Here is a 68,136-nt window from a genome sequence, read left to right on the forward strand (position 1 = left end):
CTGCTCTGAGTTGGCCCAGCTCCTTCCAGAAGGGGCACAGGCTTTCAGAGGCCAGCAGAGTCTGAGCCCTGACCCCGACTCCATGCCTCAGTTTCTCACCTATCAGGTGGAGGTCCGAGAGAGAATGAAATGTGTACTCGTATGACATCCAGCACTGAGGGCTGCCTGCCTTTCCCCAGAGCCCCCAGAGACCTGAACGGTGATGGGCCTCTGTCCGAGGAGACCCGCCCCCCAGCCCTGGGGGAGGGACCCACCAGCTCCAGGCTCAGTGGTGGACTAGCCCCACTTCTCCTTTCCCCCCATTGCTGGCTCTGCCCCCGGGCGAAGCATGGGGCAGGGGGTTCCCGACAGCAAGTCCCACCTGCCCTTCTCGACACCTGCCTCTCCCTGCAACCTCCGGCGCTCCGCCCACCTGTAAATGGGACCACAGCAGGATCCAGCTCCGGGGGGGCGGGGGGGGCGTCATTAGCAGGAAAGGAGTTAGCACAGGGGCGCAGCCTGGAAACAACATGGTGCTCCTGAAGTTCGACCTCTAACTTTTCACCATTCACTCTCTCTCCACAAACGTCCCGTGATGCAGGGTCAGCTTTGGGGCTGGAGCCAGGCAGCTCCCCCTGGGGACGCCTGCAGCCCCTTATTCCTCATCCATCATTTCTGCCCCGACTCCTCCTCTTGTAAAATTTTTTAAAAACCTGAGGTTTGAAAACACACACACACACACACACACACACACAAAACCTGAGGTTTGTTATTAAACTGGTTTATTTTTTAATGATTCCAACCAAATACAGCAAGATGGGGTGGGAGTCTGGGGGGGGCGTGTCTTGGTTCATGTTGGGACGGGGGGGGGGGGGCGGGGGGGCGGAGGTGGGCAGAGGGGCTGGGAGGTCCCACTCTGTGTGATGTTCTGTAAGTCCTAACACTGCCGAGAACACACCCCCTCTCTTCTTGATGATGCTAAAGGCACTTGGATGTCATTTTGAAAGGCTCCCAGGGTTGTCATGGCAACCAAGGTCAGGCGAGTGCTAAGGGAAAAAAACAAGTCGGCTTTGCCCAACTTGCGTGGGGTATGCAGCTGCTGGACACCCCCTCACTCACAAGTGGTGTTAGGATGGAGCCCCCACCCTGGCTGGCCATGATCAGCGACCTACCACCCCACCATGCTGGCCTGTGCACATTGTGGGGGCAGGACTGGGGCCTCTGGCATTCCCAGCCACAGCCCAGCCAATGTCCCCTTCTGAGTTCTGTCTGAATCCTTTGCTCAGTACCTCCAGGGTTGACCTGGCTTTCTCTCTGGCTCATCTCAGAAGATCTTGAGGGATCCAGGAACCAAGACCACATCGAGCCTGTCCATGGGCCCCGCCTCTGTATGTGGCGATGGGTTTTACAGGCCCTCAGTCACCAACCACGATGACGCAGCAGGCGGAACACCGCTGGCTTTCAGCCTTCCTACAAGGTCCTTGTGAACACTGTCTAATCTTCTGGTTCGAGGCCAGCTCCTTTCTGACCGAGGTCAGGCCCCACAACGTTTCCTGTGCCCCTTCCCCCAACGGTGCCTTCACTGTTGTCTGGCTGAGGTAGAGAGTGGGGGCAAGAACCAGGCTGGGGGAGGCAGGGCCGTGGACCGTCCCTGCCTGTGTCTGAATACGTCTGCAGTGCCTCAGCTCCTGCTTTCGTACCGCAATGATGGGAAACTGCTTTCTGAAGAGCAATGGGGCAGTGGCCTTGAGGAAACTTTCTCAACCTGAGCTACAGCCTATGAGTCTCTACTCTTTGGACCTCGAGTTGCAGAGACCAAGGTGCTTCTGTCACCTTCTCTCAACAAACCAGGTCCAGGCCTCCCCGTAGCCTGACCCCCTGTCCAGGCCTGCTCCCCGTGGCTGCCCTGCAATGCACGGAACAGGGACCCCGAGAGCCGCTCACATTCTCTGGTCTCATTCCCCACGTGAGCAAGGAGACACGGGATTGGCTCAGGATTGGAGGTCACGACAGCTGGCTTGCTGGAGGACACCCCGGAAGCTATGCTCCTGGCCAGGGACCAGGGAAGCTGCCCCTCTGGCATGGTGTGGGCTCACTGACCAGATGGCGGCTCTGAGGGTGGTGGGGGAACCTGGTGAAATGGCTTCTCCTAGTGGCAGCCTGCCCTGCTGGGCCCGTGGGTCCTGGTGGAGGGAGTCGGGGGCAAATGTGGGGCCGGTGTGTCTGGGACCACCTAGCGTGCTGGGCACCCGCAGGGTGAGCCTGACCAGCTTAACAAGACCTTAGCCCAGCCCCCAAGATACCCCAGAGTTGGCCAGCTGAGCAGGAGCTGGCTGTGTCCCAGGTGTGAGCTATGTGTGACTCAGGTGTGAGCTGGGTGTGTTCCAAATGTGGGCTGCTTGTCCCAGGTGCGAGCTGTGCTCTCACAAGAGTCCTGTGTGCCCGGGGTGAGCTCTGGAGCCTGGGGCATCTGTTTAGTGCCAGGTGTGGGTGTTCCACGGTAGAACTGTGTGTCTCATTGTGTCCTGGGTGTGAATATGTGTGCTGGGTGTGAGGCGTGGGGTGTCCAGGTGTGAACAGTATAGGCTTTTGTGCGCCCTCCAAGCGTCCTGAGTATAGACCCTCTCCCCAGGTGTGAGCTGTCAGGGGGTCCTGGGGGCAGCAGCTGTGTGCCTCTGGGTGGGTGGGGACTGTTAGCAGTGAGGACCCTAGGTTTCTGAGGCTCCCCCCACCTCCCCTACGCAGCTCAGTGACCACTCAGGGCCGGGAAGACAGGGGAAACCTTAGAAAATGCTCGAGAGACTCTGCAAAAGACACATCCCGATGAAAAAAGTCCTGTGGGTAGGGCCTCTATGAAAAAAGGGAAGTGCTGCCCGGAGTCAGCTTGCAGCCCCTCCTCTGGGAAATGCATAGGTGTCATCGGACAGGCCAGCGAGGGGCTGGTGGGGACAGAGACGGAATCTCCTGGCTCCACGGAGAGCCCGCAGCCCGGGGGGGAGGCCGCCCCCAGGGCCCCTCAGATCATCTTCATGTTGAACTTTCGGGAGCTTCCCTGGCCCGCGCCGGTGGCCGGACCATCCACCTTGCGGAAGGAATACTCGACGGAGAAGTTGTTCTTGTGCTGCCCACGGCCCCGGCTCCACACGAAGAGCAGCAGGAAGCAGAAGAGGACGACGCCCAGGAAGGTGATGCAGCCCATGGCCGTGGACACCAGGATGGTGGTGAGGTCCAGCGGGAAGCGCGCGGCCGCCAGGGTCTCGTTGCGGCCCTCGCCCAGGGTCCGGTTGGCGGCAGGCTCGGGCTGCACGGTCAGCGTGGCGAAGTAGGTGTCGTTGCCGCCCGCGTTGCTGGCCACGCACGTGTAGGTGCCGCTGTCCTGCGGCCGCGCGTCCAGGATCTCCAGCGTGCCCCCCGGCAGCACGCGCGCCCGGCCGGCGCTGGCGCTGGTCACCGCGCTGTGCTGCGGTGTCACCCAGGCCACGGTGGGCGCCGGCTCGCCCTCCGCGCGGCACTGGAAGCGCACGTCCTCCCCCGCCGCGGCCGTGACCTGCTGCAGCCGCCGCTCTCGGATCTTGGGCTTGCGGCACACGAAGTACTCGAAGAGCGCGGAGTCCGGGAGGTTGCGCAGCGCGTCCCCGCGCACCTCGGCCGGGGTGGCGCAGACCGGCAGCCGCCCGTCGAAGTTGAGGGTCTTGCGGCGCTGCACGATCCACAGCAGGCGGCAGTCGCAGGCCAGCGGGTTCCCGTCCACGCGCAGCGTCTCCAGCGTGTTGACCGAGTGGAAGGTGCTCTCCTCCAACGTGGACAGCAGGTTGTTGGAGAGGTTGAGCAGGCGGATCTGACGCAGCCCCAGGAAGGCCTGCGGCTCGACCACGGCCAGCAGGGCCCCGGCCAGGTGCAGCTCACGCAGGCGGATCAGGTCTCGGAAGGACCCGCGCGGCACCGTGCTGATGGGGTTGTGCGACAGGTTGAGGCAGGTGAGGTGGGCCTGGTGGCGCAGCGCGGCGGCTGGCACGGCGGTGATGTTGGTGTGGGTGACCGACAGCGAGGTCAGGTTGAGGCCCTGCAGGCTGCCGGGGGCCACCTCCTCCAGCAGCGGCCAGTTGTCGATCTCCAGGTGCAGCAGGCCCGGGAGCCGCCGGAAGTTCTGGTCCTCCAGCGCGGCGATGGCCAGGTGGCGCAGCCGCAGCGCGCTCAGGCCCCGCAGGTAGCCCAGCGACTCCCCCGACAGGGCGGTGAGGTTGCAGCGCTCCAGGGTCAGCTCCTCCAGCGCCAGCAGCCCCGCGAAGGCCCGGCGCGAGATGAACACCAGGTCATTGTCGCCCACCTCCAGCCGGCGGAGGCTGCGCAGGTCCTGGAACGTGTAGTCCAGGAGGATGACCAGCTTGTTCTCACTCAGGTCCAGCAGCGTGAGGTTGTCCAGGCGCGTGAAGACCCCCGGCGGGATGAGCTTGAGCAGGTTGCCCCGCAGGCGCAGGACGCGCAGGCGCGGCAGGTTGGCGAAGGCGCCCGGCTCCACGTGCGCGATCACGTTCTCGCTCAGGTCCAGCTCCTCCAGCAGCGGCAGGGCAGCCAGGTCGCCGGGGTTCAGGCAGCGGATGCGGTTGCGGCTGAGCTCCAGGAGGCGCGTCTCCGCCGGGATGCCGTCAGGCACAGCGGTCAGCCGGCGCCGGGCACAGGCCACCGTGCGCGTCTGCGCGGTGCACTCGCAGCGAGCTGGGCAGCCCCCCGCCGGGGGCGGGGCCGCGGGCAGGAGCAGGAGCTGCAGGCTCAGGACGCACAGCCAGCAGGTCATGGTGTGGAGCCTAGGGAGCCCCGGCTTAGGGACCCGCCACCATCTTCATGGGCACCTGGGGGCGGAGGCAGCATTAGCACCCGAGTCTTGCCTCCCTGCCCCGACCCAGTAGCGCCCACGAGCAGCATTTATCTACTGTGGGACCCGCAATCCCACTCCTGGGTTGAGCACACAAAACCTCACAAAAACCTATACACCCATGTTTACAGCAGCAGCATTCTATTAGCCAAAATGTGGCAACAACCAAGTATCCAAACATGGGTGAATGGATAAACAGCGCAGCCCACCCACACACGGGACTATCATTCAGCCATGAGAAGGAGTGAAGACGCACCGACATTCATCAGAACACGATGGACCTTGAAAACACGATGCTCGGTGAGAGAAGCCAGACACCAAAGGCTACACAGGGTGTGAGTCCATTTATGTGAAATGCCCAGAACAGGCATATTCCAGAGACAGAAAGTAGACTCATGGTTGTCAGGGGCAGGGAAGGGGATGGGAGTCTCTTTTGGGGTGATAGAATGTTCTGGAATTTGATAGCGGGGATGGTTGCACGATCTTGTAAATATACTAAAAGCACTGGTTGTGCACCTTAAAGGGGTGGATTTTATGTTTTGTGAACTTTTCTCAATTTAAAAAATTACAAAGGAAAGCATGTATTGAACTGGAGAAGAATCATGCAAATATAATGTAAAAATTTTGGTACCACCCCCCCCCACCCCCACTTATTGAGTGCTCGGTATAAAGCAGGCTCTGAATACACTGAGGAACAGAGCAGAGGTAGATCCTGCCCTCTGGGGGCTCACATTGGTGGGTGGGGATATAGATGGTCTACATGCCCCGCTCCCGGCCCCCAGAGTTTTTACCAGGCCTCCCACCTGTCTTGTCCTCCCTCTGTTACCTGTCTGCATGAGTCGAACCACCTCATGAAATTATAGGGTATCTTAAAGCCCTTTACATCGTTTCTCCTCCAACTGGGTTGTAAACTCTCAGTGGTTCTCAACCTTCCTAATGCCGCAACCCTTTAATACAGTTTCTCATGTTGTGGTGACCCCCAATTTCATTGTTACAAATTGAACATCATTAAAGCATAGTGATTAATCACAAAAACAATATGTAATTATATATGTGTTTTCTGACGGTCTTAGGCGACCCCTGTGAAATAGTCGTTCGACCCCCAAAGGGGTCGCGACCCACAGGTTGAGAACCGCTGCTCTAGGATGTCTTAATCAGAGCCAAAAGTGTACCTGAGACATGGTACCTGCTCGATGAACATCAACACTCAGTACTTTTTAAAGGAAATAGTTTGATCAAAACTCCATCACAGAATTTTGAGACCCATTCAAACAAAGTTGAATAAGAAAAAAAACACCCACAGGTAATGAGACCAGAAGATGCACTGACAGAGGCTGTGAGAGGAAGCAGCATGGATGGACGAGCGTGGTGACCAGGGTTGGTGAAAGGGTGACTTCAGACCTGCAAAGGTGACATGTGAGCTGGGACTCTGTACTGGGTAGAAATGGGTCCCCCCAAAAGGTATGTTCACGTCCTGATCCCGGGACCTATGAATGAGGCCTCATTTGGAAGTAGAGTCTTTGCAGATGCGCTTAGTTGAGATGTGGTTACAGTGGAGTAGGGTGACCTAATGGAATGACTGTTGTCCTTATAACAAGAGGGAAATTTGGACACATGTATAGATACACACAGAGGGAGTAAAGCCACGTGAAGATGGAGGCAGAGCAGGAGTGAAGGGGTGGGGAGAGAGCTCCTGTAGCTGAGAATGTGGTCCCACCACGAGGACATCGAGGGACCCCTGGGCTATAGGAGGCCATAGGTCTTAGGTGCCTGTCCCCAGCTGGGGAGCATAATAGGGAGATGGAGGGAAAGGGGCAAGAGCTGGCTGGTTATGCTCTCTCACTGCAATCGTCCTACCTGAACCTGGGCATTGCACGGAACATACGCCTTCCCCACGGGAAGCCTCCCTTCCGAGGATGTTTTTCTAGGTCATTCTCCCCCATGTTGTTGCCCTGGAAAGCACATGGTGAGGCTGTGTCCCAGGTGGGGACAAGAGCCAGAACGGATGGTTCCCTGTTCAGCCGCCCAGCTCATGCCTCTGGCAACTTCCTGCCTTAAGCTTGTCCCTGGCTCTGAGGTCACTCCCAGTCCCCTGCCATGCCTGCTCCCTGTGGTCCTGTGGCACTGCCCCCTTGAACAGGAATGGGGGACAGGACCTCAGCAGCCTGCTCTGGAGGAAGTGACACCTCCCTGGCTCTGTCTGAAGGAGTAAAGCGCTAACACTTTTCAGCCCCCCAAATACAGACTCCTTGTGGGCAGAGCTGCCTGGTATGTTCTTTCTGCAGGAGAGAATTTCACACCCCTAGAATAAAATTCAAAGTCCTCCCCAGGGCCCACAGGCCTTGCACAACCTGCCCCCCATCTTCTTGCCCTCACCTCCTCCCTCTCTACCCCTCACTGATTCTGCTCCAGCCACACCAGGCCTCTCATTGTTCCTCCAACATGCCAGGCACCAGCCTGCCTCAGGACCTTTGCATATGCTGTGCCAAACACCTTCCCTGCAAGGTTCTCTCCCTGACTTTATTTTGTTCTCACCCCAATGTCACTGGTTATTTTCTGTACTAACGTCCCCACCGTAGTCTTCCTGAAATGCTATTTCAACCCTAATTTGCCCTAGCTGGTTTGGCTCAGTGGATAGAGGGCTGGCCCTCGGACTGAAGGATCCCAGGTTCAATTCTGGTCAAGGGTACATACCTCAGTTGCAGGCTCAATCCCCAGCCCTGGTTGGGAAGCATGCAGGTGGCAACCAATTGATGTGTCTCTCAAGTCGATGTTTCTCTCTCTCTGTCTCTCCCCCTCCCTTCCACTTTCTCTAAAAATCAATGGGAAAATATCCTCAGGTGAGGATTAACAACAAAAAATAAATAAGTAAATACAATAAACCCTCGTTTAATGCATCATCATCGCCATTATGGCGAACACTTCTATAGTTTTTACTGTGTGCCAGCCTGGGGCTAAAGGCTCCACCTATATTGTACCCTTTAGTTCCCACACAAGCTCATGAGGGGGGGGCGCTGCTGTCACCCCCATTTTACAGAAGGGAACACTGAAGCTCAAAGTAACTTAAGTCACCAGCTCAGGTTCACACAGCCCATCAGAGGTGGCAGGGGGAAGTCTCAGGGCTAAGTGGGTGATAACACGCTCTAATTTATTTTTATTTTTCTACAGTCCTGGCAGCTCAGCCAGTGACAATTTAAAACACAGTTCTGTTTTTGCTGGACCAATTTTTATCACCACCCCCAGAGATACCGTAATGCTGGCACCCCTTACGTGTCAATTCAGGTACCAAGTGCCCCGAGCATTTTCCAGGTGCTGGAGACAAAGAGGTCAACTTCTGGGAGCCGACGGCTATAAAACAGCCTCTTCTGCCTTGAGTGCGCAGTGGAGAGAAATAAATCCAGGAAAAGGGCGACGGCCGGTGTCGAGGGATTGCAATGATCTAATTATCTGAGAAAGGGATGTTCGTGCAAAGACTTAGCGGAGGAAGGGAGCCAAGCAGATGGCAGCAGGGAGGACAGTCCGTGGAGGGCACAGCAGAGGACGCCGCCGTGAGTGCGGCCGTGCGGGGCGGGCACGGAGGCCGAGGGGCGGGCGCTGCAGTCAGGGAGGTGAAAATGAACTTTTCATAAATTTTCAGTGGGAAAGAATTTTTTAAAAAATAGTTGCCATAGAATGTGGCTGAGGACGAAATCAGGAAGGAAGTACTCAAGTGATGACAGGTGGGGACAGCTAGGACACAGCTACTGCGATACAGTCACAGGGAGGCTGGCAGGAGCCCTCAGTTCTAACGGGCTGTGTGACCGCGGTTGAAAAGCACACCCTCTCTGGACCTGGCCCGTCAAAAGAAACAAGAACCCTTGGGGAGTCGGAGCTCCAGCTCCATAATTACTCCCAGGATGAGAGGACAGCTGGTCCCCGGGCCAGGAGGGGGGGCCACTCAAGCTGTGACCCAGTTTGTCAACTCTAACCTCACCCTCAGGCAAGGCCCTGTCATCTCCTCTATGGGGGGTCGGGGGTTGCAGGGAGGGGACTTAAAGCTGGCCTAGAGCTTCTGATGCTCCCCCCTAAGGTTCTGGCCCCCCCACCTTGAGGGAATGCCTGGTTCTTAGAGAGAGAAAGTGGGGACTCTATTCTCCCTGCAGGACCCCTTTCCCTCACTTTCCCAGACACTGGCTGGGCCTGAACCTGGGAGGACAGGCAGGAGGGTGGTCTCAGGTGGAGCACCGTGTGAGGACTGCAGCCAAGATGCCTGAGTGCCCCCCAGGTCCTGCCACTCTCAGATTAAAGGCCTGGGCACCCCATGCCAGCAAGGGTCCCTCCCTGTCCTCTCCCTGGAGGCTGGGTCTTACCGAGGGGTAGAAAGAAGACCAGGACTCGCAGCTCCCGATCAGGATCTGATCTGGATTCAAGTCCTGTTTCTGCAGGGCTCAGTTTTTGGGGCTCTCCACACCCGCTCCTTCCCCAGAGACCTGCCACCCACCTGGGGCCTCTCCTCCTGTCCTCCCATGACTGACTAAGTACCACTGTTCACTGATGACTCTTCACCCCCCCTCCCTTTTTTTTTTGAGAGAGAGAGAAACATTGATTTGTTGTTCCACTTATTTATGCATTCATTGGTTGATTCTTGTATGTGCCCTGACCAGGGATCGAACCCGCAACCTTGGTGTATCAGGATGACACTCTAACCAACTGAGCTACCCGGCCAGGGCCTCATTGATGCCTTTTGATTTTGGGTCTTGGCCACCACGTCTCCCCTGAGCTCCAGCCTCGGGATCCAGTCACATCCCTGACCTCTCCCAGGAGGCCCATAGCATCCCAACCTCAGCCTGGGGAACAGTAGTGATCCCTGCTCCCCCTTTCTCTCACACGGGACGGCATCACTGAAAGTCCTCTCTCACACACCCAGCCAACCTGTCACCAGGTCTCCAGGTGCCCTCAGCTCCACCTTCGATACACCCCAGAGCCACCCCTATCTGCATCCAGCACAGGCCCCAGCTCATACCCCAGCACTCAACAGATGTTCTTCCTTCTCTGCCTCAGTAGTCCCATTTGCAGAATGGGACTGGGGGTGTGTGAGGGCCTTCCCCTACAGCACTGCTGACGTGGGGGCCAGTCATTCGCTGTAGGGGGCCGTGTTGGGCGCGGTGTGTAGTATTGAGCAGACACCCTGGGACCCACCCGCACTCTGGGTCTCCCCTTCTCCTTCTGTCCCGGGCCCTGAGCACAGTGGCATCCTGGCCTACACGGGGTGCACTTCAAGTGCTCAAGTCAAAAACGATTCTCTCTCATCATTGATGTTTCTCTCTCTCTCCCTCTCCCTTCCTCTCTGAAATCAATACAAATATATTAAAAAAGAAGAAGAAGTCAACCGAGAAGGTACTTGTATCTGGAAAAGTCTCCACTGGGTGGAGGGCCAGGAGCCGAGTCCTAGGCCCTGTTCTGCTCTTGGTCAAGTCTTTACCACATTCACTTGTTCATTCGTTCGTTCATTCATTCATTCATTCATTCCACAAGCACTTCATGGGCACCTAGTATGTACTAGGTGCTGTTCTAGTTCTTTCAGGAAACAGCTTTGAACAAAACAGACAAAACCCCCGTCATCCTGTCTATGGGTGAGAAACAGAAGAACCACATGTGGGCATTGCTATGGGGAAAATCAACAGGGAAGGTGAGGTCTGTGGTCAGTAGAACAATAGCCCCCCAAGAGCACCCACGTCCTAATTTCCTGGAGCCTGTGAACGTGACCTGACTGGGCGAGGGGACTAAGTTTGCTGATGAGTGGACCCCGGTTGGGGGAGATGGCCCTGGAGTACCCCAGAGGGCCCAGTGCATTGCAGGGTCCTCACCGGAGGGAGGCAGGAGGGTCAGAGTCAGGGATGGGAGAGGCTGCACTGCTGGCTGTGAAGATGGAGGCAGGGGCCACGAGCCAGGGATGTGGGGCCTCTAGAAGCTGGAAAAGGCCAAAGTGATGCTTCCCTGGAGCCTAAGGAAGGACCTGACTGCCCACACCCGGGTTAAGGACCCCTGACCCTGTGAGATGGTACATTTGTGTCGTTTTAAGCCACTGGATTTGTGCTGACTTGTCACAGCAGCCACAGGAGACACACACAGGGTCTCCGCGCTGCTGAAGAGGAAGTGGGCTGTATGCCAGCCTCAGGGGCTGGGAAGGCGGAAGGAGCCAAGTTCCCCAGGAGGGTCTGCCCTCAGCATCAGCTGAAGTGACGGGTCCTACCTAGGGAGGGGCCCCACAATCTGTGCATCACGGTAGGACCGGGAAACAGACCCCTCCTCTCCTCCAAGCCAAGCTGGCCCAGACTAATGTGCCACGAAGCTCTCAGCACAAGGGGAGGCAGACTGTGGCTGGGCACCCAGCCCTTCTCCTTGGACCCCAGCCCCGTCCCATCCACCTCCTCTATTCTGAATGGACGTCCTCCCTCCCCGGCCACAGGGGTCACAGGCTCCCCTCCCCTCCCAGGCCAGGGGACGCTGGAGACCCCTTTGGGCAAGACCAAGCCAGGCTGAGGCAGCGGCTGAACCTACAGGGAGGGCCGGCGAGGGGTGGTGAATAGATGCTGGGAGCTTGGCAGCTCTGTCCCCGGGGTACTCCTCTCTCTGTCCTCCCTTCACCACCCCCCATGGTCCCCCCACCCCCCACAACTGGGACTGGAGGGGCAAGGGGAGCATGGTTTGGCAGGCCCTGGTAGCACCCTCATTCAAACTTCAGACTTGGGAGGTGGGGGCCCTCCAAGGCCTGTTTTTGGGGATACTCTGCCAACGCCCCAGGACTGGTCATCCTGTGTCCTAGATCTGCGCTCTCATCCATGATAATTCATTAAGCCCTAATTACCCTTCCTCTGCTGTTAGTCCCTGTTAACCCTTGGAGGCCTGGGGGCCTCCAGACCCACTTTCCTTGCCAGCCTGTGGGAGGTGGAGGAGGCTGCCGACCGCCCTCTGCAGGTGAGGCCGCTCACTGTGTACTGTGGTTGTCTGCCCACCTGCCCAGCCCTGAGGGTGGGAAGAGTGGAGACCATTTGGAGACAAGGAGACGGAGGGTCAGAAGGGTCCCTAGGGAGTCGACATTTGAGCCTGGGTCTCAGGCCAGTGCCTCTCCACTAAATCCCAGAGCTCTGCTGGAGAGTGGAGGGCAGAGGGCTCTCTTCTGAGGCTTAGGATTGACACTGGTGGGCGGCTCCCTCGGGCCCACCTGGGACAAGCTGTGTTTGGAGAGTTCGCTACCTGGTGACTCAGGGGCACCCGGGAATGACAGCACTGTGGGATGAGGAATCAAGCTGCTGCCTCAGATCTGCTGTTTATTCCCACTCGGCAAAGCGCCTTCAGATCCTGGGCTTCGTCTGGGGGTGGCGAGGAGCAACCACCCCCATTCTACAGATGAGCACACTGAGGCTGAGCAGGTGCAAGGCCGAGCTGCTGTAATAGTGAGCATGGTAATATCAGTCCCCTATTCACGGAGCATCGAGTGTATAGCAGCACCAGACCGGGGCATGATATGTGGCCATTTGTCTCCGCTCGTGTGAGGGAAATCCAATGCTCATGTTCATCTCAGAGCGGGAGCTCAGAGAGGGGCTGTTCTTTGCCAGAAGTCACCAGGTAGGACAGGGAACAGAACAGCAGGAGGAGGAAGGCTGGGTTAACCCTTCTGAACCCCCTCCCGTGGCTGGGTGGCTTCTTGCTGTCACCCCACATAATCCAGATAGAGTGTGAGCGCTGCGTCTGTGGGGGAGCCCCTGGTAGGCTCCCAGGGTCTTCCAGCTCAGGTCCTGTCTCACTTGGCTGATGCTTGGAGGCAAGGAGCCCACAGCCCACCTGGGTGCAGACGCCAGACAAAGACCACCCCCCTCCCCATTGGCACACCTGGTTTCCACGGCCTCATCCACACTGAGCCCGAGTTCTCCACCTCTGGGCACTCACACACCACAGCCTTCCCACCTCCACACCTCCTCCACAGAGCCCTCCTGGGTTGCTCCAGGCCTCAGCCTTGCTAGCCCCAAAGGTCCCCATCATCAGACCCCAGAAGGCCCCCTTGCCTGCTGCCATGTGGCGCCAGATGCCCCCTTCCAACGTCCCCCTTTTGCCAGAAGCAAGAGGTTCTCAACCATCTCTGTGCACACACGAATTCACCAGGGGGCGCTTGTTAAAAATGCAGGTTCTGGGGGCCCAAGCCCCCAAAGTTCTGATTTCTCAGGACTGAGGGGCTAGGGTATGTGAGTCTTTAGTTCCCAAGGAACATGTTGAAAAAAGCAGTTTTAAGGTGCTCTCCAAAGGAAGGGCTGGGTCTGTTCTCTGCCCAGATCAAGGCACGAGGTGCTCCCCCCCCCAACTTGTTGAATGGGGCTCCGTGGCCTCCCCTGGCCAGACCCCAGAGGCCCAGCTTCAGGGGAGGGAGAAAAGTCTCCCATCATCCTTGGTGCAGTTTGGACACTAGCCCACAGCGCAAGGGGCTCAGCCTTGCACCCCAAAATCCTCCCACAGGCTGAGCTGTCTCCAGGCCCAAGGATGGAGCAGGTCCCCAAATGCCCCTTCACCTTCCTGGCAGCTTGGCACCCACCCACCCACCCACCCTCTGGACCAGACCCTGGTGAGAGATGGACAGGAAGGAGCGGACTGAAGCCTCCATCCTGATTGTCCCTGTTCCCTAACCGGCAGGTGCCCCCTTCTTCCCCCTATGGAGGGGGTGCATTCTGCCAGGCGTCCTCACTGCTCCAAAGAGACGTCCACCGGCTCCCCATTCCTCTGCGCCCGGGTGGAGGGGCGGGGGGAACCCTAGCGTGGGGAGTGGCCCCCAAAGTTTCCAGGGGGAGCGCGGGGGCCTGGCGAGGGGCGATGTGCCCGGGAGGAAAGCGCGAGGCGAGTGCCTCCCGGGCGGGAATGGGGGCTGCGGGGCGGAGGCGGAGTGGGGTCGCCGGGCCCCGCGCGGCCACTCACCTGGGCGGCTCCGCCGCGGACGAGGCGCGGGCTGCGGCACCGGGGCCGTTGGAGCCGACACGAGCCGCTGCCACCGCCACCGCCACCGCCACCGCCACCGCCTCCCGGGCCCGCCGTGCGCGCTCCCGCCGGCGCGTGCCCGCCACCAACCTCCCGGTGCGCGGCGCGGGGACGCGCGGGGCTGTGCACGCGGCCTGCTCGCTAGCGGTGGGTGCCCGGGCTGCAGGTGTCTGGGGGCCGTGGGCGCGCGGGGACATATGCGCGCAGGTGCCGGGACGTGCATCAGGAGTCATAGTGAGGCCTGGGGACCAAGACCAGGAATGAATGGGCTTCAGTGTGCTCCCTGCCTGTGTTGGGGTGCGTCGGAGGACCCCTGTGGCCACGGTGAGGCTGTGGTGCAGGAAACGCAGGCACCCTAATCTGTGCCCTTCTGGGTCCTAACCCCCTCTTGGATGCTCCCAGTCCAGGCCCTCACCACCTGGCACTTGGACACTTGCCCCAGCCTCTTGGAGACTCAGGACAGAGCTCCAGGCTCATTCCCCATGTGCTGCCCAGAGGACCCGTAACCACAGCCTCTAGAACCAACTCTGGGTCCCTATTGCCCTCAGGATCTCATCTAAACTCTATCCTGCCTCCCTCCCTCCCTCCCTCCCCTCATTCAGGTCCCAGTGCAGATCCTCTTTGCTCTTTCTCAAACATGCCATACCATCTCCAGGCTTAGAGCCTTCTCACGTGCTGTTCTCTCCTCCTGGCTGCAATCCCCCCCCCGCCCCCCCCCCCCCCCCCCCGAGAGCTTTCTTGGCCATTTGGTAATAACTTGTGTTTGTCTGACTAATGGGGCTTTTCCACCATTGAGTCCTCACCAGGCCTGTGCAGTATGAGGGCGCTCAAGGATGTTTGCAAGAGAATGAGAGTCTTGCTTTTACACACAGTGAACAGTGTGGAGGCCCCCATGCTGGGGACCCTCATGTCAGGAGGGGCCTGCCTTGCCCGGTGAAAGGCATCCTGTGGGAGCGGACATCCTAGAATCATGGCACACGGGGGTGACGCGTCCCTATTCCTGACTCTCAGGCTGGGGTTCTTGGCTCCCGTGTAGGAAGGAGCTAGGGCAGAAATCGGACCAGGAGTGGGTGCCCTGACCCTTCTAGGATGAGACCTGCCCAGCGCTGGCCAGGAGTGAGTGCTGCCCTGGTCAGGGGCTCACACTGTGGAGTCTGCGGGGGAGGCAGGATGTTACTGAGGCAGGTGGCGGGCATCCCCCATCATGCTAATAACCCCAGTTATTAGCGATGGCCAACCACTTCCTGTGTGCTGGTCTCCATTCTAAATAGAGGCCCTCCGCGCCTCACTGCCACAGATAAGTAAACTGAGGCTCAGAGATGCCATGTGACCCAAGGGAGAGGTTCAAGGTGGGCCTGGCTGCCCTGAGGGCTGAGGGCATGTGACCTTGCACTGTTCTCCCCCACCCCCAGCCCTCCCTGACCACTGCGTCCTTCCAGCTGCTTCGATGGTGGCCTGGCATCAGCTCAGCCACCTGTGACTCAAGCAGGCTCTGTGCCCAGACTGTCTCACTGGCCCGAGGCCCAGGAACTGCGTCCCGGGAGGCCACAAGCCAGGCCCCCCTCAGGCGGAGGTGGGTGGTTCCCTTCCTGGCCCCCTGGCCCCCGGAAGTGCAGAAAGAGGACCTGAGTACCCCTTCCTCATGCATCCCCACCCCCAAGACCAGCCCAGGTCCCTGCACAGAGAAGTCATCGCTGGGACAAGCTATGTGACCTGGGATGAGCTATGTGACCTGGGACAGTCACTTCTCTTCTCTGAGCTTCCCTCTCTTCCTCCTGATGCCTGCCTCTCAAGGAAAGCTTATTGAGCACCTACTATGTGCTAGGAGGGAGAGATGCTGGGAGGGAACGGGGGACTTGCCACGGGAGGGGAGTGGAGTAGACAAACAAAATAATCATAAAGTGGGGAGGGAAACTCAGAGAGCTACCCGGTGCCCAACTTAGGCTGGGGGTCAGGGGTGCTTCCCTAAGAGGGGCTGCTGGAGACGAGTCCGACAGGGTGAGGGGGCGGGTAACCAACACAATGGCCTGGGTTCAAATCTTGGTTCTGCCACTTCCTGGCTGTGGGATTATGGGAGATTCTCCTCTAGCCTCAATTTCCACATCTGTAATATGGGGACCAGAACAATACCCATGTTCCAGGGCTGCAAAAACTCCACTTTTGATGACAGAGGGGGACACCAGGAGGGTGCTGGTGGCTCTGCCCAGCTTGTGGTCATTGCTCTGGATGCCTGGCTGAAGAGCAGGGTGAGGCCAAGGGCACACGCCGCCTCGGGACTTGGCATGGCCTTCCCACTGCCTGCACCACCCTCCTCCAGACATCTGCCCAGATCCCCGCAGATTCCCTTCTGACTCACATCTCCTCCCTTTGCCTCCTTCGGTCCCATTCTCACCACCTCGCCACTTTCCCCGGTTAAGACACTCTGTAATTTACTGATTTACCCTGTATATCATGTGCCTTTAAAAAATGTTTGTGGCTCCAATAGGCACACAACAGGCGTGCAACGAACATTGGTTGAATGGACCAGTGACCCAGTGACATGGAGGGTGGTAGGTTTTGCTCCCAGAGGTGGGGATTTGGGGAGCCTGAGGAGGGGGCGTGGTACTTGTTTTCCTCGAAGGGTCTTCTGTTTCCTGAAACCACTGCTTATCTTCTCCTTTCTGTCCTTGGCCAGCATCTTCCTACAAAATGTCGCCAGTATGTGCCTTCCGAGGGCAGGGACCACTCCTAACTTGCTCACTGCCGTGTCCCTGGAGCACATAGTAGGTGCTCAGCAAATGGCTAGACTGTGCACTTTGGCATTCAGAAGAAGAGGAGGTGGGTTCAACTGCTGGGTGGCCTCTCTGGGCTCAGCACCCCCAGAGGGATGCTGTCATGGGGAGCAAGGGGTAGCGTGGGAAGAGGGTGCAGCTAGGAGTCAGAGCCTCCCAGGCAGTGGGGCGGCAAGATTACCTGGTTGCCAAGGTTACAACCACCTGAGATAGGGATGTTACCATGGAGATGGACCACCTGGGAGGAGAGAATGGCTCCAGATGGGGAAGCCATGGGAGGGGGTGGAGAGGGAGAGATGCAGCCACTTGCCCAGGGGTCTTCCCAAGTCCCTGTGGGGAGGGGGTACAGCAGGGGCCTTGGGCTCTCCCCATCCTGCATCTTTGTGCCTGGGAAAGCCAGCAGGAGCCCTTCTGTGGTCAGACTTATTTCTAAAAGTAAGAGCACTCCTCCTCTGGTCCTCTTTCTCCAGCAGGACGTGTAGGATTGGCTGTTTCAGCCGGTGGAGGCAGGCTATGGGGGCAGGTGGCCCGAGAGCCTCAAATGTGGCCCCGGACAAGTGGTGTCCCCTCTGTAATTGGGTGTGGAGCCATCCGGTGCTCAGTGGCAAAAGTGCATACAGAGCAGTTGAGGCTTTGGGCTCCAGATCCAGACCCTGGGGTTGTGCTGGGTCCCTGCTGTGTGACCCAAAGCGAGGGACAGAACCTCTCTGGCATCTCATCTGTAACATGGAAATAATACCAATCCCTCTGGCTTGTATAGCACAGCAGGACGGTTGTTTTCTGCCTCCGGCTCTTCATTCCTGGGTGATTTCTGACCCCTGCTGGCCCTGGTCAGCATGGCATGGCCCTGATGGATGGGTGGGAGCTGGCAGGGTGGATCAAGGAACCCCAGATTGCTGACCTGGGTCCTGAATGGCGGTAGAAAACTTGACAAGACAGGAGGGCCCTCATTCCGTAGCCAGAATTTATTGGGCATCAGAGACCTCCTACCCTCAAGCACAGGGGTCCTCCATCTTTTTAAACAGGGGGCCAGTTCACTGTCCCTCAGACCGTTGGAGGGCCGGACTATTGTTTAAAAAAAAACTATGAACAAATTCCTATGCACACTGCACATATCTTATTTTGAAGTAAAAAAACAAAACGGGAACAAATACAATATTTGTATTTGCATGTGGCCCGCGGGCCGTAGTTTGAGGACCCCTGCTCTAGCGCCTAGTCTTCTCCTTTCTTTAAAAAACATATTTTTATTGATTTCAGAGAGGAAGGGAGAGGGAGAGAGATAGAAACATCAATGATCAGAGGGAATCATTGATCGGCTGCCTCCTGCAGGCCCCACACTGGGGATCAGGCCCACAACCCAGGCATGTGCCCTGACTGGGAATTGAACCGGGACCTCCTGGCCACGCCAGCCGGGCGCTCCTAGTTTAACGGTTCTGCAGACAGTGGGGGCTCTGCGTGGGCTTGAAGTTGGGGAGGGATATGTTGAGAGCAGCGGGGAGCAGGAGGGCCATCTGGGGTGTCGTCGCTGTCTCAGCCTGGGCTGACCCTGAGCTCAAACCAACATCCCTGGGGATCCAAGATCCACACATGTTTGCAAAGTTTCCCATTCACAGAACCCTCTTCCTTTTACATCCATGTCCTTGTCTGAGTCCACGCAGAACTGGATTGCTCTTGTTTCACTCACCAGGAACCGGGGATGCAGAAACAGACAGCGGCATGCCCAGATGCTGCGGGGGTGGGAGGGGGGGCCTTCTGGGCTCTGTGGCACAGGGTCGCAGGATCAGGCCTTGTCCAGTCCTTTCACTGGAGCGGGGGAGTTGCAGTGAGGTCTCCTCTTGGCTTTTGGTGGCAGGAATGGACCTGCAGTGTGAGAGCGAGGGCACCTGCTCCCTCCCAGCCCCTGACTGGAGCCAGGGTGGTGGGCAGGGATGCCTTCCCTTCTCTGTTTGCCCCCTGCCACATGAGCTCTCCCACCCATTCAGCTTGGGCTTAGTTTCTGCACCCATGAGACAGTCAGCTCTGGTGGCTTTAGAGTATAGGAGGTGGGGGGCAGAAGGTGCAGGAGGCTGTGTGACCCTTAAAAAGTTGCTGAGCCTCTCTGGGCCTCAGTGTCATCATCTGTGAACAGGGATAATGAGAGGGTTTGCAGGAGGGCTAAGTGAGCCAGAAGGGGTGTTACCCCTCCTTTACAAAAGCTGTTTTGGAGACAAGGCGGTTGTGAGGCAGGGCTGACCATCACCAATGTCAAACTCCTGTCCACCTTCCAGAGACCCCAGAATCTGTAATAGGGGTGGGGTCATGGGGCTCTCTGGCTAGTCTGAGCTCAAGCTGGGGTCTGCCCCGTTCTGGCCAGGTGCTGGCGGCTCTAGTGATGTCTCCCAGAGTGGGGCCTTGATAGACAGCACGTGAGGCCTCTCAGCCAGCACCCAGAAGCTGTGGGCCATGGTGACCCTCTGCATGTGCAGTAGGGCTGGCCTCTGGTCTGGTGGCTGAAGCCCCTGCCCAGCGTTCTGAGGCCTGCAAGGACTGTGGGCGGGAACTAGAAGGACGGGATCCAGGCAGGAGCCAGATGGCATTATGGGCTGGCTGCTGGCTGTGCGGGCTGGGGATTTACACTGCGTCCAGGAGGGCAGGGAGTGGGGATCCAGTTTCCATGGCCAGGTGGCCGTGTCTTCATTTCTCTCCCCCCATGCCACCCTCATCTCTGTAAACCTGCCTGTGTCTCCCCGTGTGCTTCTGGCCTTCTCTTCCTCTGACTCCTTATAAAATATTAAACTTTTCATATAATATTAAATGTAAAATATGAACAATTCTACCTCTCCTTGTGAAATATTAAAATGAGAATAGGCTAACAGGCTCCTTTGATCACTATCTTCAATCCCAGGTCCTTCCAGATCTTTCTCTATATATTTAAAAGCATAGAAACATAAGATATTTTTATAATTTATTATTTTAATTGAATGGTATTGTACCGTATGTATCGTGATAAACGTGTGTTTCCCTGTGCAGTCTGTCACAGGCCTCCGTGAGCACGTCTTAGTGACCTGTCACTGCCTAACAAACTCGGTGGCATAAAACAATTTATTATTTCTCACGATTTTGTAGTTTGGCTGCAAAGTCCCTCCTGGGTTAACTCGGGAGGGCCCAGACGCCTGCAGGGTTCCCCAGAAATTCTGAAGCCCTCATAGTGCACAGGCATGTGGTGCTGGCTGTCGGTTGGGGGGCCTCAGTGCTCCTCCATAGGGCTGCCCAGGCTCCAGGAAGCTGGTCCAGCTTCCTTGTGTCAGGGCAGCATTCCCAGAGGACACAGGCGGAAGCCACAAGGCCCCTTTGCAAACTAGTCTCTGAGTTCCCACACTGTCATTTCTGCCTTATTCTTACCAGCAAATCAAGCCCCGAAATCCAAAGGTTGGAGAGACAGACCCCCTCCCTTGCTGGGAAGAGCTGTGGACGATTTGTGCTTGTATTTAAACACCCTGCACAGAGAGCTCAATGTCGTTGTAAAACGTTGCTTTGTAGTTGTTGCAGGAACCCGAGTTTGTACAGCAGGTCCCCCAGGGATGGGCAGCTAGGTTATTTCCAATCTTTTACAAACTAGGTCAAAGCGACTCTCTAGGGCGGATATGGTTCAATGGCAGGATCTCATCTTATCTCCCTTTCTGGGGAGTTCTGCCTGAGCCCCCCAAAAGTCAGGTCTTCCTCCCCTCCCCCATCCCCCCCCACAGCAGTTTGCTTTCATTTTCAGACTTCAACACAAAGCTTTGTGCTCTTAACCCCCGACACAACTGCAGCCTGGTGCCTACCCACAGAGTGGATATGCAATGCCTTTGCTTGAACTTAAGAGAGAAAGAACTAGACCTCAGAAAGGTTGGGACACTTCCTCTAAGCCACACAGCAAATCGTGGGAGGAGATCTGAGCCCGGACTCGGTGGCTACTGAGGGCAGCTTTTGCCCTCATCAGTTAGCTGGGAGGTGAGGGGGTCAGTGGAGAGTGGTCTGGAGCCTGGGGCTGCTTTGAGGGGCACAACTGTGGGGCAGTGGGTGCCAGACACAAGCCTTGCTTCCTCTGTGGCAGAAGCTCGGGGCTGGAAAACCAGGTGTCCCTCTGTCCTGGCCCCTGCTGCCCAGAGGCTCTAATGAGGTCTAATTAGCCTGCAAACATGCCGCTCGCCACCCCATCCCACCCCGGGGTTGAGCTTCTGAGCCCTCTGTCCCTAAGCTCTCAGGTCTGTCTCAGCCTGGGTCTTGGCCTCGGACAGGGCAGGCTGGGTGTGCAGAATGAACAGACCAGAGGCCTGGGCTCCGTCTCTCCATGGTGTGGCCTCCCTGTCCCCCAGTTGTCAAATGAACAGAGGGAATCTTCCTGACATCGAGGCAGAGGTTTGGATGTTGGCATGCTGGACGTGCCCAGGTTCTAGGTCACAGCTTTCCCTGGGGGTGCAACCCACCCACAGCTAGGCTAGCACCGCCAGTGCCCAGTGATTGGAGGCTTTGGCTCTGGAATGAGGCCTCTAATAGGGACTGGAGGAGGTGGGCAGGGCCAGATGGCAGGAAGGATGAGCATTTGTGCGAGCTGGCCCCTGGGCCCCTAATTCCCAGCAGCTGGGTCTGGCCACAGCAGAGCCCAGATCCCGAGATTAGGAGGGAGCCAGCGGTTGGTTTATCTGGTGGCTATGACAAACAGGTAGCCATCCAGCTGCCGCTTCCTGTGTGACCCCAGCTATTAGTGAATGGGTTGCCAGCCTGCAATTCCCAGGCTCAGCCCTGCTGTCACTCAGGCATAGTACCGTGGGGGACAGTCTTTTTTTTTTTTTTTTTTTAAATATATTTTATTGATTTTTTTACAGAGAGGAAGGGAGAGAGAGAGTCAGAAACATCGATGAGAGAGAAACATCGATCAGCTGCCTCCTGCACATCTCCCACTGGAGATGTGCCCACAACCAAGGCACATGCCCTTGACCGGAATCGAACCCGGGACCCCTCAGTCCGCAGGCCGATGCTCCATCCACTGAGCCAAACCAGCCTCGGCCGTGGGGGACAGTCTTAACAAGGACAGAGTTTATGAAACAGGAGCCAGGAAAAGCCCTGCTTTTAGGAATGGGACACTGAGGGGACATTCATGAGCATGACCACTGAGGGGACCAGCCGAGGAGAGGGTTGGGGTGGAGTCCTGGGCTGAGAGGAGCAGGGGGAAGGCCCTGGGTGGGCTGGGGCTGGACTGAGGGGAGGTGAGAAGAGGGTCAGGAGAACTTGGAGGCTGCAGGACTGGGCTGAGGTCCACCCTTCATCTGTGTTGCTCTTTGTGAGAATGAAGCTGTAAGCAGGGACATGAATGGAAGACCCTGGTTTGGGGGACACTCAGGATCGCATATGGAGGCACTGAAGGGACAAAGCCAAGGAGCAGACAGCTGCTGGGATCTGCCTGCTGTGAAGGCTGGTGGCTGGTACACCCTCCTGGAACCACGGGCTGGCCTGGGATGTCTGCACCTGGCTCCAGCCTCACAAGCCCCTGTCCCCGGCCTGGACGGTGCGTGCTCAGTCATCTTGGAAAGCCCCAGTCCCCATCACTGACCACGGCCGGCGCTTGGCAACTCAGCTGAACTGATCCCTGTGACCAAGCTTTGCCAGAACATCAAGGCTGAAAGCAAGATTCTGGGGCTCCTGGAAATGAGAGATTTGCAATTTTATTAAGAAAACAAAAAATAACCTATACAAAAAGGGAAGTTCCATTTCTGCGGGCAGCATTTAAGGCAGGAGGGACAGCTCCAAGTCTGATGGCATCCGTGTCTGTGCCCTCCCCGCCTACTAGGCCTCCTGCTGCTGGATGAAGGGGTTGGGAATGGCCTCCATGCCATCCTGCGGGCAGATGAGCACCACTGAGGTGCCCCTGCATACCACCAGGCCCAGCTGGCGGGTGTCCTCTGTAAGCTTGTATTGGTCATCAGGGTCTGCGGAGGAAGAGAGGCAGGAGTAAAAACTTGAGGCCATGCCTGGGGCAGGACGGGGTCTGAAGATCTGAATCAAAGGGTCCTCTGATGGCTTCCCCATCCCTCCATCCAGGACTTTGGAGGGGACATGCTGGCCAGGGCAGCAGGCCAAACGCCTCCCAAAGCCAGACATGCAGCCCTTCTCCCTGCAGTGGCCCATGGACGAGAAGAGTTCTGGAAACCACCATCTGAAGCCTGCCCTCATTCTGCAAATGAGTACACGGAGGCCCAGGGGACCGCAGGGATGCTGGGTAGCGAAGCTAATTGGGGGCACCGGCACCTGAGCCAGCGGAGACCCTGGGGCTATGTAATCAGATAGGCAGCTGGAACACAGATTTGTGAAAGCCGTGCGGGGCCGCTGTTCACCCCGTGTTCACCTGTGTCCAAGGTGTGTAACAGCAGAGCGAGAGGGACCCCATGGAAGTGACAGTAAGTTCCAGGGGAGCTCTTCTGAAGTCACAGCGACTGAAAGTCCCCATTGCTATTATTGAAGGATGTGGGGGAGGGGAACCAGGTGGCCCAGTGAAATCAGAGACCCCATCTGAGAGGCAGCCATCCACCCTCAGATCCTGCAGGGACAACAGCTGTGTGAGCCTGACCCCATACGCTATGCATTCAGGCCTCCCTGAGGGGCTGTCCTGGACTGAGAGGAGGGCACACATACTTGCTCAGCAAGTGAGGCAGCACGCTGTTAGGAGAGGCCCTGCAGAAGGCGCAGCAGCCACACCTCCCGGGGCCAACCGCTTGAGCTGGCCTGGTTTCCCCACTGGCCCCAGGTGGTGGGCCTGTCTTATAGACAAGGAATTCATCCATCCAAAGTGGCAGGGCTGGGACTCTGGGTGGACCCAGGCAGGCAGAGAAAAAATGAGGGCACAGCAAGAGGCCTCCTGGAGTTTACCAACTGAGCTGACCATGTTTCTGCTCGGTGGCCCAGTGACACTCTTGTCTGGCTGTGATAACTTTTCACCAGAGCAACTCGTGTCTCAGGCATTAATGGTCCCGTGAGGAGCAAGACCTTCCCTCCTTACCTCCCTCCTGGGTGTTGGCATCCCCTTAATGCCTGGATCAGGCTGAGCTGAAGAACTTGTTGGCTGTCCTGGCAGGTGTGCTCAGTGGTCAGAGCATTGGTCCATGCACTGAAAGGTTGTGGGTTCAGTTCCCAGTCAAGGGCATGTACCTGGGTTGCAGGTTTGAATCCAGGCCCCAGTTGGGGAGCATGCCAGAGGCAACCAATTGATGTGTCTCTCACATCCACGTTTCTCTCTCTTCTCTTGTCCGCCCATCTACTCTCTAAAAATCAATGGAAGCATGTCCTTGGGGGAAAATTAACAAAAAAACAAAAAGAACTCGTTGGCTAATGGGTCAGGGATGGCCTGACTGCTGTGTGCTGCTGCAGGTGGAGGGTCTTGAGATTTAGGGGTACAGGGACTGGGGGCATGGTATAAGGGGAATGGGACCCTTTGTCAGCTGCAGGAGTAACACATGGGAATGGCAGGAGACAGTGGGCTGACCAAGCCCTAGAGTAGGTTGGCATTTCTTTTTTCTAATTTGTTGATTTGAAAGAAACACATCAATTTGTTGTTCCACTTAGTTATGCATTCATTAGTTGATTCTTGTATGTGCCCTGCGTGGGGATCGAACCTGCAACCTTGGTGTATCGGGACGATGTTCTAACCAACTGAGCTACCCAGCCAGGGCCAGTTGGCATCTTTCTAACCAAGCCAGGCAGCAAGTGTCTCAGGATCAGTAATGGTGGGTTAGCAAAACACCCCCAACATCCCTGAAGTCTCTGAGAGGATGCTGTATTGCGCTTGTCTGGAATGCTGGGACAGTGAAAGAGTAAAAATATATGGCAGCTGTCCGGTCTACAAGGACCACATTTACCATTCGGACGGCAGGTCTGGAGCAGTAAGGAAGGCCCTGCAAGTCCTGGAGGCCTCCAAGTCCTGCTGGCTGCACTCACCTCTCATGTATTCGATGGTGCCATCAAGCACAAGGTTGAGGAGTGGGTCAAACCCTTTCAGGATTCCACTGGCTTGTAGGAATCACCAAGAAGAGAAGATAAATGGAAAGGTGTAAGATCAACAGTGGTTCAGAAGGCAGCTACCAAATGTCACTAAATTGCATACCTTAAAATGGTTAATTATGTGAATTTTACCTCTCAGTGGTCGAGTGTCGACTTATGAACCAGGAGGTAAAGGCTCAATTCCCTGATGGGGCACATACCCGGGTTGCAGGCTTGATCCCCAGTGTGGGGTGTGCGGGAGGCAGCCAATCAATGATTCTCTCTAATCACTGATGTTTCTCTCTCTCTTTCCCTCTCCCTTCCCCTCTGAAATCATTAAAAATACTAGAGACCCCACAGGCTGGGCTGAGGGACCCCACTGGTGCACGAATCTGTGCACCAGGCCTCTAGTATGCATATAAGATCTTTGGTTAATCTCTTCTTGTCCTTTCCCCTTCCCTCTCCCCCCTGAGATTCATCAGTCTGTTCCATGTTTCCATGCCTGTGCATTGAGCATCTGCCCCCTGGTGGTCAGTGTGCATCATAGCTACCAGTAGGCTGGTCCAGGTCGGTGGAATGGTTGACTGGTAGTATAGGCTTTTATATACATACTAGTAGCTCTCCTCCTCCTGCACCGCCCTCCTGTAGCTCCCCGCCCCCCCATAGCTTGCTGCCCTGCTCCCTCCTGTAGCTCTCTACCCGCTGCTTGTAGCTGCTTGTAGCTCGCTGCCCTACCCTCCTGCTAATCCATGATCGGTCCTTACCCAGTTAGTCATTATGCTTCACAGCTTAATGACCATTCCCATATTACATCTTTATTATATAGGATTATATAGGATATAGATAGATAGTTATTTAAAGTAAACAAAAAGCCTAAGGGATGCTGCTAGTATCCAGTGGGTGGAGGCCAGGAATAGAGCTCAACAACCCACGTGTCCAGGACGGCCTCCACAACCGAGAACATTTGGGCCCGAAGTTAACAGTGCGGCTCTTTAGGAACACGGTGAAGGGGCACCAGTGAGGAGCGGCGGCGGCAGACCCACACAGGAGGCCAGTCTGGCATCCCAGCCCCAGGTGGACCACTGGGGTCGCCTTTCCCGGCCTCAGCCTCCCCGCTGCAAAGGGGCACAGCAGCACCGGCCCCGGCGCCTCTAGGAAGCTTGCACGAGTTATCCGCGCAAAGTGAGTAAGCGGTGCCGGGTATCAGCTGTCACTCTTGCCCCCCATTACTTCTCGGAAATCATTAGGGGGTGCAGAGCGGGTGCCTCACCTTCGCGGCCTCCCTGAAACTTCACCCGGATCGTCTTGTCGATGTACTTGGACAGGTCCAAGATGCTCTCCTTCTTCTTCTTCTCTTTGTCCTGCAGGGGAAGCAGAGCGCGTGAGGCGGGCAGCGCGGCCAGCCCCTTGGCCCCCGCCGGCCCGCGCCGGCCCGCGCCGCGCTCACCGCCATCGCGCCGCGCCGCTCAGCCGAGGCCCCGCCTCCGCGCCCTTTGACCCCGCTCCGCACGCCAGCGCGCCCCATGCAGTGCGCTTGCGCGGCGCGGCGCGCCGGGGGCGTTGCTGGGAAACATCTGGCGACGCCTGTGGCTGGGACCCGCCAACATGGCGGCGGCGGCGGCGGCGGCGGCGCTGGCGTGGCTCGGGGCGGCCTGCCTCCTCCTCTCGGCGCAGGTGAGGGCTGCGCCCGTCCCACTGGTCCCGCCGGATACGGCGACCCAGCCTCTCGGTACCCTGCCGCGCGCAGGTCCTGCCCGTCCCGGCCTGGGGGCAGCCTCGGGGACAAGCGTCCCCGCGCGGGCTGCTCGTGGGCCCGGAGCCCCGCCGTGACCTTGCGGGCCTGTCCCGGGCCCGGCTCCCTTCTCCTCCTCGAAAGCCCTTTGCATCGTCGCTCAGCTCCACGTGGGTCTGAAGTTTGGGGGACCCTCTTCCGCCCTCCGGCCCTGCTGGTCCATCTCGGGGTCCCCGATCGCCGCCAGGGACGCTCCTGTCTGCCTCCGTGGCCTCGGCCAGGTGGCTGCCCCTCTCCGACCCTCAGTTTCCCCTTTTACGTGCGGTGCCAGCGCCCACCCCCGTGGTTGCGGTAAGCTGTCCAGCGCGACACCTAGGCCGTGTCGGGGGAGCGGCCAGGAACCCGGAGGGGGTCGAATTTCCGTCTCACTTTTACAACGTGACCTTGGGCCAGGGAGTTCCTCGCCGTGGGCTTCGGTTGCTCCTCTACCAAAGGAGCAAAGCGTGAGCGCGGACTCGGCGAGATGGTGCGTGGGGTGATGAGCCGCCGTATGTTACTTTGTCACTTGCCGTGGAGGGTCTCAGGTGCTAGTAAGGAACTGACCACGAAGTGGCTGGTGTACATCGTCAGGGGCGCGTCTTTTATTTCCAAATCCTCCCTCTCCTCTGGGTTCAGCAGCTCGGGGACCGGTTTCCCTAACAGCCCCACAAACGCGGCCATTAACCTTGACTTGCTCACTCAACCCCACCGCCCCCTCTCTCGTAGCTCAGGGCGGGTGGCTGACGGCCTCCCATGGCCACTCGTGTCCGGCACAGTCCCGGTCCGTTCTTAGCACAGCAGTAACGATCTCTTTCAGAGCGTGTCAGGTCTTATCACGTCCCAATCAGGGACTTCCCGGCCCCCCCCCCCCCCCCCCCCCCCCCGCATTTGGGAGGCCTCTGTGATCTGGCTGCCCAGGAAGCGTCTCTCCCTTCCAGCTGTAGTTAATTGAAGCCACTCTGCTCTTTGTTCTTTTTGTTTGTTTTTGTGTTTATTTTTTTTGTTTCCTTGGACCACCCTGGTCATCCTTCCAGTCTTAGCTTAACTGTACCTTCCCCAGACTCTAGGATACCCTCTCCCATCTGTTGGCCAGCTGCTTGTACTTCTCCCTGTTTAATTGCCAGTTTTAGGTCTGAGCAGTTTGAGGGCAGGGTTTGGGCTCTCCACATATTCTGAATGAGGGCAAAGCGAGAGGGCTGTGAGGAGTCATGGGGACACCGTGAAGGGAGCGTGACTTCGTTGGCCTGGGAAGGCTTTCCAGAAGCAGTGGCCTGTGCGGTGTTCGCCAGGTCTTGGCTGAGGGAGGATGGTACAGGTGGTGGGAGTAGCAGGAACCAGGTGGAGGTGTGAGAGCTGATGACTTATTTGGGGACAGTGAGGGCTCTGCGGTGGTTGATGCTGGCATCCTGAGAAAGATGTCAGCCTCGGGTGCACTTGAAGACGGGCTGGGGTTTCCCCCTAAGCTGGAGGGCAGGGCCAGGGCCAGCAGTGGGAGCAGCTCTAGGCGGAGGGTAAAGGGCAGGCCTTGGGTGTGACCTCCCTAGGCTGGGGTCCAGGGGGACAGGCTGGGCGTGTCAGAGCAGTGGTAGAAGGTCGTGGTGTTGGGGCCTTTGGACCTATCCGGGCAGGCTGAGGAGTTTGAACTTTATCCTGCGTGTGGAGAGTCAGGAGGGTGTTGGAGAGAGTGAGGAGCACAGTTGGGACTGCTCTTCCCAGAACAGAACCCCGTGGGAAATACGCTCTGAGATGACGCAGCTCCCTCCTTGGCTGGGTGTGGTTCCTTGTGGTTCCTCCAGTCCCTAGCTCTCCTCTCCACTGGGCGGGAGCGGGTGGGGGCTTGCTGACAGCCCCACACTCACTTGCTACCATTTTGTGACCCAGTGAGGGATTTGACTTTCCCTAATAGACCCACCCTTCTCAGTTGCTGTGAGATCTGTACATAAAGGCCAGATGGAGGCTCTTACTCATCAGGTCTTAACTAATGTTAGTGCCCTCCTGCCTGGCCTGCACCTGTCCTCCCTACCTCTCCTCCACCTGCCTCCTTGCCCCTCCTGCACCTGTGCCCCCTCCGCCTGTCCCCATCCCCTCCTCACACTGTTCTATACCCAAACCTCTCTTTCCAAGCGTCTGGGTCCTCATTTCTCTGCCCTCAGAACTCACCACATCTTCTGAGAAAGGAAGACTGCCCCAGCCTGGACCCATTAGTCTCTCAAGCCCCTGATGTGGTGCTTTCACAGTAATCCGTAAGCAGAGTGTCTCTGGGAGTTCCTGGACCTGCTCTGAATGCGGTGTGTCAGAAGATGGCTTGTCCTTGGTAGCCTTGACTGTTTCTGGTTCTCTAAGCTGGGATAGGCTGTGTTGGAACATGGGCACTTGTATCACTGGGCCCTTTTGAAGAACTTTCCCCAGTTCCTATAACTCAAGAGGATGAGGGAACTGTAATCAAAGTGAAACCGTGATCTTTGTGGCATTTGATACAAGCACAGGCTTAGTTGTAGAGGTTGTGGGGAGGAAAGTCCATGAAGTGCTTGTGGGGGGAGGGAATACACACACACACACACACATATATGTGTGTATATATATATATCTCGATTTCAGAGAGGAAAGGAGAGGGAGAGAGAGAGATAGAAACATCTATGATGAGAGAGAATCGTTGATTGGCTACTTCCTGCACACCCCCCACTGGGGATCAAGCCCACAATCTAGGCAGGTACCCTGACCAGGAATTGAACCATGACCTCCTGGTTCATAGGTTAGCGCTCAATCACTGAGCCACACCAGCCGGGCTTAAATGACTTTTAAAAAACGATCCAGTTTCTGTTCACTTTCCATTTTACATAAATGACAATTTTCATCATCAGCCTGGCTCCCATGGATCAAGGTTCAGCAGACTTTCCAGAAAGGGCCAGATAGTGCATCTTGTCAGCTTTGCAAGCAATTGCCCAACTCAGCAGTGGCAGCCAAGAACTGCCAGAGGCCTTGCATACTGGCATAGGGTGGCCGTGTTCCAATAAAACTTTGTTTGCAAATACAGAAGGTGGACTGTTTGTCTCTGTGGCAGACTCTGGGGAAACCAGGGGTGCATTCTCTGGCTCTGTCTGGAGGTTGAGGGACTCTGCTGCTCCCCACGTGTCCCAGGGTGAGGAGGTGCCAGGGGCTCTGAGCATTGGAGGGGGCATATACCAGGTACAGTATTTAGGGCCAGCATGAAGGGCACCTTTGGGGGGCAGTCTGGTGGGGAGAACCTGGAAGAGGGGCCTCCTAAGTCTGCCTTTGGTGAAGGGAACGAGGTGACATGTGAGGTGTGTGGGGTTTCTCCGGGAACAGAGGCAGGGATGGCAGGATGCTGCCTTAGTGAAGTGCTCTGAGACCTTGGGTGGGCCTCAGGCAGTCCCCTCCCAGAAAGCTGGGTGGCCCCGAACACACAGCTTCTTTGGAGCTTGTCACCATGTAAGCATTGCTTTGGCAGTCAGCGCCTCACTCAGGTGACACGTGGAAGGGCCAGAGCTGATGGGCTGACTGGAACAGTGGCAGTTGGGGACTGTGGAAAGTGGAACTTGCACCCAGCGCCTGGTGTCCGCCTTCAGACTTCAAGGTTGGGGCACCCTGGGCTGTCCTCCATGCTGCCACCACTGCCAGGTGACCAGGGCCAGGGTAGGAAGCTCTCGGAGTGGCCTGGCTGTGCTTTCGCAGAGGGCCCAGCTGCCTGCGACCTGGTGCTCCGCCTGGTGTTGGAGCACACAGTCTATCAGGATCCTTGGCCAAATCAGAGCCCCCTCCCCCTCCCTCACCTTGGCAAAGCCGCATCCTCGGTGTGGGTTCACTGTGCCAGGTGATGACCGTCCTCATCCTGTGTCCTTTATTGGGAGCAGCTGCCACCTGCTTGTCTCTGTGGCAGACTCCGGGGAGCCCAGGGGTGCAATCCCCGGCTCTGTCTGGAGGTGCCAATAGCCCAAGGGGAGCGAGAGCTACAGAAGGGCAGGCCTAGGAGCCCAAAGCTTGCAGAGCTTGGCCCTTTCAGCTCCACAGAGCCCAGGGGCCAGGAGGGGCCGGGGCCTGTGGGTGTGGTGCGTGCCCCTGGCTGGGTGCTGACAGGCCTGAGGTCACACCCAGGTCTCCCCAGGGAGACTTGTCCCTCCCTCGTTTTCTCCATCATGAGATACTTGTGTGTGTGTCCTCTCTGTCCTGTCTGAGGGAGGAAACCATCCCAGCCTTCACAGGTGTCCTCCTTTAACTTGGACCCCATGTCATGGATGGTCGGCTCCTGCCCTGAGCTCTTTGCCCCCTGCCCCGTTGCTCCAGGTGGCCTGTGAGTATGGCATGGTACACGTGGTCTCCGAGACGGGGGGCCCGAAAGGCAAGGATTACTGCATCCTCTACAACCCACAGTGGGCCCACCTGCCACACGACCTCAGCAAGGCGGTGAGTATTGGACTGGTGGCCCTCCTGGCACGGTGGCTCTGAGCACCCCTTTCAGCTTGGGATCTTGTCTGTCTTGCTGTCATCCCTCCCCCCTCTGCCCAGTGTCCAGAGGGGCCATTGAAGAGACTCTCCCTTGCAGAGAGCCAGCTGGGGGAAAGAGCTCCAAAGGACCTCAGCTGGGAGCTGGGGTGGAGTCTGGTCACACTAAAGGGGCCCGGTAACCTCTCCGGGCCTCAGTTTCCTTGGTCATGGATGAAAGACATCTGTTCAGAGTGCTCTGTAGAGATGGCCTCTGGTGGAGACACCAGCCAGGCTTTCGTGTGTGGGATGGGGGCTGGCTGCCAGAGGGCTCGTGAGAGGAGTGACAGCAGAGGGCGGGGCAAGGGCTCTGCTCTTCTTGTAGGAGACCCCTCTCCCTGGTCTGGCCTCCTTCCTCCACTCAGAGGACCTGGAGGATGCTCTTGTGGGTGAGTTCTCACCACAGAGGCTGGCGCTCCTGCCCCTTGTATTCCATTCATAATGGATGCTAGAGGTGGATCTGGAGATGCAGGGAGGATTTCTGAGGGGTTTGCTCTGAGCGCACACCACCTATCCCTCCTGTCTGCCTTGCGTTTGGTATGTGTGTCTGCAGGCCCTGCCCACCCTCCACCTCTCCTCATCCTTTCTTGGTGCAAGGGCCTAAAGTTCAGTGGGACCCAAGGGGAGGGGGCATCAGGATGGCGCTCACTGTGGTGATCTGGATACTGAAGGCTCAGCACAGCTGGGCGGGTTCCTCGGATGCCTTGGTTCCCATGAGGACTGGGGCCCGCACTGACTCTTCTAGAACAGCTCCCATGAGCGCTGCCTTCCCTCAGTCTCTCTTGCAGCTGAGGGACTGGACGACTTCCATGCTCTGCTCTGCATCCGACCTCCCTGCCAAAGGCTTCAGCAACCAGATTCCACTGGTGACTCGGGGGAACTGCACCTTCTACGACAAAGTGAGGCTGGCCCAGGGCAGCGGGGCGCACGGGCTGCTCGTCGTCAGCAAGGAGACGCTGGTACAGCTGCTTGGGCGCCCTTCTGGACAGTAGGACCTACCGAGGGCAAGGGTTGGAGGTGCCCTAAGGGAAGCCGGGAGGAGCCCCTGGGCCCCAACCAAAGTGGGCATGGGTGCTGGCCAGGAACGGGCGGCCACAGCCAGGAGAGAGAAGTCTGGTTTGCCGACCGGCTGTGGACTCAGGCCTTTGGACCCTCATCTTGGAGGGGGCTTATCGCAGAGCAGTCCTGTGGGTTGGGGGATACAGGGCCTCAAGGCAGAGCTCTGGGGGTGCCTTCTGAGGAGTGGGTGGCATGGGTCCACCTGCTGACCTCTCCTCCAGGCCCCCAGCCAGATGGATTGGCTCCTGAGCCCAAGGTTTGAGTGAAGGGCTAGGTTTTCCTCCCCTCGTGGGTGGTGCCGAGCCTGTAGGCCTCCCTCCTGGTGTGTCCCCCTCCTGTGCTGGCACCTGATGACCCAGCACACACAAGGGAATCTTCCCCTTCCTTAGAGAGAGGGCTAGCTAGCTTTGTGGGCCATGCCATCAGGAGGGGTTGGCTGTCTGTGCCATCCTGGGTGGGTCTTGGTCAGCCAGCAGATCTGCCTCCCTCTGGACTCCCAGGTCCCCCCAGGAGGCAACAAGACGCAGTATGAGGAGATCGGCATTCCCGTGGCCCTGCTCAGCTACAAAGACATGCTGGACATTTTTAAGGTAGGGGGTCCCTCCCCCTGAAGTGTGTTGGGCCCAGGGCCTGAGTAGGTGGTGGGCAGGGCCTGTGGCAAGGCCATCCTGTCTGGGGCTGGCCAGGGGTGGGTCTTGCCCACTACGAGTCAGCCACATGGTGAGGGTAGGCCTCCAGTGCCACCTAATGCCAGGAATGGAGACCATGGCCCTGAAGTGCCCTGTGCAGCTGGTTAGAGTAATCCAGGCTCCAGGCCTGGCCAGCTTGGCGCTCCCCATACATGGAGAACGAGCATCGCCCCCTCTCTGCTGCTTGCACACTCCTGGCCCAGGCCTGTCCGACCTGAGGCCCATGTTCATCTTTGATTTGGGGAGCTGGATCTGGAGCAGGGCGAGCATCATTATATAAGTAAACAAGAATCTCCCGTCTTTGTGAAACTTCCAGAAGTTCACAGTAAGCACAGGCCTCACGCCTCTCCCCGTGGGTCCGCCATGGGCCACCCGCTGTTACACAGGTGATGTGCACCCTCATGCAAGCACACGCACATCTCGGCGCAGGGCTGTGTTCTCGCACGCAGGGCTGCTTGCCTGTCTTCATGCACAGCCTGTTACGTCAGAGCTGATTGCTTTGGGGTCCGGAATGGTGGATGAAGGCATAGGGCAGGGGCCTTGGCCTTGAATCCTGATGTGTTCTCCGAGGCAGAATTTTGGCCGATCGGTGAGGGCAGCATTGTATGCCCCGCACGAGCCCATGCTGGACTACAACATGGTCATCATCTTCATCATGGCCGTCGGCACTGTTGCCCTTGGGGGCTACTGGGCTGGGAGCCGGGACGTGAAGAAGTAAGTATCCTTCCTTTACGTGTATGTGCATTGTGTGTACATGTGTGCACACGTGTAACTGATGGGTGCCCCTAATGCTGGGAAGTGAAAGTAACAGGACTGCTCAGAAGAGAGGTGTCCACACACTCCCAGAGAACCTTCTGGAATACAGTTGCTGTGAGTACCTGGGAGACACAGCCAAAGGCCCTCTGGGTCCCGCTCCCTGAGATTGTGCTCTGGTACTGGGATGTGAGCCCAGGCCCTCCCCGTCCCTCCCCAGGGAGCACTCAGGAGACAGGGCCTGTGGGTAGTCCCAGCGGTGTTCAAGGGCGTCTCATAGTGGGTGACCGGGAGCCTTGTCTGCGAGGACCCTGAGCTCCTGGACAAGGGTGTGAGGTCCAAGGGGCAGGTCTGGCTCTCCTGTTGGAGGGCACTGGGGACACATAGTGGGTCTGCAGAGGCGGACAGGCCAACAGATGAGCTGTCCCTGCCAGTCCTTCCCAGTCTCTGGCCCTTAGTCCTAGCGCTGTGCAAGCTGGCCAGGCGTCCTCATGACCCGTGTTTCTCAAGAAGGTATATGAAGCACAAGCGGGATGATGAGCCTGAGAAGCAGGAGGACGAGGCTGTGGATGTGACGCCCGTCATGACCTGCGTCTTTGTGGTCATGTGCTGCTCCATGCTGGTGCTCCTGTACTACTTCTACGACCATCTTGGTGGGTCTCCGTGGCCGTGGCTCCTCTGGAGAAGTCCAGTGGACGGCAGGGTGACAGGAGGGCTTCCGGGTGGGTTTGTCCCCTCCCTTTACTGGGTAGAGGCCACCCTGCTCAAGTGCAAGAGTGCACGGGGCCCTTGGGGGTGGCTGGGGCCCGCAGCTGCCTGTTCCCTCACTGCACACCGCTCTGCAGTCTACGTGATCATTGGGATTTTCTGCCTGGCCTCCTCCACGGGCCTCTACAGCTGCCTGTCGCCATTGGTCCAGAGGCTGCCATTTGGCAAATGCAGGTGAGCTCCCTCAGGCGGCCTTTGCCCAGCCCCACCCAGCCCCTTGCCCCCAGCTTTGTTCCTACACCACAGCCTCTCCTTGTCTCAACTACTGTTTCCCGTCCTCTGGCCCCTGAGGCTCCAAGCTCTGCTTCTATGATTCAAGGACCCCCCACTCTGCCGTGGTCCTTGGCCAGTCTGGCACAGCGCAGGCTAATGGCAGGTGCTCACTCAGTGCTTGCTGGGTGTTCATGGACCTTGGGAGGAGGACAGAATGGGGAGGAGAACGGGCTTTCTCAGTCCTCCCGCCTCCTCTTGAGTGGCTTCCCTCTCCCCACCTTCCATTCCAGGGCAGATAGGCCCAGTGGGGACGCAGGGCGGAGTGGGATGATGTGGGTGCATGTGGGTACTGGGTAGGGATGCCCGGCAGGGCAGGGTGAGGCTGGGCCACCTGGCTGGATGCACTGGTGGTTCAAGCCTGGAGGCTCCCTGCTACCAGAGGCCCAGTCTGGTTCTTATAGGGAAGATGGGCAGCTACTCAAGGGTGTAGACAAGGGGGACGAGACCTTTTAAGGTTGCCATATAAGGGTGAGAGGTGGGGACAGGCCAGGAAGCACGGTACTGAGCTGAGGGCTCCCATGGGCTCTCCTGACTCCTGTGGGCTCTTGTGGGCTCTTGTGGGCAGGCTGGCTTGGAAACTGGCCCAGGTTTGCTCACCCTAAGTGCCTGTCCCCACCTGACTCTTCCTCTGCTCTTGGGAACCTCAGGGGGACTGTGGGCGGGTTTAACAGAGAACGGGAAGTGGAGGAGGGCAGGCCGGGTGGGCGGGGTGGTGAGTGGCCCCTTTGAGAGCAGAGCCTGGAGGACAGCAGGAGGCCTGGGCTGCGGGCTTGTTGGAGTTGGACTTGAGGGGGCCGAGGGCTGTGGGTAGGAGTTGAGATGACCCGTCTGGGTGCTGGGTGGGAACAAGGGTGGAAGAGTCAGAGGTCATTCGGGGGTGAGGGGCGTGCTGCCCATGACAACTGCCCCCTTCTCCCCTACCCGTCAGGGTCTGCAACAGCAGCCTGCCCTACTTCCACAAGTGCCCTCAGGTCCGCATGCTGCTCCTGGCATTGTTCTGCGTGGGTGTCAGTGTGGTGTGGGCAATCTTCCGGAATGAGGACCAGTGAGTACAGCCCCCTAGGTCCTAGGGCCTAGGAGGCCCCCAGCCATTGGGTGGCCCCTCCCTCCTGAGGGCTGTCCTCAGATGCTCTGAGTGCTGGACTGCAGTCTTCCTGTACCTCCCCGGGGCCGTTTGGGGGCACCTGGAGCCAGTTCACCTCCGTGGTTATCAAAAGCCCTCCTTTCAGTCCCCTGGAAGCAGTGGCCGAATGGCGTCCAGGTGTTGACTGGGCTCCGCTGACGGCTGCCCAACCGTGGCTGCCCTGCTTGCGTCCTGCGTCTGGTTTCATTTGATTTGTCTGGGTGCCACATGCACAGTGATTGGATCTGGATATGAGATGCTGCAAACCCTCTTGGCCTGGGCACTCCAAGCTGTGTTGTGCAGGACGGCCTCAATGGGGCCCTGGGCGGCGGGAGGGGACGCTGTCCCTGGCGCCACTTGTCCCCACTGCTCCTGAGGTGGTGCCCAAGGGGTGTGCTCAGCCAGCACCCTCACGGATGGTTCAGGAAGGCTGGCTGGCTTCTCCGAGCACTTGCTACCCTAAGCTCGGCCTCCCCTGCAGGGCAGCGCGCCTGTCCTGTGGCCTGGAGCCCGGGCTGCGCTAGGAGGACAGAGCAGGCCTGTTCCCGCCCAACCCCCTCCTGCTATCGCTGACACCATCTGGCGCTCTCAACGAGCCTTTCCCAAGGCAGTTAAATGTTCTTGGCGGCACCTCCTTTTGGAGCCATAACAGATTTAAGTGGCAGAAGGAAAATGGGAAAATATTTTGAGTCCTTTGTACACAAAGAGAACCCGGATTCTCACAGTTAAATCTAAGCCAAGGCACTTCTCTGTTGCATAAAATTAGAACGGGCCATGGTTCCTGCACCTCTGGGTGCAGGCAGCCAACATGTGCCCACCCACCACCTTCGAACTTTCCCTGTTCTTCAACCTGCCCTGGCGGGGAGACGTTCGATCCCTTGTCTGAAGCATCTGATGAGTGAGGTGGGCAGGCAGAGCCCTGGCCAAGGTGCAGGGCGAGGCAGGAAGGGGAGGACAGCCCAGGCAGGGCTGGCGAGGTTGGGGCTGTACCACCCCCAGGCCTTGGCTGGTGGGGCTGCACAGGGTGAATGCCCCCTGTCCCCGCTGGCCCCTCTGTCACGCTAATTCTGTCTTAGAGCATCCATGTGAGGCCCTCACAGCACAGGTTTGATATGCAGGTCGGGAGTGTGGCTGTGGATGTTAGCGCCCGATGGTGTTGGATTAATGCAGATATTTGAGATGGTCTTGCCTCTGCTGCTTGTTCCCATGGGACCGTTCCGGGGGGTTCCAGATACTCCTCCTCAGAGCCTGCCCGTGGGTCTGAGCCCCAATTTCCCACGGGGCTGAAAGAGGATGTCACCTGGCCCGGCACAGGTTTCTCACTCCTCCTGTGATCTGGGTATGAGAGCCACCACTGTAGAGACAGAGGGCCCGACAGTGTCTGTCTTTCTCTGTCCTCTTGGTGTCAGAGTGGAGGGTTCATTTACCCCCTGCCCTGTCATCCATCACTGCCCCGCCTGTTCCAACGAAGTGGGGTCCATCCCCCAGGTTTTGGAACCCACACTGCTCCCTCTTACAGGGCCTGAGCCTTGGAAACATGGCAAGGTCAGGCCCAGTGCGGGGTGTTTTAGACGCTTGGTTGGGTAAGGTGTCTGAGGAGGGAGGGGCCGGACAGCTGGTGGCTGTTGATGGAACCTGTCCCAGCAAATGATGCTGCTCTGCCCTGCAGGTGGGCCTGGGTCCTCCAGGATGCGCTGGGTATCGCCTTCTGTCTCTACATGCTCAAAACCATCCGCCTCCCCACTTTCAAGGTGATGGCCCGGGGTTGGGGCCCCTGGGGAGCCTGAGTCCTGAGGGCCTTTCCTGTGTCAGCCCCATGCCTTGAGCAGCCAGACCTGCCTGCCACCCAGCTCTGTCCTGGCCTTCTCCTCTGAGCCAGGGGCCCGAGATTATTGTCTGTAAGACCTGGTGGAAAAAACTTAGAAATGCATGGGGATGGAAGGTGAAGGGCATCACCTCCCTAGACCCATAGCTGACCCATCACGGAACGTATGTCTCCCACCGGCTCACCTCGGCCACCTCCCACGACTGGGAGACCGAGAGTGCCTTACGCTCTGCCCAGCCCTCCACTCACGTCGCTCTGGACACTCCCTCATCTCCTGTGGCCCAAGGCCTGGGGCAGGTGTTGTTCAGACGCTCAAAAAGGCTTCATCCCAGTGGGAATAGTCTGAGCCTTGTGAGGGCAATCAAGGCTGTGGGGATGTCTCTGTGGGTCTGTGCCAGGGGGTCTGTGTGCCCGGGGGTCCTGGGCCGGCCCTCAGGACGCCTCTCCCCAGGCCTGCACGCTGCTGCTGATGGTGCTGTTCATCTATGACATCTTCTTCGTGTTCATCACGCCCTTCCTGACCAAGGTGGGAGCCCCTGACCCTGCCCTGCCCCTCCCACACTCTCCGAACCCCCTGCCCCACGCCCCCACGCTGATGTGGCTCTCCTGTGTTAGAGCGGGAACAGTATCATGGTGGAAGTAGCGACCGGGCCTGCGGACTCGGCTACCCGTGAGAAGGTACGTTCAGACCCTGGTGGCTGGAGGGGAGCTGTCGGCTTGGGCTGGTCTGCAGGTGCTGCCTCCTCTCCCCACAGCTGCCCATGGTCCTGAAGGTGCCCAGGCTGAACGCCTCGCCACTGGCCCTGTGCGACCGGCCCTTCTCCCTCCTGGGTTTTGGGGACATCCTGGTCCCAGGTACAGGGGCTGGGCACATGGGTGGGTCACCACTCAGCCCTGAGGGCACCCTGGTGTCCTGGTCGTGTTGGGTTGGGGGCCGGCAGGTGGTGCATGGTCGAGGCAGCCCCACGTTGGCCCCAGGGGACAGCTCTGTTCTGTGGGTCATGGCTACACAGACGTGCCTGCCTGGGGCTGGCTTCCCAGGACAGAGTGTGGCCCTGACAGCCCGCTGGGCCCAGGTCCGCCCAGGCAGGACCTCCCTGCCCCTCTGTGCTGTGGGATGTGCACTGGCCCGGGTTTGGGTTACAGCTCCATTCTGAGCTGGCAGTGTGGCCATCTGTGAAACAGCAATAATGGCTGTTAGATGAGACCATGCAGTGCCCGGCCCTTCCCACGGGGCACCGGCTCCCCGGCTCCATGGCTCCGGTGAGGACTGGCCATGCTCTCTTCCTTCCCCCAGGGCTGCTTGTGGCGTACTGCCACAGGTTTGACATCCAGGTGCAGTCGTCCAGGGTCTACTTCGTGGCCTGCACCATCGGTAAGCACCGCTCAGGAGGGCCAGGCTGCGGCCCTCGGACCCCATCCTTCCTCAGCGGCTCACGGAGCTGGTGGGAAGGGGGCGGCGCAGCCTCTGCTCATGGCACAGTCCTTTTCCTCACTTTTCTGTGATGGTTGCAGTTGTTTTTCTTTTCTCTTGTCTCCTTTTCGTCTTCCTCTTTTTCTTCCTTGTTTTCCGGTGGTCTGTCCCTCCCTCCCTCCCTCCCTTCTCTTTCTTTCTTCCCCTTTCTCTCTCTCTCTCTCTCTCTCTCTCTCTCTCTCTCTCTCCTTCCTTCCTCCCTTCCTCCCTTTCTTTCTTCCTTTCTTTTTCTTTCTTTCGTTTCTTTTATTACCAAAGCCAATGACACAAAGGTGATATTTTCTCATTTTCTGTTGAGCCCTGATTGCTTTTAAAAAATTTCCCAGCTAGCCCTGGCCGGTGTGCTCAGCAGTTAGAGTATCAGCCTGTGGACTGGAGGGTCTCGGGTTCGATCCCAGTTGGTACATACCTGGTTTGCAGGTTCGGTCCCCAACCCTGACTAGGGCTGGGGTGTGTGCAGGAAGCAACCAATCAATGTGTCTCTCACATCGATCCCTCTCCTCTCTTTCTCTCTCTCCCCCTCTCCCCTCCTTTCCACTCTCAAAATCAATGGGAAAATATTCTCGTAGGGATTTTAAAAAATCCCTTTTTTCATCCCCACCCTGTCAGCTCTCAAGGAAGAGAAGTGCGTCATGCACGTGCTCTGTCCACGCCTGCCTGCTTCTGCTGGAGAGCCCGCTGGTGGGATGTGTTCCCCTGTCCCCTGCCCCTGCCCCTTGTCATGGGCACAGAGCAGAGTGCATAGGCCTGGCAGCTTCTACACCAGTGGAGAGACCTTGTAGGTGTCACTATGGCATCAAGAGGGCACAGGCTGGCCTTCAGGCCTATTTTGGGGTCGTTACAGTGTGATCCTGCCCGCCCTGGTGCCTGCGGTTGCTCATTGGATCTGAACATTTCTCCACATTATAGTCCTCAAAACAGTTCTGTAAAGACACAGTGGCAGGGGCTTCCCTGTCTGAACCCGTGTGCCAGAAGGTCCCCGTAGTTCCCATCATTGGAGCCCTTAGATCTTACATAGCTGCCAGACATCTGCATCCTCCCATCGTCCGCCTTGTGAAGTCACTGTTAGGACACATGGGCATCGCCATGGTTGCATAGGAACCCTCCCTCGGTGAGCACACCACTGGGAAATGCGGGCTGAGGGGCGGGACAGGCCCAGGTGGGTGCTGGGCACGGGCTCAGCTCTGGAGGAAGCTTCCAGTTAAAGGCTGATTTTCTTGTAACTTGGTCCTTTGAAATAACTCCAAGATCACTGTTGTACGATTAGTCCAGGAGACGCCACATCCCGCTCGCCCAGTGCCTAGCGGTTGATTCATTACAGTTGCCTCTCTTCATTCTCTGCATGTGTGTGCACACGTGGCCAGATAGCTACACTCACGCACGTGTAATGCAGGTTTATTCTGAGCTGTGAGAGCGAATTGCACGTCATGCCCCTTCACCCTCCTGCTTCACCAAGAGGCTCCCGGGAACAAATCGTTCTTTTCCGGGGTCACGGTTATGTTATCAAAGATTTGATCTCCTAATTCTGCGCGTACGTTATTGTAATTCAGAATTATATTTCTAACTAAAAGCTTATAAAAATGAGGTATTTGGGCACACTCACAACTTCAGCTACTTCTGTGGTTCCAGACCCTTCCCACAGCTGCCAGCTGCTGGTCAGAAAGCCCGTGACTTCTTCACCTCCAGCCGCCTCTGTGCCCAGTGTCCCCTCCTCTCCCCAGTGTCCTGTCCTCTCTCCAGCCTCTCTGCTCCTCCTGTCTTCTCATTGAAACCTGACTCATCTCTTGCCTGTCCCCTGAGGACTAGGGGGGCCATATGTCCTGGAAGATGCCAGAAGGTTCCATTAACTTCTGGAAGTACCCGAATCTCATTGGCTTGTCCCTGTGTCATGTCTGGTACCCCGTGCTCCCAGCATTTCTTCGAGGGAGGGTGTGGCCCTGGGGACCGCTGGCCCAGGTAACACACTGCTTGTCTCTGTCCCTCCAGCCTATGGCATCGGCCTCCTGGTGACGTTCATGGCCCTGGCCCTCATGCAGCGTGGCCAGCCGGCCCTCCTCTACCTGGTGCCCTGCACGCTGATCGCCAGCGGCGCCCTGGCCCTGTGGCGCGGGGAGCTGGGCATGTTCTGGACGGGCAGTGGCTTTGCGGTGAATACCAGTTTGCTATGACTCTGCGAGAGATAATAACCCATAGCCCTAACTAGAGTTAAAGTTGAGTAAAGCCTCTAGTTTTACAACTAAACCCTGCAGCCCCCATCCTGTGTTGGTGTCTCCCCGTTTCCAGAGATTTTGGTTTGAGTGTTGTCTCCATGTTGCTCTGGTGGCTCAGCCATCCCCGTGGAGGGGCCATGTGGCTACCATGCGAGGTGTGACTTGAGGAAGGTGCTGGTCCCACAGCACAGTAGCCCCCACTTGCCTGGGTATGGCTTTCACCATGGAGAATGCCGTGTTAGGCTGGGGGTGCACTGGAGCCCCTCTGCCAGGGCAAGAGCTGTCACAGCTCAGGCTCTGGGCTCTGCAGGGACCTGACACCTCAGGCCCAGCCATGAGGGAGTGACAGCAGGGAGAGTGTGGGCCAGCCCAGCACACAGAGGAGGGGGTATCTGTGGGGCTTCCCCACGGGTGTGACACGCCACACTCAGCAGTACCGTTGGGTGTGGTATTACCTTGGAAAGGAGCAGGGCTCCAGGTCTGACATTCATTAACGCCCCCTGTAGCCAGACCCTTTCCCAGGCCCTTGGGGAAGCCTCCTGGGTCAGTGCCCACGGTCCTCAACGGGTCTCAGTCCCGATGGGCATTGGCTTTGCCACAGAACTGGTGGGCTGGCGCTAGCAGGTCAGGCGTGGGGGCATGAGCCAGTGATGTCAGGGCCAGGTTTCTGCGCCAGGTCCCCTCCCGGTGGCCTGCATGCTGGTGGGTGGGATTGGGCCCAGAGTAGGGAGTGGGGAACGTCTGGTCCACGGGCCGTATCAGGGCTGTGACAGCATTGGTCTGGCCCTGCCACGGCATTAAGGGTGTTAATTAAATATTTGACCAAATACAGCAGGCTAATTTTTAAGTGGATAATTTTGTATGGCCCGTGAATTACATTATAAATATCCAAATGGCCCTTGGCAGAACAAAGGTTCCCCACCCCCCGCCTAGAGCCTGACCCTCTGGGCACAGTGACTCCTGCCTCTCCTCTCCTGAGGCTCCACTGGCCTTGCCCACACCTTACCGCGGGCTCTCTCCTCTTCCAGAAGGATCTACCTCAGCCTCCTTGGGTGTCAGCCTCAGCCGAAGGCCCACAGCCTCTGAAAGACTCTGAGGTTGTGTTTTCCCAGCAGCCTCCAGGAGAAGCACAGGTCAAGCCCACACTGCCCGAAGATCAGCCTCCAGAACTGGCTGATCCCAAGGATGTGGCCGGTGTGTCCACCCAGGAACCCGTGAGTCCTGCCAGCCACACCCCTGAGCCTCCAGGCCTGCCAGGCACCTCAGCCTAGGAGGACAGTGCAGCCTGAGTCCCTTGCCGTCCCTCCAAGACTGGACCTGCCATTCCCCAACTTGGTGCTCTGGTCTGGCCAATGCTCACATTTCAAGCCCAGCCACACCTGGACCCCCGGCCCTGCTCCCAGCTCATGTGGCTGCTGCAACCCCTGGGACCGCCGAGATCCCCGTCCCGCGATCCCAGCCCCACATCTTCCTAGTTGGAGTCTCGGTGGAACCTCAGAAGGGCAGGAAGCGTCACCTCTGCCCACTGATGGCTGCACACCTGCCACATTTGGTGCTTACACCATGCTGCTGCTTCCTTCAGGCTCCCCTGGAGATGCTCCGTCCTGGGCCAGAGGGAGGGGTCTGCCCCAAAGGCCACGGCTTTCCTTCTGCAGCGCAGCTGGTCCAGATGCCGAAAGCCAGGCCTGGAGGTGTGGGCTCAGGCCCTCATCCCAGCTGGCATGGGGTCTGGATCCGCCTCTGGACAGGCTGGGGAGGCGGGTAAGAGCTGCCAGCAAAGCTGGTGGTACATGGACAGGGGCTCTTGGTCTGAGCCTGATCCTGGTTCCTTCGTCAGCCTGGGAGTGTCTGCAGCCTGTGCTCCGTCCAACCCCTCCATGTCTTAATAAACAGCCACGACTTTCCGAAATGCCAGTGGTGTCACCTCTTGGACTGCCCTTCCTGGAGGCAGGACGGGCACCAGGCCGGGTGGCCAGGTCCTTGGAGTCCACAGGCCCGGCACCCCGGAGCCCTCAACGGCCGGCTCTGTCCTTTGTGTCGGCTCCGCTGCCTCAGCACAGAGGGACTGGGGCTTCCCTTTCCACATCACGGGCATCTGCACGTTCTTGACTGCATCCCAGCACACGACTCCCTGGCCTCCAGCTGCAGCACGAGCAAGGCGAGCATCTGCGAGGAGCTTCTGGAACGTGGGGGAATGTTTTGGAACTGGCGTTTTGTTTTCTACCTCTGAACCTCACGGCATGCCGTGGTGGAGCTGGCCCAGCGGCCCCGTTCCCGGCACCCTCCGTCCACCATCATGTTGCATGTGTCACCACCACTCGGAACGACAGGTGCCTTGGGGCTGCCGACCACCAGGACTGTCTGCGGCCCTGGGGCCTTGCTCCTCCCTGTCCGTCCACACAACCTCCAGACTCATGTTCAGAAGATTTTCCATCGGAGTGACGTGAGGGCACAGACCTTCCAGCCACGGGGTCCCGGTCCTGCCCTTGTAGACCATGGGAACGGACCAAACCACGATCCACTCCAAAAATACCAGCGCCAGACAGACTCGCACACCGTCTTTGTTAGCCACACTTCTCAAGGGAGAAATTTTATTCCTCAGAAAACAAGATGTCTTCCACCTGTTTCCCTGTTTCTCCGGGGAGGGAGAGCAGCTGGACCTCAGGCCCCACGGGAACTCCTTGGGGCCGGGACCTGGATGTAGCCATGAGGCAGCCTGGGGAAAGGACCCATGTGGGCCCGTCTGACCTTGGCCTGCGCCTTAATCTAAGCCATTTTGTACATGGGTGTCAACGATGGGAATCTTTTTTGTTTTGGAAATTAGACAAATGTCATGGGATTTGAAGGTGATATTAGTTCCTACAGTTTTCGTTTGCAGTTTTGGCCTTGCTTCTATTCATATCTTATAATTAAACAGCTTTTGATATGTAGGACTCGACCTTGGCCTTTTCTGGGGTGCAGTGAGCTGGCGGAGCTGGCACCCCACCGGGCGCAGGGTGAGCTGGGGGGTCGGGCTGCTCTGCTTGGACATCTGCTTGTAGGCATCGGGCAGGTCGACAGGCTGTGCTGGCTGGTGCTGGCTGGGCTTTGGCTGCAGTGCTGATAATTGTGGGTGTGGTGTCATCCTGGCATTCAGAGTTGAAGGAAGTCTGTTCCCCGTGTCTTGGACACTGTTAGCTTATTCATGGTTAGCTCAGAAATCTGAAGGAAATCGCCTATTGTGGGGGCTGCAGACCTGCCATAAAGGTCAGGTGGCAAATGTTTGGGACTTTTCAGCTTCTGTCACAGCTAGCTCTGCTGCTGTGGCTGGAAGCATCACAGACAACATGTGAGCAAACGGGGTGACTGTGGCCAAAACTATTGGCGGACACTGAAAAGCGAGTTCCATGTCATTTTCACAGATCAGGAAACGCTCTTTTTGGTATTTTCCAACTATTTAGAAACATACAGCTCTTCCTTAGCAAGCAGCTGTGCAGAGGCAGTGGCCAGATTTGTTAATGTGCTCAGAGTGTGGACCCCACAGTAATGCTGATTATACAGACGTGGGCTCTGTGCAGAGCTGGCCGGAGTGTTGAGACAAATGTTCTGTTGTCACCAGCCCCTTCTTCACATATACAGGAGGCATGTCTCCAAGGCCAGCCAGCCCGCACCAGGTCAGGCGAGATTCGCGAGCAGAGATGTGTGGACTCGTCCGGGTGCCAGTGTCCCCATCCCCCCTTCCTGGGCGAAAAGACCCCAAACCCTCCGAAACCAACAGAAAACAAGGAGCGAGCCGCCAGCGAAGTTTAGGGTGGACACTGCAAAGCCTCATTTAAACCAGCTGGGAAGGGATGACTTAATCACTGCCAAGTAATTCTAGAATATTTAAAGTCAGAGTTGTTTGTCAATTTTAACGGGTAGTGATCCTGATTAGCTTTTCTAAAAGGAGTGCCTCAGAGTGGTCTTGGGCAGGTTCATCCCGTCTCTGAGTCCTCTGTGACGTGGTGGTGACATACCCACTGCCCGTCCTGGGGGCTGAGCCCGAGGGCAGGTGCCTGGGGTGGCACTGAGTCACTGTTGACTTGGTGGTCTGTCCATTCTGCACAACTGGTGGTGGCCAGGCCTTGGTGAGGTGGCAGAGCCAGCAGGTGCCCAGGTAGGGAGAGCCCCACACACTTCTCTGGAGAGACCATGTTGTATTTCTGCTCCTTTGGAGGGCACAGCTGAGCGTCTTGAACACCTGCTGTAAGGGCAGTGGTTTCCTTTTGCTGACAGTCGCTCTGTTTGTACATGTTTTCCATTCATCCGCTCATTCATTCGCCAGCCTTCATCGGGTGCCTGCAGTGTGCCAGGGCCCCTGCACGGCCCACGGATGAAGGTGAGTTTTGGACTCTGCTCTGACCCAGGTGACTCAGCGTGGTGAGGAAGGACAGGCCACGGGTCAGTGCAGGAGAGGCCCCCAGCTCCAACTTGGGAAGCAGGTATCAAGGAAGGCTGCCTGGGGGAGGCAACTGTTAGCTGAGCCCAAAGGACTCAGGAGGGGTGGTTCTAGGTTGGGTAGGGAAGTGAGCCTGGCTGGTGCCAGCATTCAAAGATGGAGGGTGAGGGCCTTGGTTAGGGGAGGGGATCGCCAGCCATGTGGGGAAGTCATTGACATGTCAGGGGGCTGGAGCTCCAGAAAGAGCCCACTGGATGCCCTCGGAGGGCAGAGGGTGGCCCCCAGGGGTGGCAGGGTCCTCCCCACACAGCTCTCCTGGCTCAAAGAAGGAGGTAGCAGGGGGAAGAACCCAGATCTTGAGCTGGGTGACTTTGGACACATCACTGCCCTCTGGGGCTACAGCTGCCTCTTCCGCCAGAAAGGGTGACAGCTGCTTCTGCAGGATCACCCTGAGCACCAGAGAGAACCCGCACGTGTTCAGTAACGGGGAGCCTGCTGCAGGTAGCTGGGACTCCGAGGGACAGCTCCCCCTCCAACAGCAGGCGTGGCCCCTGTGGCCTGCAGCCCCCCCCCCCCCAACAGTAAATACCACTTAGGGCACAAAGATGTTGCATCTGATCGTGGTGAAACGACTAGTTCAAAATATTCTGGCAGTGTCCTGGACAAAGGTGGTGGTTTTTGAAAGGTGAACATGGTGGGTGGTGCCTGTGGGCCGGCCAAATAGCCATCTCAGATGGTGGTTTAAGAAAATCGAATTTATTTACGGGAAGGGACTGGGGGATGGGCTATCCACAGGGGAGGGCTGCACAGCACTGAGCCCAGGGGACATTGGGTTGAAGATGGCAGCACCCTCCTATGCAGTCCCCGGCGGGAATCGTCGTCGGCGGGTTGAGGGCTGAGCTGGGGGGCTTGGAATGCGGTGGGACTCAGGTGTGCGATCAGATGTCTTCGGGACCGTTTCAGCTCCTTACATGGTCTGACTCCTGGTGTCCAGCAAGCTTGCTTTCCTGGCCTGTGTCTCCCGTGGCGAGAAGCTTACAAAGGGCCGTTAAGGAGGGTTATATTGCCCTACAGTCCTAACAGTTTTAAGGGCGGGTGGGCATGGTGTCCTAGTGGGAATGAGCAATCCAAGATGGAAGTGAGAGGGGAGGCTGGCTGCCCCGGGGCCCTGCCAGGTGCGCCAAAAGAGATCCAGCCATTGCCCCAGCCAGACGGTGAGAAACACACCTGAAGAACCCCAACAGAGGAGCGTCTACCAAACTCCTGAGCCGCCTCCTCACTGCTGCCCACGGCGTCCGGAAAGAGGGAAGGCTGAGAAACGCCTGTCCCGCGGGTACTGGGTAGATATTGGGGAAACCGAGGAATCTGAATAAAGCCTCGCTAGTTAACAAGGTGTGGACATTAGTTTGTTAATATCCCACAGTGATGTAAGATGCCAATAATGGGGGAAACTGAGAGCCAGGTACTTGGAAACTCTAGTACTATCTTCATGACATTTCTGTAAATCCAAAACTGTTCTAAAAGCAAGTTTATTTTTTTTAATGCAATTCTTTTTTAAAAATATATATTTTATTGATTTTTTTACAGAGAGGAAGGGAGAGGGATAGAGAGTTAAAAACATCGATCAGCTGCCTCCTGCACACCCCCTACTGGGGATGTGCCCGCAACCAAGGTACATGCCCTTGACCGGAATCGAATCTGGGACCCTTGAGACCGCAGGCTGACGCTCTATCCACTGAGCCAAACCGGTTAGGGCGCAAGTTTTTTTTTTTTTTTTTTTTTTTTAATGTTGTAGTTATTCACACAGGGCACCCCTTCCCGAGCTCTCTGAGCATCAGCTTCCGCAGCTCCCTGCACCCCTCCCCTGCCCTCATCCCGGACCACCTGCCCAGGAGCTCACCTGCCCAGGCCCTGCCCTCCACCTGACGCAGCCCGAGGGTCCAGGGACAGACCACCCAACCCCTGGCTCCCAGGCACCTGTGCACCCACTCCCTACCCTCCGCTGGTGCGCCGTTCCCCAAGCGGGTGGTGGACTGCTGGAACTCCACCTGGGCCGCAGCGTCCCCTGGGGGCGCTGAGAGTGGCGGGGAGGGGTTCACGTGCGCCCGGGAAGCGGAGCACTTGGGGCGGGGAGGGGAGGTAGGTGATGCCCCGGTGGGGGAGGGAGTGAGCGCCTCTAGCCGGTGGCGCCCCAAGCCCAGGTCCCGCCCCCCAGCCCAGTCCCGGCTGCCAACCCAGGTGCTATCCAAGCCTGAGCCATCCCCTGCACAGGTCCCGCCTCCAGCCCAGGTCCCGCCCCAACCTGTGTTGCCCCCAGCCCCGGTGCCGCCCAGCCCAGGTGCCGCCCCAGCCCGGTCCGCGATGCCCCAGCCCCGCCCGGCTCGCTAAGGTCCGGCTCGGTTTGCGCAGCGGGCGCTGGACCGGGCGCTGGACGCGGTGCAGCCTCGGGCAGAGCGCGGTGAGTCCGGGTCGGTGAGCCGGTGGGTTGGGGCGGGGGGGGGGGCGGGGGGACGGGTGGGCTCCTGAAATGGGGCAGAGGGGCCCCTCCCTGAGCCTCAGTCCTCCCGGGCGTCGCGTTGTGTGGACGTGGCTTCGCAGATGCGTGGACGGGCAGGGGGACTGTGGCTGTGTGGACATGTGGACTGGCCGTGTGCACGCAGAGGGCTGTGTAGACCCCTCTGGGGTATGTGAACCCGTGTAGATGCGGCGCACCCGCGCGTGCACACTGCAGGCAGGAGGTCCCCAGGACTCCCCATCCCCGACGGCAGTTTTCTGGCCTTTCTGTGAATTAAGGTGACTAAAACCAAGGGTGGTGCCTCAGCCCGGAGCCTTGGGGTGAGGGCGTGGGGAGGGGGCCGGGGCGTGGGCAGAACTCAGATGGGCAAAGATGGGTAAAGACTGGCTTGTGTTTGTTAGGGAGTCCCTGTGCTCCTCTCCCTGTCTCAGTTTCTTAGTTGCTGGCGAGTGACTAAAATGACAAGGATTTGGGGGGTAACAGTTTGGGGAGGGTGTTATAAGCCTGAAACTGGGGTGGAGTTGTCTTTGCCGGGGGATTTAGTTACACGGCACAGAAAGCCATTCTCCACACGTTTTGTGATGTTCTCCGAGTTCCCATGGTCTCATTAGAAATGTGTGTATTTCCCACGACTTGGCTGAGGAGGGCCAAGTCCTCACTCCCCTTACCCATCTTTCAGGGGTCAAAGCCGGGCTCCCGGGACCCCACACGGGAAGGCATGGGCGTTGGGATGGCCAGAGGTTTGGGGAACATGTCTTCACATCCCCCAGGCCCCTCGGCCCAGTTCGTGTTCACTTACTGGGACTGTGAGAAGCCCCTGTGAACCCAGGGCACAGGTGACACCTTTTGTGCATCGTGATTGTGGGACATAACATCTGACAAGCAGGGGTGGTGGCCTCCACGGCACCTCTGCCTGTGCCCACGGGGTGCTGAGCCTGCAGACCCCGAGCCCAGGTGGTGCGTGTGTGTGTGTTTGTGAGACTGTGTGGTTGCGCCATGTGTGTGACCACATGTGTGACTGCATGTGGTCATGATTGTGTGTGGTTGTGTCAATACATGTTTGTGTCTAGGTCTGTGTCTGGTTGTGTGTGCCTGTGTGGTCACCTGTGTGTGAGATTGTATGTGATTGTGTGTGGTCATGATGATGAGTGGTTGTATCATGGTGTGTTGTGTGCCTGTGTAACTGTGTATGGTTGTGCATGTAGTGATAGTGTGTGGTTGTATATGATTGTGTAATTACGTGTGATCACAGGTGGCTGTGTCCTTGTGTGTGGTTGTATGTGATGATGTGTTTCTGTGTGTCTGTATAACTACGTTTGTGGTGTGCAATTGGCTTTGGCTTAGTCGCAACAGTGTGTGGTTGCGTGAGGTTAAGTGTATGACTGTGTGTGGGGGGGCCCCCCTTACAAGCTTCCTCATCTGGAAAACGGGGCAAGAGTCACTGTGCTGACACGAATGTAACGGCCACGCATCCCGAGTCCATGTTGCAGTGGGCAGCCCTCTTGTCCCAGCAAACAAAAGCCCAGACGTGTGTCCATGCTCTCATACAGTGTGGATGCGAGTGGGTGGGCCCGGAGCCCCTCCTGTGTGTGTGTGTGTGTGTGTGGTGGTCAAAGTTGTCTTTGCAGATTTGTGAGGGCATAGGGTGCAAAACACGTGGCTTGCAGTGTAGACAGAAGCATGCTGGATGGCCTTTCACCAAGGCTGGGACTCTGATGTGGAACCGCCCGTGACAGAAAGGCCTCTCCCGTTACCGCAGCCGTCCGTCCACTCGGGCGCGGCGGCAGGTGGGACTGCAGAGTGAACGCGTAGAGGCAGGTGTTCCCCTGACGTGGCCAGGTGAGTCCTGTCGGCTGTGGAGGAGGCTGGGGTGGAAGCAGAGCGGGCCTGGGTCTGGGCTGCTGTTCTCATCCTTTGGGAAAGAAGGAGAGAGGGACCGGCGGGGAGAGGGTGTGTGTGATGGAGCCGTGTGGATGCCACTGTCTCTGGTCCCCGTCTTCATGGCTCACCTGCCTCACCTGGACAGCAGGGTCCTGGGGTTCGTGGTAGAGAAGTCACTAGCAAAATGGGAGGAATTCCTGGAATTCTAGGAATTGTGTGCGTTTAAGAGAGGAGGGGAGAAGGGCTGAGAGAGACAGAGAGAGGCAGAGACAGAGGCAGAGAAACAGAGATAGAGAGAGAGGGGCAGAGAGACAGACAGACAAGAGATCAAAAGGCAGAGAGAGAGAGAGAGACAGAGAGATGGAGGCAGACACAGACAGACAGGGAGAGGCGAGAGACAGATATAGAGAGACAGAGAGGCAGAGACAAGACAAAGAGAGACAAAGAAGCGGAGAGAGACAGACAGAGATAGAGAAGCGGACAGAAACATATACATAGAGACAGAGATGCAGAGACAGAGAGATCGTCTCCTCAGGCTCAGTTTGTCATCTATAAAGTGAGGACAGCTGTGCGGCCCCCTGAGCGCTCACTTAACTCACTGAGTCTGTGAGCGCACAGGTGCTAGGCGTGGACGTGGTGCTCATGGTTGCTTCTCTGGGCATAAGCACATCAGCTCCACGCAAGAGAGGACAGGGAAATGGCTGTTTCCAGCTAATTACGTGAATCTGCGTGGCTTTAAAATTAACCCTGAGGATAACCTGTTCAGAGTTGTTGGCTGATATCTGCGTAAGGCTTTGTTTTTTTTACTTACTTTACCTCTGTTAGTTAAAGAAAATGATTCCTAAGAAAGAAAAAAAAGAAAGAAAATGATTCTGGAATAATTTCAGTTGCAAAGATAGCAGGGAAGGCCCCATTCACCCTTCGCCCAGCTTCCGCTGGTATTAAAATCTATGTAATGCCCGGCCAGCGTGGCTCGGTGGTTGAGCATCAACCTATGAACCAGGAGGTCATGGTTTGATTCCAGATTGGGGCACATGCCTGGAATGTGGACTCAATCCCCCAGTGCAGGGCATGCAGGAGGCAGCAAATCAATGATTCTCTCTAATCATTGATGTTTCTATCTCTCTCTCCTGCTCCCTTCCTCTCTGAAGTCAATAAAAATATATTTTAAAAAATTTTATGTAGCCACAGCACAATAATCAGAACTAAAAAATTAATATTGTCAGCACTCTCAGAGACTTTAATTTCCTGTGTTCCCACTCACGTCTTTTCTGTCCTGGGATCCAAGCCAGGGACCCCCATTGCATTCAGGACCTGTATTCATTTTAAATGACAGAAGTCCTACGTGATTGGGGGTTTCTTTTTTCAAACCTGGGCGTCTTCATCTATTTTCCTGCGTATCACCGGGGTGTTTGTCGACTTCTCCCCTGCACCCCACCCCCAAGATCTCCAACTCCATTTCCCCTGTGCATGTTATAAAGCTGCAAGAACACCAGATATCATCACCACAAATAGTTTTCTCACAAATACCTCTTCCCATGAAAACCTAACAAAAAGTCCACAGACAAAGAGAAAAAAGCAGACCAAACTTATCAAATTTCCTTTAGGCTTGCGGAGTGATTTATTTCATGCAGTTGGGGCAAAGGGGAGGGAGTTTTTCCTGGCTTGGTTTGAACCTGAGGAAGAGGGTGGGGAGTCGCAGCAGAGGCGATGTAGACAAATGATGCCTGTTCCATAAACACGCCTTGGCTGCAGGGGGACCGAAAATGGGGAGACACGTGGGGTGAGAGATTCTAAAATCTAGGATCACCTTGGATTAACAGAAAGAAAAGGGTCCTGCAGACAGGTGGGCAAGAGGCGATGGAGCTGAGAGTGAGTTGGGGGAGACGTGTAGGTGCCAGGGGCAAAGCTGATAGGAAGTTAGGGGTTAGCGGTTTTGTTGAAGTTTTTTTTTTTTTTTAATTGATTTCAGAGAAAGGAAGGGAGAAGAAAGAAATAGAAACAATGATGACAGAGAATCATTGATTGGCTGCCTCCTGCACACCCCTTACTGGGAATTGAGGCCGCAACCTGGGCATGTGCCCTTGAAAGGAATCGAACCTGGGACCCTTCAGTCTGCAGGCTGATGCTCTGTCCATTGAGCCAAACCAGCTAGGGCTTTTTTTTTTTTTTTTTTTTTTAAATTATTTTTTTACAGAGAAGAAGGGAGAGGGATAGAGAATTAGAAACATCGATGAGAGAGAAACATCGATCAGCTGCCTCCTGCACATCTCCTACTGGGGATGTGCCCGCAACCAAGGTGCATGCCCTTGACCGGAATCGAACCTGGGACCCTTCAGTCCGCAGGCCGACGCTCTATCCACTGAACCAAACTGGTTAGGGCTGAAGTTGATAGCTTATCCTGCTTGGAAGAAAGTGAACCCAAGCATTCTGTTCCCCCTTGGAGAGGATGAACCACTGTTTTAACCAACTAAGTAAAACTGTCCATTAAAGGCAAAGAGGAGATTCATGGTGGGCAGGAAGGACGGGGGGCTAAGGGCTGTGAAGAGACAGGTTCAGGATGGGCCACTGAGAAGACTGTGTGCTTCCTGGGAGGGAACTCGGACAACCAGACAGAAGGCTCATGGGCTCTGGAATCCTGTGTACTAGTTATCGGTTGCTGCATAACAAATTACCTCCAAATATAGCAGATTGAAGAGCAGATACTCATTATGCCAGTTTCAGTGGGTAAGAATTTGGGAGTGATGATCTGAGTGGTTCTGGCTGAGGGTCTGCCGCATCTGAAAGCTCGACTGGGGCTAGAGGAGCAACTTCAAGAATGGCTCCCTGTGTGGCTGTTGGCGGGAGGTTCCTACTTCTCGCCACGTGTGACCCTGTGTAGTGCTGCTTGAGCTTCCTCACAACATGGTGGCTGGGATGGCCTATTGAGTGATCCCAGAGAGAGTAAGGAGGAAGTCACGCATCTTTTATTATAACTTAGCCTCAGAAGTCACGATCCATCGCTTCTGGCATTAGGATTGAGTCATCAAGTAGTCTGCACTCAAAAGGAGGCAAATTGGGCTCGGCCACAAAGAGGGGAGCAAAGACTTGGTGGGCATTTTCAAACCACCACATCCTGTGACCGTGGACAAGCCGCCCAGCTCCTGTGTGCGTCCGTTTCCTCTTCTAGCGGAATATGGCTGGCCTCCCAGCAGAGTGGCGATAATGTGTGTAAATATTTAATGAGATGCATTTCTCTCCGCACATTTTCATTCTCTTGAGGAACAGTGTACCAGCTGTAGTTATCACACTGGAATCCTCCAACTGCAAGGCCAGAGCGCAGCGAGAGGTAACTCACTCTCCTGGTCAGTATCGGGGTAGAGTGGAGAGAACACTGTGGCTGTTCCCTCCCTGGCTCCCTTCTCAAAGGATCAGCCCTGTCTCCCAAAGGGACTCCAGGGCACCCAGGCTCTGCATCCTGGAAGAAACCATCCTGCCATCTACTCCCATGAGCACAGCTTACAAAACTCAGGAGAAAACAAAACAGGGGGTGTAGGGGGAACAGCCATGAGGCCATAGATAAGCACATCAGTTGCGAGGGGCATAGCATGTGCAAAGGCCCTGAGCCCGGACTGTGCCTGGAATGATTGAGGAACAGCGACGAAGCCCATGTAGCCGGATCCGACGGAGAGAGGAGGGAGGAAGACAGAAACCAAAGATCAGGTAGGACCTCGGCGAGTGAGAGCCATGGGGAGGTTTGAGCAGAGGCAAGACGTGGCCTGACTCAGGTTTCTGGTGACGAGGATGGAAGCAGCCAGCCCTCGATCAGGCCAAGGCGATGCTCTCCTTGTCCCAGGGTGGAAATGGTGGAGCTGGCCCGATTCTGGATATATTTGAAGGTGAAGGCTGACAGCATTGTCAGGCAGACTGGATGGGGGCTCTGAGAAAGTGACACCAATGACCTTTTGCCCTGAGTGATCACAGGGACAGAGCTTCTGTCTGAGGGGGAAACTGTGGGAGGAACAGGTGTTGTGGGGGCATGAGAAGAGCTCTCAGGAACTCAGTTTGGTGTGTGTCAGATTGGAGATGCTTGTCAGTCATTGGATTGTGGTGACAAGTTACCGCAAATGTGGTTGCTTGAAACAGTTTCTGTTTATGATCTCACAGTTTCTGTGGGTCAGAAGTCTGGACATGACCCAGCTGGGTTCTCTGCTCAGGGTCTCACGGGACTGCAATAGGAGGGCTGGCTGGGCTGTGTTCTCATATGAAGGCCTGACTGAGGAAGGACCCACTTCCAGACTCATTCAGGTTGTTGACAGATGATGAGGGGCCCGGCTTTAGCTGGCTGTCAGCGGATAGCCACTCTCAGCTACTAGAGGCCGCTTCTCCAGCACGGTCACTTACTTCATCAAGCCAGCTCCAGTCTGCTAAGACAGAGTCTTATATGATGTCATGTAGTCATGACAGCGACGTCCCATCACCTCTGCCGTAGCCTGTTGTTTAGAAGCAAGTCATAGTTCCTGATCACACTCAAGGGGAGGAAATTACTCAGGGGTGTGAGCACCAGGAAGTAGGGGTGACAGGGTCACCTGAGGTCATCCAGAAGAAGGTTCCAGTGGCCATTTGGACCTGAGTCTGGGCTGGAACTTGTAGCCGTCAGGGATATTATAAAACCACAAACCGGAGGGGGTCATGGGGGCACAGCTCTATGTAGTCCATGAACATAGTTATTTAATCTTCTTTAAATGGCCTTCCTTTTAAACCTAACATTTTTTTTAAAGAAACTTAGTTGTTGACATGTACAAATAGAAAACAAGTAAGAGAATGCAACTTTTCATTTCTTTTTTCTTGTTTGTTGTTTGTTAATCCTCACCTGAGGATATTTTTTTCCATTGATTTTTAGAGAGAGAGGAAGGGAGAGAGAGAAACATCCATGTGAGAGAAACATCAATCAGTTGCCTCCTCTATGCACCCCGACCAGAGATCGAACCCAAAAAGTAGGTATGTGCCCTGACAGGGGAATCGAATCCCAACCTTTTGGTCTATGGGATGACGTATCAACCAACTGAGCCACCAACCAGGGCTTAATTTTTATTTTAAAAAATTGTTGCATAGCCCAGCTGGTGTGGCTCAGTGGTTGAGCATCAACCTATGAGCCAGGAGGTCACAGTTCTATTCCCAGTCAGGGCACATGCCTGGAGTGCAGGCTCCATCCTCAGTGGGGGATGTGCAGGTGGCAGCCGATCAGTGTTCCTCTCTCATCGATGTTTCTCTCTCTCTCTCTCTCTCCCTTCCTCTCTGAAATCAATAAAGATATCTTTTAAAAAATTGTTGCATATATTATTTACCTTGTGGACCACGGTCTTTGGAGCCCCCCTTAAATTTTGCCCCCTGAAGCCAGGGCCTCGATCACCTCCCCCTCGGCCTCGGCCTTGCCCTTGGCCTGGGTCTCCTCCCAGCAAGCTCTGCATCTGAGGTTCACTCTTTTTGGAAACAAACGCTGGCAAGCATGAGAGTGCATTAAGGACACGCTGGCCTTAAAACGAGACTCTCCGTGTCACCGCCAGGAGGTTGCAAACGGGCGTTCCGGCCTCACCCGCTACTACGGCTCAGTTCACAACGTCCTCTTGCTTAGCACCTCCTCAGAAAACCCCCAAGTTGTTCCAGACCCTTCCTGGCAGGTGGAGACGGAAGGGGAGTCGGGTGGCCCGATGTCCTGATTTCCAGGTTCAAGCTGGAGCCGTTCGAGTGGCCTAGGATGATCTGTCGCCGCAGGGGGGAGTGACGGGCTGGATGCGAGTCAGGCCTCTGCCTCCCTCCGGGGACAGAGGACAGTGCGTGTCTGACGCTGGGGGCTGGTCGAACCACAGGCTCGAGTGGGGGACGTCAGCGCTAACAACTCACAGTTTCGTTCTGCTCCGTATCTGGATTCCTTCCCTGTATCTTGGTGAACCCTTCAGATCTGAGATCTGGCGCCGATCCGTCTCAAAACGATGGGGATCGTTCCTCGGCCTGGGGCCAGCGAGCCCCTCGCCCACTCATATCTCTCATTTTGCAGCTGCACATCTACTCTTCAGCTTTGTCTGGGGTGTTCTCATGTATCTCTCAAGCTCAGGCGGTAACTTATCCTCCTATGCGGCTTTCAAAAACATTAATTATGCCTCATCCTGTCAAGGCTTTCTCCTCGCTCCAGGCTGCGGAGCCCGCGGGGGCCCGTGTGCTCTCTCTTATTTCTCTTAATCAGCTATCTTCCCTCTTTCTACTCAGCTTTTGTGTCCCATTCTCTCCTACCCCCGATCTTTGCAAAAAATAAAAATAAAGCAAATGCTAGAAGAGATTGTGTCGTCTGAGATTAGGGGTGTCGAGGATCTTCCAGATCCTCCCATCCCTTTGCCTCTCTCGTAAGCAAAACACCCACTTGTCTGAGACAGGCTGTCTCCATTCCATCTGAGTGAAAAGAAAAAGGTACATCTAAACGGGCATGTTTGTGTTTCATCTACCCAACACCAAATCATTTATTTGGCTGACTTTTTTTTTTTTTTTTTTAAGCGCTAAATGAACTTTACATCTTGATCAGAAGTTTACTTCTACTTAGAAAGATGGGTGTTTGGGGACATTTGGGTATTACATGGCTGTTACCTTATGACTTGCTCATTGGACCATGACGACTCCAGCTTCTGCTTGTCAACCTGAGATGGAAGATAAAGCAACCCAGGCGGGTGGCTGCCGGAGGTGTGTGGTTTGCTTGTTGCAAAGCTCATAAGCACACGGCCCGTTTCTTCTTTGGCAACATTGTCAGCTCTTCACTCAAGCAGTAGAGGCCTTGTCCAGGCCAACTGTTTGCAGAAACTTTGCGGGAAGATGAGAGAAGGTGCAGAAGGCGAATTCCCGCCCTTGAAGAACTCACGGGCACCGCAGAGTCTCTGTAAAATGGGTGCATCCGTGGAGAACTCTATAATCGATTCCCAAGCCAGCCCCTGCCACCCACCATCCTACCCTCAGCCTCTGGATGTGACTCTAGGGACCGCCTCTGTGTGGGATTGCACAGAGCGTGTCCTTCTGTGACCGGCTGATGTCCCTGAGCATAACGTCCTCAAGGGCCGTCCATGTGGTAGCAGGGTCAGGATGTCTTTGAGCAGAACCAACGTGGAATGGCTGGGTGTGGTGGGTGCTGAGGGATGAGCTGGGAGGGTGTTGGGGCTGAGAGTTTGAACTTGGCGCTGAGGGTGGTGAAGAGCGGTGGAGGAGCAGGAAGTTATGCCGTCGTGTGTAGATGGGTCAGCTTTCTCCCTCTGGGCACCACTGACGTTCGGGGCATCCTGGGCACTGTGGGGTGCTGATCAACACCTCTGACCCCCACCCACTCCATGCCAGGAGCACCCCCAATTGTGATAACCAAAGATGTTCCCAGATGTCGCCAGGGTCCCCTGGGAGCAGAATCAGACCCAGATGAGAATCCTGGTTTAGGCAGAGAGCTCTAGTTGTATGAAAAACACTGGTAGGTAGGGGCAAGCCTGGAGTTAGCAAGAAAGCCACTAGCCCAGGGAAGGGGTGAGGGTTGTGAAAGCTGGCATAGGTGGGTGGTGTCCCTGGAGAGGAGGAAGGGAGGAGACTGGCTGGAGGAGGTGACCGGCCAGGAGGGGAAGGAGGAAGGAGGAGTGACAGAACACTCTGGGGCTTGTCTAGAGTATCAGCGGATGGGGGAAGTGGTACCCGATTGGATGAAGGAGTAGGTACTGTGATTGGCAGGCCTGGGGGACAGGTGGGTGGGGCACCACATGGGGACACCATGATTCCCAAAGAGGGGAATTCTGGGAAGACAAAAATGACATTGTCACCCACATGGCACAGAAAATTACTAAAGGGACAAACCTGATGAACCAGAGGTAACGAGGCCTGAGAGTGACCTGCCTCTGGGGTCATAGATTAGTCAGGTTGCAGCTGGAATGTGGACATTCGTCTTCTGATGGCCAGCAGTTCTCCCCCGTGACCCAGAGAACAGTGGGGGAAGGCATTCTCCCTACAAAGATGCCTGATGCCTGGATCAGCCCCAATCCTCTCTCCAAGGCCAGCACTGGGCAGCACTGCCCACCAGCCTGTATGAGTGTCCTGTTGCTGCTGTGACAAAGTGAACCCACAGGGTTATACCCAGGTGTGGGAGGGCTGGTCCTTCTGGAGGCTCCGGGCGAATCGTTTTCGGCCTTTTCCAGCTTCTAGCGGTGCCATGTCCCAGGCTCTCAGCTCTTCCTCCATCTTCCCAGCCAGCAGCAGAGCCTCTTCCATCTGACCCTCCCTCCTCCGTCTTATGGGGACCCTGTGATGGCACTGGACCCCCTGTAGTCCAGGGTCGTCCCCATCTCAGGGTTATTTACTTAACTCCACCTGCGAAGCCCCTTTACCATGTGAGTCAGGTGTTCACAGGCCCGGGACCAGGATGGGGATATCTCTGGAGGCCCTATTAGTGCCCAAGCAACATGCCGTTTCTGCGGAAGCACCAGAGACACTGCCAGGATTTTTGGATTGAGCAGTTGCTGCCTTCTCTGAGCCTTGCTTGGTTCAAAGGCAGATTCTGCAGCCTGATTTTTATCTGCTCTACACCGAGCCTGCCAACTGCGGGATGAGGTTTCCCTGCCCTTCGAGGAGGGCCACGGTGGGGTCGAGCCGGGGCACGGAGCACTGGTGTTCAGGGAGCTCTGCCTGCGTTTCCTGCTTGGGTCACAGATGCTCGCTGTTGGCTCCCCTCATCCTGGGCATTTCTGTGGAGACACAGTTCCAGGCGTCCCATTGTCCCCGTGGTTCTGAGACTGTGTCCCCACACCAGCTCTTTCTTCTCGCATTCCAGTTTCCAGCAGTTCCTCTCTTTCTCTTTCTTAAAAATTTTCCTTCCTTTTTACTTTTTATAACATAAAATCCACCAACTTCACCATTAAACCCTAACTCCATCTCCCCAGCCCCAGCCTCCGACGCCCACCATCCGCTTTCTGTCTGTGGCCCTGACTCCTTGGCCTCCTCTGAGTGGATCACACAGCGTTTGTCCTGCAGTGTCTGGCTTCTCTCACTGAGCCTAAGTCCTCAAGCTTCATCCACATGGTGGCAAGGAACAGGGCTTCCCTTTTTTAAAAAATCCTCACTTGAGGATTTTTTTCCATTGATTTTTAGGGAGAGTAGAAGAGAGGGAAAGACAGAGAGAAACATCGATGTGAGAGAAACACATCGCCTGGTTGCCTCCTGCACGCGCCCCAACCAGGGCCCGGGCCAGGGAGGAGCCTGCAACCAAGGTACCTGCCCTTGATGGGAATCGAACCCAGGACCCTTCGGTCTGCAGGCCGAGGCTCTATCCACTGAGCCACACCGGCTATGGCAGTGCTTCTTTCCTCTTCATGGCTGACTGACACCCCAGTGTGTGGATGGGCCCCATCGTGTTATTCACCACTCATCGATGGGCATGGGGGTCTGCCGCCTCTTGGTTGTTGTGAATCATGCTGCTGTGAGCCGGGTGTGCCAGTACTTGTTTGAGTCCCACTTCCCATTCCTTTGGGCATCTACCCGGAAGTGGAACTGCTGAGTCATATACTAGTAGTGACTCTATTTAATTATTTGAGGAACCACCAAGCTGTTTTCCAGGCAGCTGCCCCATTTCTCATTCCCACAAACAGGGCATCAGGGTTAGGTAGGTTTCCCCACATCCTCACCAACATTTGTTATCATCTGGTGTGTGTGTCTGTGTGTGAGTGTGAGTGTGAGTGTCTGTGTGAGTGTGTCTGTGTATGTCTGTGTCTGTGTCTGTGTGTGTGAGTGTGTGTGTGTGAGTGTGTGTGAGTGTGTCTGTGTGTGTGTGTGTGTCTGTGTGAGTGTGTCTGTGTGTGTTGTGTCATGTGTGTGTGTGTGTGTGTGTCTGTGTGAGTGTGTCTGTGTGTGTTGTGTGTCTGTGTGTGTGTGTGTCTGTGTGAGTGTGTCTGTGTGAGTGTGTCTGTGTGTGTGTTGTGTGTCGTGTGTCTGTGTGTCTGTGTGTGTGTGAGTGTGTCTGTGTGTGTTGTGTGTCGTGTGTCTGTGTGTGTGTGAGTGTGTGTGTGTGAGTGTGTCTGTGTGTGTCTGTGTGTCTGTGTCTCTGTGTGTGTGTCTGTGTGAGTGTGTCTGTGTGTGTGTTGTGTGTCGTGTGTCTGTGTCTGTGTGTCTGTGAGTGTGTGTGTGAGTGTGTCTGTGTGAGTGTGTCTGTGTGTGTTGTGTCGTGTGTCTGTGTGCGTCTGTGTGTCTGTGTGTGTGTGTGTGAGTGTGTCTGTGTGAGTGTGTCTGTGTGTCTGTGTGTGTGTGTCTCTGTGTCTGAGTGTGTCTGTGTGAGTGTGTCTCTGTGTGTGTGAGTGTGTGTCTCTGTGTGAGTGTGTGTCTGTGTGTGTGAGTGTGTGTGTGTCTGTGTGTGTGTGTGTGTCTCTGCGTGAGTGTGTGTCTATGTGTGTGTCTGTGTGTGTGTCTCTGTGTGTGTGAGTGTGTGTCTCTGCGTGAGCGTGTGTCTGTGTGTGTCTGTGTGTGTGTGTATCTGTGTGTGTGTCTCTGTGTGTGTCTCTGTGTGTCTGTGTGTGTCTGTGTGTGTGTGTCTGTGTGTGTGTTATAGTAGCTGTCCTAATGGCTATGAAATCTCTCCTCTGTAACTCTTCCTTTGTGAGGAGTTCAGGGCTGACCCTAAGGTCACAGGTCTAGTCTCCATGCTGGTTTCATGCTTCTAAGGCAGCTCCTCAGGTTTCTGCTTCCTGGGGTACACGGCCTATAGAACCCCTTCCCCGTGAGTGTGAGGAACCACGGCATATGACGCCACGGTCCCTCCCGTGATTGGGTCACGTTAGATGAGCAGAGTGGCAGTGTGGCTCCCAGGGTCACGTTCTCTAGGACTCCGCCCCAGCTGACAGGGCGCAGTTCCCCGTGGGCTAGATGAGTCGCTGCTATGCTGTTGGGGGGCCTGTGAGCAGGAGGCCCCAGGAGCTGAAAGCAGCCCCGGCTCAACAGCCAGAAAGAAAACAGGGACCTCAGTGCCACCATCGCAAGAAAACGCGTTTTGCCAACAATAGGAGCTCGGAAGTGGTCCCTTCCCCATTGACCCCCTGGACGAGGGTGCAGCTGAGGTGACACCGGGACTGCAGCCTCGTGAGACCCTGAGCAGGGGACTCTGCTTAAACGCCAGGATCCCGGCCCCCCGAAACCTTGAGAAAAGCCATGTGCATTGTTTCGAGTTGCTGCATTTCCGGTAATTTGTCACAAAGCAGCAGCTGACGACACACTTCCTCTGCGTTGCCCTCCCGCCCTCTCTCCCGCCATGGGCTTTCCGCATGCTTCGTTCTGACTGTCCGAACATCTGTTCCTTCCACCGGGCACTTGCTGAATCCTTATTTATCCTTCGGAATTCAGCTACCTCCTCCCTCCCTCAGGAAGCCTCCTCGGACCCCCGTCTAGATCGGAGCGCAGAGTCCCATGGATAGATCTGTTTTTGAGCCTTTATTGTTGCTGTACTTTTAAATTATTTCGGCCTCTGCCAGTAAGGTTCAAGCTCTGTGAGCTCAGAGAACCACATCTGCCTCATTCAGGGTTGGGTACCCAGCACCGGGCAACCAGGTCATATGTATCAGACAGATGGAGAGGCGAATGAATGGTGCTTCTATATTCGCTGCTAAATGGCAGGAGGGCCCCCCCTGTGCCCTAATGATGATGATGACAAGACAACTTGGAGAACACAGGAATCCTTAGAAAACCCGCGGCGCGGGGGCAGCCGGGGCAGCCGGGGTTGAATGAACTTAGTGTGTGTGCTTGGGGTGGGGGGGCGTCAATGAGCTCACACACTCAATTTGAGTTTCCAGCCTTAATCACAGAAGTGAATCTTGGTGTCTTTGTCCCCAAAACATTTCATCAAGCGATTCTTAGAGATTCTTGGCTCCTCGGAAAGCAATTCAGCTCAAGTGTGAGAATAAAGGGGCGAGTGTTATGCGGCCTCGCTCCCCGCCCGCCCCGTGCCCCGCCGCCCCCGCGCATCTCCCCTCTCTCATCAGCTCGGGCGGTGGCCGTGCAGAAGCCCTCATTACAGAAGCTCCTCTGCGTCACTCAACATCTACCAACTCAAATGTGAATCTCGTTGAAATGTTTCCATCACAGCGACATCTAGAGTCATGTCTGACCAAACTACAGGCCTCGCAAAGTGGACACTCAGAATCAACCATCCCAGGGACACACTCAGGCTGTAGAGTGTGTTGTTCCCCTGAAACGCACGTTGAATGGGGTGTCCCGTGTCTTATCTGACACCCAGGCCCGCTCTTCATCCCCAGGGGCCTCCAAAGTGACTCCATGGCCTTCAGGGAGGCCCCCAGCTGAGTGGCATCTTCACGGAAGCCTGTCTAGGAACATAGCATGGGATTGTCACCCAGATGTCTTCTCTGTGGTTTTCTGACGGGGGAGGTGGGGGGGTGGGGGTGGGGCGGGTGTCAGAGTCCAGGGATGGATCCTCTCCACCCACACGGTGCAGCAGCCTCCGGGAGCCAAGCCGAAGGGAGGTCATGAGAGCCACCTCTGCAGGAGGCGTGCTGGCGATTCAGCCCGTCTGGCAAGAAGGGCTCCTCTGGGGGCTGGGAATGCAGTGGGTTTGGAGAGAGGTCTGCTCAGGTCTGGGGAACCTCAGAGAATCACCCGGTGTGTGTGTGTGTGTGGGGGGGAGGGCGCTATGTCTTAAGGCTCTGTCTTAGGGCCCTTCTAGTCTTGAGTGGCAGAAACCACCTGCCTTAAGTGAAAAAGAGACTTGATTGGCTCTGGACAAAAAGTTTCAGAGGCAAAGGTGCCAGGGCTCAGCCTGCCACCCTCTCTCAGCTCTGCTTTCTGGGAACGGAGCCCCTGGAGCCCCCAGGAGGACCACAGCCCTCTATTTGGAGACTTCTGACCGCCAGTGCTGCGAGATAATAGATCCATGTTCCTTTAAGCCTCTGGGTTTAAGCTCATGTGTATTCCTTCCAGCAATGGACTCCAACGACCTCCAGAGAGCCTGCATGCACAGCCCGCATTTCTCTCCTTTAAATATCCTATATAATAAAAGGGTAATATGTAAATTGACCCTAACAGCAGAACGACTGGGAATGACTGGTCACTATGACACACACTGACCACCAGGGGGCAGATGCTTAATGCAGGAGCTGCCCCCTGGTGGTCAGTGCACTCCCACAGGGGGGAGCTCTGCTCAGCCACAAGCCAGGCTGCTGGCTGCCAGCACAGCGGTGGTGGCGGGAGCCTCTCCTGCCTCCTCAGCAGCGCTAAGGATGTCTGACTGCAGCTTAGGTCTGCTCCCCGCTGGCAAGTGGACATCCCCCGAGGGCTGCCGGGCTGCCAGAGAGTGTCTGACTGCCAGCTTAGGCCCGATCCCCCAGGGAGCGGGCCTAAGCCAGCAGGTGGACATCCACTTAGGGGTCCCAGACTGTGAGAGGTCACAGGCCGGGCTGAGGGACCCCCCGAGTGCACAAATTTTTGTGCACCGGGCCTCTAATATATATATTTATATTTATATTTATATTTATATTTATATTTATATTTATATATTTATATGTGCACACCCTGAGGTGGACGGGCATATATGTATATATATGCATATTTATTGATTTTGGAGAGGAGGGGAGAGGGAGAGAGAGCTAGAAACATCAGTGATGAGAGAGAATTATTGATTGACTGCCTCCTGCATGCCCCCTACTGGGGATTGAGCCTGCAACCCGGGCATGTGCCTTGACTGGGAATCGAACCGTGACCTCCTGGTTCATAAGTTAATGCTTAACCACTGAGCCACCCCAGCTAGGCTTTCTCTCCTTTTTAAAAAAATTTATCTATATTGTTGAAAGTATTACATATGTCTCCCCTCCCCCTTTGCCACATCTAATTTTTGAATTAGATTAACATTTAAATAGCTTGAGTAATGCAGAAACCTGTAATGTGGCCTTCTGCACGGCCAGCACGTTGAGTCCATGTTTTAGGACTTTTTAAACTAGAGTCTGCTGGTGCCTAGGGCACTGTTGGTGGCTGCCACATCTGCGCAAGATGGCTCAGGGGAAGAGAAACACCCTCCGGCGCTGATATTTTTCTGCCCCTTTTCCGCTGGCATCCAGGTGGCTGGCTGAGGGTCTGGAAGCCATGGAGCCCACCGCTGGTGAATTGCAGCTCGTGCCCAGGGCAACAAAAGAAATCCCTGCGCCCGACGCTGCGTGCTGCCGAGTGGCGCTCTCTGCTGCGGTGGCCACCAGCATCGTCATCCTCACCCTGGCAGTCCTCGTGGGTAAGTGGCCGAGGGCTTGCGTGGGTTCGTACACTGGGTGACTTGCACAGCGACGCTCAGAGGCGGCTCGGTGGTGTCCACGTGATGACCCCAGCGACAGAGGGCTGAGTGTGCAGGCGTGGAATTGCAGGCTGGCCCTTCCTGCCACGCAAGGGCTACGATGAGCAGACCAGGTTCCCCGGCACCCCCCGAGGTGGGCGGGCACACGGGCAGGCGGGTTAATACCTGCTAATTTCATTTCCCACAGCTGGGCTCTCCAGGGGAGCTCTCACAGCCGGGGGTGAAATGAACAAGTAGGGACCGGGAAATGAACTTATTAAAAGTCTCGAGAGCCGGGCCAGTGTGGCTCAGTGGTTGAGCATTGACCCATGAACTAGGACAGTGATAGCGAACCTTTTGAGCTCGGCGTGTCAGCATTTTGAAAAACCCTAACTTAACTCTGGTGCCGTGTCACATATAGAAATTTTTTGATCTTTGCAACCATAATAAAACAAAGACTTATATTTTTGATATTTATTTTATATATTTAAATGCCATTTAACAAAGAAAAATCAACCAAAAAAAATGAGTTCGTGTGTCACCTCTGACACGCGTGTCATAGGTTCGCCATCACTGAACTAGGAGGTCAGGGTTCGATTCCCGGTCAGGACACACGCAGAGGCAACCGATCTTTTTCCTCTCTCATCATTGATGTTTCTATCTCTCTCTCCCTCTCCCTTCCTCTCTCTGAAATCAACAAAAACATATTTTTTAAAAAATAAAACAAAAGTCTTAAGAAACTTGAAAAATATTTTTAAAAATGAACAATTGTCTATATTCCACCACACAACGGCTCCCATTTTATATTTGTTCCCAGTAGACATTCACAGAATTTAAGATGAAACAGGCAAAATGATGACCCATCCATATGGTGTGGGACTGCAGCTATGGAAACAACCAAGGGAGATCTTTTCATATTTCAACAGAATGTACTACAGGGCCCTACAAATTGTGCTGCCCATGATGGTGGCCCGAGCCCCATTGGCTATTTAGAGTTAAATCCACGAAAATGAAGTCATCTTTAAAAATTAAATTCCTCAGTCCCCATCAGTCACGGTCCACAGATGGCTCGTGGCTCCTGTACCGGACAGCACAGAGCTAGAACGTTCTGTCGTCTCGGGAAGTCCTGTGGCTCTGGAATGGGCTCATCCTGAGACGATAAGGTTCTTGCGGTTTTATTTGGGACTGCGAAAGTCACCTTGCTTTCATGAGATGATGATAGCAAGTAGCAGTTTGGCAATCCTATGTGGGTCCCCCTAATTTTAAAAAATATATATTTGTGGGACATCAGGAATACCTCACAGCTGGGCACAGCTCACCGGGGCCCCTAGTGGCTCTTGGCACCAAGTGCAGGAAGTTGGACTCGTGTGTATGAGTGTGCACATGTGCATGCATGTAGGCATGTGGGGGTGTGCGTGAGAGTATGTGTGTTCATGTATGTGTGAGTGTGCACGTGTGCCCATGCACGAGGGTGTATATGTGTGTGAGAGTGCGCATACGTATGTGGGTATCCTTGCACCAGGGAGAGGAGGAGGCAGGGTTTCACACCTTTATTCTAGAAGCACAGATACATTTTGTGAACAAGAGATAAACATAATCCCCAGCAGGACCCCTGAAACCAAGGAAGGCTTTAATTTAAAAAATGGCCCAGCCCTAGCCAGTTTAGCTCAGTGGGTAGAGCGTTGGCCTGTGGACTGAAGGGTCCAGGTTTGATTCCAATCAAGGGCACATGCCCGGGTTGTGGGCTGGATCCCCAGTAGCGGGTGTGCAGGAGGCAGCCGATGAATGATTCTCTCTCATCATTGATGTTTCTATCTCTCTCTCCCTCTCCCTTCCTCTCTGAAATCAATAAAAATATATTTAAAAAATAAAAGGAAAAGAAAAGAAAAAAATAAAATAAATGGCCCGGCCAGGGTGGCTCCATGATTGAGCATCAACCGGGAGGTCACAGTTCGATTCCCGGGCGGGGCATGTGCCTGTGTGAGGCATGCAGGAGCCAGCTGATTGATGATTCTCTTTCATCATTGATGTTTCTCTCTCTCTCTCTCTCCCTTCCTCTCTGAAGTCAATAAAAATATTTTTTAAAAACACTTTAAAGTTGCCAGCACCGGTTTGGCTCAGTGGATAGAGCGTCAGCCTGCGGACTGAAAGGTCCCAGGTTCGATTCCGGTCAAGGGCATGTACCTTGGTTGCGGGCACATCCCCAGTAGGGAGTGTGCAGGAGGCAGCTGATCGATGTTTCTCTCTCATCGATGTGTCTAACTCTCTATCCCTCTCCCTTCCTCTCTGTAAAAAATTAATAAAATATATTTTTAAAAAAAAATAAAAACACTTTAAAGTTAAAATAAAAATGTTTCCCTTTGCCCTTTAAGACAGCTCACAAGTTAACCTTGGGGGCCCCGGGGGGAGGGTGCTGGGACATCTATGCTGTTAATAATCAGCCAGGATAACCCCTGGGGAGTCTGTGACTATTTCCAAGGGAAACAGAAAGGCTTAGTTGGTTACAGAGCATAGCAATTTTGTCTACACAACAGGATGCTTATTTTTCTTTATTTTTAATTTATTGAATGAGAAGACAAACCTAAAAGCAAAATTTTTAGAATTGGCTTAGAATATTTATTTTATCTACTCAATAAACAAATATCTAAATATCTGTCTAGATGAGTATTGACTCATGATAAATAGAATTGGGACCCAGCTTTCAAGGTTTATGTGGTAGCTACTATCATTTAAAAAATGTTTTGGCCCTAGAAGGTTTGGCTCAGTGGATAGAGTGTCAGCCTGTGGATTGAAGGGTCCTAAGTTTGATTCTGGTCAAGGGCACATGCCTGGGTTGCGGGCTCGATCCCCAGTAGGGGGCATGCAGGAGGCAGCCAATGATTCTCTCTCATCATTGATTTTCCTATCTCTCTCTCCCTCTCCCTTCCTTTCTGAAATCAATAAAAATATATTTAACAAATAATAATAATAATAATAAATACAATTATGATCATTTTTGCTAATGTGTCCTTTTGACAGTCCCACCGTATTTCAACCGTGAGAAATGCGTGTTTTCATGGTTTATGTGGTTGCTATTGTTTTAGTTATTTAAAATTTTTATAACTGTCATTCCTTGCTAGTGTGTACTTTTTTCTTTTTTAAAGGTGCAATCTTTTTAAAAATACATTTCTATTGATTTGTGAGAGGAAAGGAGAGGGAGGGAGAGAGAGAGAGAAACATCAATGATGAGAGAAAAACATCAACATCGATTGGCTGCCTCCTGCACACCTCCTGCTGGGGATCGAACCCAAAACCCAGGCATGTGTTCTGACCCGGAATCGAACCAGTGACCCCTTGGTGCATGGATTGACGCTCAACCACTGAGCCACACTGGCCGGGCGCTAATGTGTACTTTTGACAAAATATTTCTGACAGTTGTAAACCCAAGTGTTTTCAGAGGGTGGTGTCCTGGGCGGTGGTCCGAGGGCCCGGTGCCTGTGGCTGTGGTCATGCCCTGGCAGTATTTGGTGTCCCCTTCCCAGGGTGCAGGTGGGATTGTTGCTCTAACGTGGAGGAGGTATCCTGAGGTCGTTTCAGCCATTTTTGGCTGAAGTCGGCTTCAGGCCCTGGCCCGGCACATCCAGTGAGACAAGGGCAACTGGGAGTTAGTCCTGCCCTCACGCTAAACCTGGGGACCTCTGAGGCTCTGTGTGTCCCTGGGGCCTCCAGGTGGGTGACATGTGAGAGTTGAAAAGGAGGCACTGTTAACACTCAGCCAGGACAACCCCTGGGAAGTCAGCCCACCCACATATTTGTCAGGTGACCCGGGCCCCTAGGTGGTGGGGCCTTCGAGGCCCCTTCGCTGAGCCCGCGGTGGGCTCTCTCACAGAGCCCTGGTCTCGCCCGCAGCCTCCCTCTCTACACAGGGTGTCGATGTGGAGCACACGGCCGAGCTGCAAGGGATCCGGTACGCCCGCAG

General features: G+C 55.9%; 4 protein-coding genes across 10 annotated transcripts in view; 2 read left to right on the forward strand and 2 right to left on the reverse strand.

Moving 5' to 3' along the window:
- Positions 1-762: 762 nt before the first annotated feature.
- LINGO3 (leucine rich repeat and Ig domain containing 3) lies at positions 763-13,845 on the reverse strand. Of its 2 annotated transcripts, none has more exons than XM_070415737.1 (2): positions 13,796-13,845; positions 763-4,829 (listed from the first exon to the last, which is right to left on the reverse strand). In XM_070415737.1, the coding sequence occupies exon 2, from the start codon at positions 4,772-4,774 to the stop codon at positions 2,996-2,998; it is 1,779 nt and encodes a 592-aa protein (XP_070271838.1). In that variant the 5' UTR covers positions 4,775-4,829; positions 13,796-13,845; the 3' UTR covers positions 763-2,995. The 2 variants fall into 2 exon arrangements, with proteins under 2 accessions (XP_070271838.1, XP_070271837.1); XM_070415736.1 differs by lacking the exon at positions 13,796-13,845 and adding an exon at positions 8,123-8,235.
- Positions 13,846-22,276: 8,431 nt separating this feature from the next.
- On the reverse strand, positions 22,277-26,093 carry LSM7 (LSM7 homolog, U6 small nuclear RNA and mRNA degradation associated). Its single transcript, XM_070415745.1, has 4 exons — positions 26,066-26,093; positions 25,889-25,979; positions 24,577-24,648; positions 22,277-22,574 (listed from the first exon to the last, which is right to left on the reverse strand). The coding sequence occupies exons 1-4, from the start codon at positions 26,069-26,071 to the stop codon at positions 22,432-22,434; spliced, it is 312 nt and encodes a 103-aa protein (XP_070271846.1). The 5' UTR covers positions 26,072-26,093; the 3' UTR covers positions 22,277-22,431.
- Positions 26,094-26,197: 104 nt separating this feature from the next.
- On the forward strand, positions 26,198-43,993 carry SPPL2B (signal peptide peptidase like 2B). Of its 6 annotated transcripts, none has more exons than XM_070415738.1 (15): positions 26,198-26,292; positions 30,692-30,811; positions 31,666-31,848; positions 32,449-32,538; positions 33,212-33,351; positions 33,901-34,043; positions 34,236-34,332; positions 35,360-35,476; positions 37,224-37,305; positions 37,831-37,905; positions 37,995-38,057; positions 38,135-38,234; positions 38,677-38,754; positions 40,840-41,000; positions 42,092-43,993. In XM_070415738.1, exons 1-15 carry the CDS (start codon positions 26,224-26,226, stop codon positions 42,332-42,334), a joined length of 1,761 nt encoding a protein of 586 aa, XP_070271839.1. In that variant the 5' UTR covers positions 26,198-26,223; the 3' UTR covers positions 42,335-43,993. The 6 variants fall into 6 exon arrangements, with proteins under 6 accessions (XP_070271839.1, XP_070271841.1, XP_070271840.1 ...); XM_070415740.1 differs by having other exon boundaries at positions 42,095-43,993; XM_070415739.1 differs by having other exon boundaries at positions 33,904-34,043.
- A 3,885-nt stretch (positions 43,994-47,878) lies between these two features.
- TMPRSS9 (transmembrane serine protease 9) overlaps positions 47,879-68,136 on the forward strand; it is a 41,346-nt gene continuing 21,088 nt past the window's right edge. Inside the window, exons 1-3 of the mRNA XM_070415746.1 lie at positions 47,879-47,938; positions 63,973-64,139; positions 68,067-68,136. The exon at positions 68,067-68,136 is cut by the window's right edge and continues 58 nt beyond it. Coding sequence (XP_070271847.1) covers positions 63,998-64,139; positions 68,067-68,136 — 212 coding nt within the window. The 5' untranslated portion in view covers positions 47,879-47,938; positions 63,973-63,997. The remainder of the gene's footprint in view (positions 47,939-63,972; positions 64,140-68,066) is intronic.

Source organism: Myotis yumanensis, unplaced genomic scaffold, assembly GCF_028538775.1.
Source record: "Myotis yumanensis isolate MYYU_CA2020_CCGP unplaced genomic scaffold, mMyoYum1.0.hap1 SCAF_5, whole genome shotgun sequence".
Taxonomy (NCBI): domain Eukaryota; kingdom Metazoa; phylum Chordata; class Mammalia; order Chiroptera; family Vespertilionidae; genus Myotis; species Myotis yumanensis.

Coding starts and splice junctions, on each gene's coding strand:
- SPPL2B (XM_070415738.1), top strand. CDS start 26,224: ATGGCGGCGGCGGCGGCGGCGGCGGCGCTGGCGTGGCTCGGGGCGGCC. Junction 34,333..35,359: donor CTGCCATTTGGCAAATGCAG/GTGAGCTCCCTC, acceptor CCTACCCGTCAG/GGTCTGCAACAGCAGCCTGC. Junction 41,001..42,091: donor GGACGGGCAGTGGCTTTGCG/GTGAATACCAGT, acceptor CTCCTCTTCCAG/AAGGATCTACCTCAGCCTCC.
- LSM7 (XM_070415745.1), bottom strand. Junction 24,649..25,888: donor GTTTCAGGGAGGCCGCGAAG/GTGAGGCACCCG, acceptor GATTCCTACAAG/CCAGTGGAATCCTGAAAGGG. Junction 22,575..24,576: donor CACCATCGAATACATGAGAG/GTGAGTGCAGCC, acceptor CTTCCTCCGCAG/ACCCTGATGACCAATACAAG.
- LINGO3 (XM_070415737.1), bottom strand. CDS start 4,774: ATGACCTGCTGGCTGTGCGTCCTGAGCCTGCAGCTCCTGCTCCTGCCC.